This window comes from Triturus cristatus, chromosome 1_1 (genome assembly GCF_964204655.1).
Source record: "Triturus cristatus chromosome 1_1, aTriCri1.1, whole genome shotgun sequence".
In the NCBI taxonomy this organism is placed as follows: domain Eukaryota; kingdom Metazoa; phylum Chordata; class Amphibia; order Caudata; family Salamandridae; genus Triturus; species Triturus cristatus.
This window is the reverse complement of record NC_140579.1, coordinates 1,164,774,201-1,164,840,848: the sequence shown is the minus strand read 5'-3', so window position 1 is coordinate 1,164,840,848 and position 66,648 is coordinate 1,164,774,201.

The window sequence follows — 66,648 nt, the reverse complement described above, 5'->3', positions numbered from 1 at the left end:
GGTGTTTCAGGGTTTAGGGCAGTGGTGTTCGTGAAGTGTAGGGGGTCTTGCAGGGGGAGGTGTTTCAGGGCTTACGGCAGTGGTGTTTGGGGAGTGTAGGGGGTCTTGCTGGGGGTGGTGTTTCAGGGTTTAGGGCAGTGCAGTGGTGTTCGGGCAGTGTAGGAGTTCGTGCAGGGGGTGGTCTTTCAGGGTTTAGGGCAGTGCAATGGTGTTCGGGCAGAGTAGGGGGTAGTGCTGGGGCCGGTGTTTCCAGGTTTAGGGCAGTGCAGTGGAGTTCGGGCAGTGTAGGGGGTCGTGCTGGGGCTGGTGTTTCAGGGTTTAGGGCAGTGTAGTGGTGTTTGGTTATTGTAGGGGGTCGTGCTGGGGGTGGTGTTTCAGGGTTTAGCGCAGTGCAGTGGTGTTCGGGCAGTTTGGGGGGTCGTGCTGGAGATGGTGTTTCAGGGTTTAGGGCAGTGCAGTGGTGTTCGGGCAGTGTAGGGGATCGTGCTGGGGCTGGTGTTGCAGGGTTTAGGGCAGTGCAGTCGTGTTCCTGCAGTGTAGGGGGTCGTGCTGGGGCTGGTGTTTCAGAGTTTAGGGCAGTGCAGTGGTGTTCCGGCAGTATAGGGGGACGTGCTGGGGCTGGTGTTTCAGGCTTTAGGGCAGTGCAGTAGTGTTCGGGCAGCGTAGGGGATCGTGCTGTGGCTGGTGTTTCAGGGTTTCTGGTAGTTTTGCAGTGGTGTTCGGGCAGTGTAGGGTGTCTTGCTGGGCGTGGTGTTTCGGGGTTTAGGGCAGTGGTGTTCGGGCAGTGTAGGGGGTCTTGCTGGGGGTGGTGTTTCAGGGTTTAGGGCAGTGCAGTGATGTTCGGGCAGTGTAGTGGATCGTGCTGGGGCTGGTGATGCAGGGTTTAGGGCAGTTCAGTGGTGTTCGGGGAGTGTAGGGGGTCGTGCTGGGGCTGGTGTTTCCGGGTTTGGGGCAGTGCAGGGGTGTTCGGGCATTGTAGGGGGTCATGCTGGGGCTGGTGTTTCAGGGTTTAGGGCAGTGCAGTGGTGTTCGGGCAGTCTAGGGGGCCGTGCTAGGGGTGGTGTTTCAGGGTTTAGGGCAGAGCAGTGGTGTCAGGGCAGTGTAGGGGTTTGTGCTGGTGCTGGTGCTGGTGTTTCAGGGTTTACAGCAGAGCAGTGGTGTTCGGGCAGTGTAGGGGGACGTTCTGGGGCTGGTGTTTCCGTGTTTAGGGCAGTGCAGAAGTGTTCGGGCAGTGTAGGGGATCGTGCTGGGGCTGGTGTTTCAGGGTTTAGGGCAGTGGTGCAGTGGTGTTCAGGCAGTGTAGGGGGTCTAGCTGGGGGTGGTGTTTCAGGGTTTAGGGCAGTGGTGTTCGGAAAGTGTAGGGGGTCTTGCTGGGGGTGGTATTTCAGGGTTTAGGGCAGTGCAGTGATGTTCGGGCAGGGTAGTGGATCGTGCTGGGTCTGGTGTTGCAGGGTTTAGGGCAGTTCAGTGGTGTTCGGGGAGTGTAGGGGGTCGTGCTGGGGCTGGTGTTTCAGGGTTCGGGGCAGTGCAGTGGTGTTCGGGCATTGTAGGGGGTCGTGCTGGGGGTGGTGTTTCAGGGTTTAGGGCAGTGCAATGGTGTTTGGACAGTGTAGGTGGTCGTGCTGGGTATGGTGTTTCAGGGTTTAGGGTAGTGCTGAAGTGTTAGGGCAGTGTAGGGGATCGTGCTGGGGCTGGTGTTTCAGGGTTTAGGGCAGTGGTGCAGTGGTGTTCGTGCAGTGTAGGGGGTCTTGCAGGGGGTGGTGTTTCAGGGCTTACGGCAGTGGTGTTCGGGCAGTGTAGGGGGTCTTGCTGGGGGTGGTGTTTCAGCGTTTAGGGCAGTGTAGTGGTGTTCAGGCAGTGTAGGGGTCATCCGGCGTGGTGTTTCAGGGGTTAGAGCAGTGCAGTGGTGATCGGGCAGAGTAGGGGGTTATGTTGGGGGTGGTGTTTCAGGGTATAGGGCAGTGCAGTGGTGTTCGGGCAGTGTAGGGGTTCGTGCAGGGAGTGGTCTTTCAGGGTTTAGGGCAGTGCAATGGTGTTCGGGCAGAGTAGGGGGTATTACTGGGGCTGGTGTTTCCAGGTTTAGGGCAGTGCAGTGGTGTTCGGGCAGTGTAGGGGGTTGTTCTGGGGCTGGTGTTTCAGGGTTTAGGGCAGTGTAGTGGTGTTTGGGTATTGTAGGGGGTCATGCTGGGGGTGGTGTTTCAGGGTTTAGCGCTGTGCAGAGGTGTTCGGGCAGTTTGGGGGGTCATCCGGCGTGGTGTTTCAGGGGTTAGGGCAGTGCAGTGGTGATCGGGCAGAGTAGGGGGTTATGTTGGGGGTGGTGTTTCAGGGTATAGGGCAGTGCAGTGGTGTTCAGGCAGTGTAGGGGTTCGTGCAGGGGGTGGTCTTTCAGGGTTTAGGGCAGTGCAATGGTGTTCGGGCAGAGTAGGGGGTAGTACTGGGCCTGGTGTTTCCAGGTTTAGGGCAGTGCAGTGGTGTTCGGGCAGTGTAGGGGTTCGTTCTGGGGCTGGTGTTTCAGGGTTTAGGGCAGTGTAGTGGTGTTTGGGTATTGTAGGGGGTCGTGCTGGGGGTGGTGTTTCAGGGTTTAGCGCTGTGCAGAGGTGTTCGGGCAGTTTGGGGGGTCGTAATGGAGCTGGGGTTTCAGGGTTTAGGGCAGTGCAGTGGTGTTCGGGCAGTGTAGGGGATCGTGCTGGGGCTGGTGTTGCAGGGTTTAGGGCAGTGCAGTGGTGTTCGGGGAGTGTAGGGGATCGTGCTGGGGCTGGTGATTCAGGGTTTAGGGCAGTGCAGTGGTGTTCCTGCAGTGTAGGGGGTTGTGCTGGGGCTGGTGTTTCAGGGTTTAGTGCAGTGCAGTGGTGTTCCGGCAGTGTAGGGGGACGTGCTGGGGCTGGTGTTTCAGGGTTTAGGGCAGTGCAGTGGTGTTCTGGCAGTGTAGGGGATCATGCTGTGGCGGGTGTTTCAGGGTTTCGGGCAGTTTTGCAGTGGTGTTCGGGCAGTGTAGGGTGTCTTGCTGGGGATGGTGTTTCGGGGTTTAGGGCAGTGATGTCCGGGCAGTGTAGGGGGTCTTGCTGGGGATGGTGTTTCAGGGTTTAGGGCAGTGCAGTGATGTTCGGGCAGTGTAGTGGATCGTGCTGGGGCTGGTGTTGCAGGGTTTAGGGCAGTTCAGTGGTGTTTGGGCAGTGTTGGTGGTCATGCTGGGGTGGTGTTTCAGGGTTTAGGGCAGTGGTGCAGTGGTGTTCAGGCAGTGTAGGGGGTCTTGCAGGGGGTGGTGTTTCAAGGCTTACGGCAGTGGTGTTCTGGCAGTGTAGGGGGTCTTGCTGGGGGTGGTGTTTCAGGGATTAGGGCAGTGGTGTTCGGAAAGTGTAGGGGGTCTTGCTGGGGGTGGTGTTTCAGGGTTTAGGGCAGTGCAGTTCTGTTCGGGCAGGGTAGTGGATCGTGCTGGGTCTGGTGTTGCAGGGTTTAGGGTAGTTCAGTGGTGTTCGGGGAGTGTAGGGGGTCGTGCTGGGGCTAGTGTTTCAGGGTTTAGGGCAGTGCAGTGGTGTTTGGACAGTGTTGGTGGTCGTGCTGGTTATGGTGTTTCAGGGTTTAGGGCAGTGCTGAATTGTTCGGGCAGTGTAGGGGATCATGCTGGGGCTGGTGTTTCAGGGTTTAGGGCAGTGGTGCAGTGGTGTTCGTGCAGTGTAGGGGGTCTTGCGGGGGGTGGTGTTTCAGGGCTTACGGCAGTGGTGTTCGGGCAGTGTAGGGGGTCTTGCTGGGGGTGGTGTTTCAGGATTTAGGGCAGTGCAGTTGTGTTCGGGCAGTGTAGAGGGTCATGCTGGGGGTGGTGTTTCAGGGTTTAGGGCAGTGCAGTGGTGTTCGGGCAGTGTAGGGGTTCATGCAGGGGGTGGTCTTTCAGGGTTTAGGGCAGTGCAATGGTGTTCGGGCAGAGTAGGGGGTAGTGCTGGGGGTGGTGTTTCAGGGTTTAGGGTAGTGGTGTTTTGGCAGTGTTGGGGGTCTTGCTGGGGGTGGTGTTTCAGAGTTTAGGGCAGTGCAGTGGTGTTCCGGCAGTGTAGGGGGTCGTGCAGGGGATGATGTTTCAGGGTTTAGGGCAGTGCAGTGGTGTTCGTGCAGAGTAGGCGGTTGTGCTGGGGGTGGTGTTTCAGGGTTTAGGGCAGTGGTGTTCGGACAGTGTAGGGAGTCTAGCTGGGGCTGGTGTTTCAGGGTTTAAGGCAGTGGTGTTCGGGCAGTGTAGGGGGTCATGCTGGGGCTGGTGTTTCCAGGTTTAGGGCAGTGCAGATGTGTGCAGACAGTGTAAGGGGTCGTGCTGGGGTGGTGTTTTAGGGTTTAGTGTGGTGCAGTGGAGTTCAGGCAGTGTAGGGCATCGTGCTGGGTCTGGAGTTTTATGGTTTAGAGCAGTGCAGTGGTGTTCAGGCAGTGTAAGGGGTCGTGCTGGGGGTGGTGTTTTAGGGTTTAGGGTAGTGCAGTGGTGTTCGGGTAGCATAGGGGGTCCTGCTGGAGGTGGGGTTTTAGGGTTTTGGGCAGTGCAGTGGTGTTCGGGCAGTGTAGGGGATCGTGCTCGGGCTGGTGTTTCAGGGTTTAGGGCAATGGTGCAGTGGTGTTCAGGCAGTGTAGGGGGTCTTGCAGGGGGTGGTGTTTCAGGGCTTACGGCAGTGGTGTTCGGGCAGTGTAGGGGATCTTGCTGGGGGTGGTGTTTCAGGGTTTAGGGCAGTTGTGTTAGGAAAGTGTAGGGGGTCTTGCTGGGGGTGGTGTTTCAGGGTTTAGGGCAGTGCAGTGGTGTTCGGGCAGGGTAGTGGATCGTGCTGGGTCTGGTGTTGCAGGGCTTAGGGCAGTTCAGTGGTATTCGGGGAGTGTAGGGGGTCGTGCTGGGGCTGGTGTTTCAGGCTTCGGGGCAGTGCAGTGTTGTTCGGGCATTGTTGGGGGTCGTGCTGGGGGTGGTGCTTCAGGGTTTAGGGCAGTGCAGTGGTGTTTGGACAGTGTAGGTGGTCGTGCTGGGTATGGTGTTTCAGGGTTTAGGGCAGTGCTGAAGTGTTCGGGCAGTGTAGGAGATCGTGCTGGGGCTGGTGTTTCAGGGTTTAGAGCAGTGGAGCAGTGGTGTTCGTGCAGTGTAGGGGGTCTTGCAGGGGGTGGTGTTTCAGGGCTTACGCAGTGGTGTTCGGGCAGTGTAGGGGGTCTTGCTGGGGGTGGTGTTTCAGGGTTTTGGGCAGTGCAGTGGTGTTCAGGCAGTGTAGAGGGTCATGCTGGGGGTGGTGTTTCAGGGTTCAGGGCAGTGTAGTGGTGTTCAGGCAGTGTAGGGGGTTATGTTGGGTGTGGTGTTTCAGGGTTTAGGGCAGTGCAGTGGTGTTCGCGCAGTGTAGGGGTTCGTGCAGGGGGTGGTCTTTCAGGGTTTAGGGCAGTGCAATGGTGTTCGGGCAGAGTAGGGGGTAGTGCTGGGGGTGGTGTTTCAGGGTTTAGGGCAGTGGTGTTCGGGCAGTGTTGGTGGTCATGCTGGGGTGGTGTTTCAGGGTTTAGGGCAGTGGTGCAGTGGTGTTCAGGCAGTGTAGGGGGTCTTGCAGGGGGTGGTGTTTCAAGGCTTACGGCAGTGGTGTTCTGGCAGTGTAGGGGGTCTTGCTGGGGGTGGTGTTTCAGGGATTAGGGCAGTGGTGTTCGGAAAGTGTAGGGGGTCTTGCTGGGGGTGGTGTTTCAGGGTTTAGGGCAGTGCAGTTCTGTTCGGGCAGGGTAGTGGATCGTGCTGGGTCTGGTGTTGCAGGGTTTAGGGTAGTTCAGTGGTGTTCGGGGAGTGTAGGGGGTCGTGCTGGGGCTAGTGTTTCAGGGTTTAGGGCAGTGCAGTGGTGTTTGGACAGTGTTGGTGGTCGTGCTGGTTATGGTGTTTCAGGGTTTAGGGCAGTGCTGAATTGTTCGGGCAGTGTAGGGGATCATGCTGGGGCTGGTGTTTCAGGGTTTAGGGCAGTGGTGCAGTGGTGTTCGTGCAGTGTAGGGGGTCTTGCGGGGGGTGGTGTTTCAGGGCTTACGGCAGTGGTGTTCGGGCAGTGTAGGGGGTCTTGCTGGGGGTGGTGTTTCAGGATTTAGGGCAGTGCAGTTGTGTTCGGGCAGTGTAGAGGGTCATGCTGGGGGTGGTGTTTCAGGGTTTAGGGCAGTGCAGTGGTGTTCGGGCAGTGTAGGGGTTCATGCAGGGGGTGGTCTTTCAGGGTTTAGGGCAGTGCAATGGTGTTCGGGCAGAGTAGGGGGTAGTGCTGGGGGTGGTGTTTCAGGGTTTAGGGTAGTGGTGTTTTGGCAGTGTTGGGGGTCTTGCTGGGGGTGGTGTTTCAGAGTTTAGGGCAGTGCAGTGGTGTTCCGGCAGTGTAGGGGGTCGTGCAGGGGATGATGTTTCAGGGTTTAGGGCAGTGCAGTGGTGTTCGTGCAGAGTAGGCGGTTGTGCTGGGGGTGGTGTTTCAGGGTTTAGGGCAGTGGTGTTTGGACAGTGTAGGGAGTCTAGCTGGGGCTGGTGTTTCAGGGTTTAAGGCAGTGGTGTTCGGGCAGTGTAGGGGGTCATGCTGGGGCTGGTGTTTCCAGGTTTAGGGCAGTGCAGATGTGTGCAGACAGTGTAAGGGGTCGTGCTGGGGTGGTGTTTTAGGGTTTAGTGTGGTGCAGTGGAGTTCAGGCAGTGTAGGGCATCGTGCTGGGTCTGGAGTTTTATGGTTTAGAGCAGTGCAGTGGTGTTCAGGCAGTGTAAGGGGTCGTGCTGGGGGTGGTGTTTTAGGGTTTAGGGTAGTGCAGTGGTGTTCGGGTAGCATAGGGGGTCCTGCTGGAGGTGGGGTTTTAGGGTTTTGGGCAGTGCAGTGGTGTTCGGGCAGTGTAGGGGATCGTGCTCGGGCTGGTGTTTCAGGGTTTAGGGCAATGGTGCAGTGGTGTTCAGGCAGTGTAGGGGGTCTTGCAGGGGGTGGTGTTTCAGGGCTTACGGCAGTGGTGTTCGGGCAGTGTAGGGGATCTTGCTGGGGGTGGTGTTTCAGGGTTTAGGGCAGTTGTGTTAGGAAAGTGTAGGGGGTCTTGCTGGGGGTGGTGTTTCAGGGTTTAGGGCAGTGCAGTGGTGTTCGGGCAGGGTAGTGGATCGTGCTGGGTCTGGTGTTGCAGGGCTTAGGGCAGTTCAGTGGTATTCGGGGAGTGTAGGGGGTCGTGCTTGGGCTGGTGTTTCAGGCTTCGGGGCAGTGCAGTGTTGTTCGGGCATTGTTGGGGGTCGTGCTGGGGGTGGTGCTTCAGGGTTTAGGGCAGTGCAGTGGTGTTTGGACAGTGTAGGTGGTCGTGCTGGGTATGGTGTTTCAGGGTTTAGGGCAGTGCTGAAGTGTTCGGGCAGTGTAGGAGATCGTGCTGGGGCTGGTGTTTCAGGGTTTAGAGCAGTGGAGCAGTGGTGTTCGTGCAGTGTAGGGGGTCTTGCAGGGGGTGGTGTTTCAGGGCTTACGCAGTGGTGTTCGGGCAGTGTAGGGGGTCTTGCTGGGGGTGGTGTTTCAGGGTTTTGGGCAGTGCAGTGGTGTTCAGGCAGTGTAGAGGGTCATGCTGGGGGTGGTGTTTCAGGGTTCAGGGCAGTGTAGTGGTGTTCAGGCAGTGTAGGGGGTTATGTTGGGTGTGGTGTTTCAGGGTTTAGGGCAGTGCAGTGGTGTTCGCGCAGTGTAGGGGTTCGTGCAGGGGGTGGTCTTTCAGGGTTTAGGGCAGTGCAATGGTGTTCGGGCAGAGTAGGGGGTAGTGCTGGGGGTGGTGTTTCAGGGTTTAGGGCAGTGGTGTTCGGGCTGTGTTGGGGGTCTTGCTGGGGGTGGGTGTTTCAGAGTTTAGGGCAGTGCAGTGGTGTTCCGGCAGTGTAGGGGGTCGTGCAGGGGATGGTGTTTCAGGGTTTAGGGCAGTGCAGTGGTGTTCTTGCAGAGTAGGGGGTTGTGCTGGGGGTGGTGTTTCAGGGTTTAGGGCAGTGGTGTTCGGACAGTGTAGGGGGTCTAGCTGGGGGTTGTGTTTCAGGGTTTAAGGCAGTGGTGTTCGGGCAGTGTAGGGGGTCATGCTGGGGCTGGTGTTTCCAGGTTTAGGGCAGTGCAGTGGTGTTCGGGCAGTGTAGGGGGTCGTGCTGGGGCTGGTGTTTCAGGGTTTAGGGCACTGTAGTGGTGGTTGGGTATTGTAGGGGGTCGTGCTAGGGGTGGTGTTTCAGGGTTTAGGGCATAGAAGTGGTGTCTGGGAAGTGTAGGGGGATGTGCTGTTTGTGGTGTTTCAGGATGTAGGGCAGAGAAGTGGTGTCCGGGCAGTGTAGGGGGACGTGCTGGGGCTGGTGTTTCAGGGTTTAGATGTGAGCAGTTGTGTCCGGGCAGTGTAGGGGGTCGTGCTGGTGCTGGTGTTTTAGGGTTTTGGGCAGTGCAGTTGTGTTTGGGCAGTGTAGGGGGTCATGCTGGGGATGGTGTTTTAAGGTTTAGGGCAGTGCAGTGGTGTTCAGGCATTGTAAGGGGTCATGCTGGGGGTGGTGTTTTAGGGTTTAGGGTAGTGCAGTGGTGTTCGGGTAGCATACGGGGTCCTGCTGGAGGTGGGGTTTTAGGGTTTTGGGCAGTGCAGTGGTGTTCGGGCAGTGTAGGTGGTCATGCTGGGGTCGTGTTTTAAGGTTTAGGGCAGTGCTGTGGTGTTTGGGCAACTAAGGGGGTTGTTTTGGGGGTGGTGTTTCAGGGTTTAGTGCAGTGCAGTGGTGTTCGGGCAGTGTAGGGGGTCGTGCAGGGGATGGTGTTTCAGGGTTTAGGGCAGTGCAGTGGTGTTCGTGCAGAGTAGGGGTTCGAGCTGGGGGTGGTGTTTCAGGGTTTAGGGCAGTGGTGTTCGGACAGTGTAGGGGGTCTAGCTGGGGTGGTGTTTCAGGGTTTAGGGCAGAGGTGTTCGGGAAGTGTAGAGGGTCCTGCTGGGGCTGGTGTTTCCAGGTTTAGGGCAGAGTAGTGGTGTTCGGGTATTGTAGGGGGTCATGCTGGGGGTGGTGTTTCAGGGTTTAGGGCAGTGCAGTGGTGTTCGGGCAGTGTGGGGGTCGTGCTGGGGGTGGTGTTTCGTGGTTTAGGGCAGTGCATTGGTGTTTCTGCACTTTGGGTGGTCGTGCTGGAGCTGGTGTTTCAGGGTTTAGGACAGTGCAGTGGTGTTTGGGAAGTGTAGGGGATCGTGCCGGGGCTGGTGTTGCAGGGTTTAGGGCTGTGCAGTGGTGTTCGGGGAGTGTAGGGGTTCGTGCTGGGGCTGGTGATTCAGGGTTTAGGGCAGTGCAGTGGTGTTCCTGCAGTGTAGGGGGTCGAGCTGGGGATGGTGTTTCAGGGTTTAGGGCAGTGCAGTGGTGTTCGTGCAGAGTAGGGTGTTGTGCTGGGGGTAGTGTTTCAGGGTTTAGGACAGTGGTGTTCGGACAGTGTAGGGGGTCTAGCTGGGGGTGGTGTTTCAGGGTTTAAGGCAGTGGTGTTCGGGCAGTGTAGGGGGTCATGCTGGGGCTGGTGTTTCCAGGTTTAGGGCAGTGCAGTCGTGTTCGGGCAGTGTAGAGGGTCGTGCTGGGGCTGGTGTTTCAGGGTTTAGGGCAGTGTAGTGGTGTTTGGGTATTGTAGGGGGTCGTGCTGGGGGTGGTGTTTCAGGGTTTAGGGCAGAAAAGTGGTGTCCGGGCAGTGTAGGGGGACGTGCTGGTTGTGGTGTTTCAGGGTTTAGGGCAGAGAAGTGGTGTCCGGGCAGTGTAGGGGGACGTGCTGGGGCTGGTGTTTCAGGGTTTAGAGGAGAGCAGTGGTGTCCGGGCAGTGTAGGGGGTCATGCTGGTGCTGGTGTTTTAGGGTTTTGGGCAGTGCAGTTGTGTTTGGGCAGTGTAGGGGGTCATGCTGGGGATGGTGTTTTAAGGTTTAGGGCAGTGCAGTGGTGTTTGGGCAGTGTGGGGTGTCGTGCTGGGGTGGTGTTTTAGGGTTTAGTGCTGCGCAGTGGAGTTCGGGCAGTGTAGGGCGTCGTGCTGGGGCTGGTGTTTTATGGTTTAGGGCAGTGCAGTGGTGTTCAGGCATTGTAAGGGGTCATGCTGGGGGTGGTGTTTTAGGGTTTAGGGTAGTGCAGTGGTGTTCGGGTAGCATAGGGGGTCCTGCTGGAGGTGGGGTTTTAGGGATTTGGGCAGTGCAGTGGTGTTCGGGCAGTGTAGGGGGTCATGCTGGGGTCGTGTTTTAAGGTTTAGGGCAGTGCTGTGGTGTTTGGTCAACTAAGGGGGTTGTTCTGGGGGTGGTGTTTCAGGGTTTAGTGCAGTGCAGTGGTGTTCGGGCAGTGTAGGGGGTCGTGCAGGGGATGGGTTTTCAGGGTTTAGGGCAGTGCAGTGGTGTTCGGGCAGTGTAGGGGGTCGTGCTGGGGCTGGTGTTTCAGGGTTTAGGGCAGTGTAGTGGTGTTTGGGTATTGTAGGGGGTCGTGCTGGGGGTGGTGTTTCAGGGTTTAGGGCAGTGGTGTTCGGACAGTGTAGGGGGTCTAGCTGGGGTGGTGTTTCAGGGCTTAGGGCAGTGGAGCAGTGGTGTTCGTGCAGTGTAGGGGGTCTTGCAGGGGGTGGTGTTTCAGGGCTTACGCAGTGGTGTTCGGGCAGTGTAGGGGGTCTTGCTGGGGGTGGTGTTTCAGGGTTTAGGGCAGTGCAGTGGTGTTCAGGCAGTGTAGAGGGTCATGCTGGGGGTGGTGTTTCAGGGTTCAGGGCAGTGTAGTGGTGTTCAGGCAGTGTAAGGGGTTATGTTGGGTGTGGTGTTTCAGGGTTTAGGGCAGTGCAGTGGTGTTCGCGCAGTGTAGGTGTTCGTGCAGGGGGTGGTCTTTCAGGGTTGTGGGCAGTGCAATGGTGTTCAGGCAGAGTAGGGGGTAGTGCTGGGGGTGGTGTTTCAGGGTTTAGGGCAGTGGTGTTCGGGCTGTGTTGGGGGTCTTGCTGGGGGTGGGTGTTTCAGAGTTTAGGGCAGTGGTGTTCCGGCAGTGTAGGGGGTCGTGCAGGGGATGGTGTTTCAGGGTTTAGGGCAGTGCAGTGGTGTTCGTGCAGAGTAGGGGGTTGTGCTGGGGGTGGTGTTTCAGGGTTTAGGGCAGTGGTGTTCGGACAGTGTAGGGGGTCTAGCTGGGGGTGGTGTTTCAGGGTTTAAGGCAGTGGTGTTCGGGCAGTGTAGGGGGTCATGCTGGGGCTGGTGTTTCCAGGTTTAGGGCAGTGCAGTGGTGTTCCGGCAGTGTAGGGGGTCGTGCTGGGGCTGGTGTTTCAGGGTTTAGGGCAGTGTAGTGGTGGTTGGGTATTGTAGGGGGTCGTGCTGGGGGTGGTGTTTCAGGGTTTAGGGCAGAGAAGTGGTGTCCGGGCAGTGTAGGGGGATGTGCTGTTTGTGGTGAGTCAGGATTTAGGGCAGAGAAGTGGTGTCCGGGCAGTGTAGGGGGACGTGCTGGGGCTGGTGTTTCAGGGTTTAGAGGTGAGCAGTGGTGTCCGGGCAGTGTAGGGGGTCGTGCTGGTGCTGGTGTTTTAGGGTTTTGGGCAGTGCAGTTGTGTTTGGGCAGTGTAGGGGGTCATGCTGGGGATGGTGTTTTAAGGTTTAGGGCAGTGCAGTGGTGTTCAGGCATTGTAAGGGGTCATGCTGGGGGTGGTGTTTTAGGGTTTAGGGTAGTGCAGTGGTGTTCGGGTAGCATACGGGGTCCTGCTGGAGGTGGGGTTTTAGGGTTTTGGGCAGTGCAGTGGTGTTCGGGCAGTGTAGGTGGTCATGCTGGGGTCGTGTTTTAAGGTTTAGGGCAGTGCTGTGGTGTTTGGGCAACTAAGGGGGTTGTTTTGGGGGTGGTGTTTCCGGGTTTAGTGCAGTGCAGTGGTGTTCGGGCAGTGTAGGGGGTCGTGCAGGGGATGGTGTTTCAGGGTTTAGGGCAGTGCAGTGGTGTTCGTGCAGAGTAGGGGTTCGAGCTGGGGGTGGTGTTTCAGGGTTTAGGGCAGTGGTGTTCGGACAGTGTAGGGGGTCTAGCTGGAGTGGTGTTTCAGGGTTTAGGGCAGTGGTGTTCGGGAAGTGTAGAGGGTCCTTCTGGGGCTGGTGTTTCCAGGTTTAGGGCAGAGTAGTGGTGTTCGGGTATTGTAGGGGGTCGTGCTGGGGGTGGTGTTTCAGGGTTTAGGGCAGTGCAGTGGTGTTCGGGCAGTGTGGGGGTCGTGCTGGGGTTGGTGTTTCGTGGTTTAGGGCAGTACATTGTTGTTTCTGCACTTTGGGTGGTCGTGCTGGAGCTGGTGTTTCAGGGTTTAGGACAGTGCAGTGGTGTTTGGGCAGTGTAGGGGATCGTGCTGGGGCTGGTGTTGCAGGGTTTAGGGCTGTGCAGTGGTGTTCGGGGAGTGTAGGGGTTCGTGCCGGGGCTGGTGATTCAGGGTTTAGGGCAGTGCAGTGGTGTTCCTGCAGTGTAGGGGGTCGTGCTGGGGATGGTGTTTCAGGATTTAGGGCAGTGCAGTGGTGTTCTTGCAGAGTAGGGGGTTGTGCTGGGGGTGGTGTTTCAGGGTTTAGGGCAGTGGTGTTCGGACAGTGTAGGGGGTCTAGCTGGGGGTTGTGTTTCAGGGTTCAAGGCAGTGGTGTTCGGGCAGTGTAGGGGGTCATGCTGGGGCTGGTGTTTCCAGGTTTAGGGCAGTGCAGTGGTGTTCGGGCAGTGTAGGGGGTCGTGCTGGGGCTGGTGTTTCAGGGTTTAGGGCACTGTAGTGGTGGTTGGGTATTGTAGGGGGTCGTGCTAGGGGTGGTGTTTCAGGGTTTAGGGCATAGAAGTGGTGTCTGGGAAGTGTAGGGGGATGTGCTGTTTGTGGTGTTTCAGGATGTAGGGCAGAGAAGTGGTGTCCGGGCAGTGTAGGGGGACGTGCTGGGGCTGGTGTTTCAGGGTTTAGATGTGAGCAGTTGTGTCCGGGCAGTGTAGGGGGTCGTGCTGGTGCTGGTGTTTTAGGGTTTTGGGCAGTGCAGTTGTGTTTGGGCAGTGTAGGGGGTCATGCTGGGGATGGTGTTTTAAGGTTTAGGGCAGTGCAGTGGTGTTCAGGCATTGTAAGGGGTCATGCTGGGGGTGGTGTTTTAGGGTTTAGGGTAGTGCAGTGGTGTTCGGGTAGCATACGGGGTCCTGCTGGAGGTGGGGTTTTAGGGTTTTGGGCAGTGCAGTGGTGTTCGGGCAGTGAAGGTGGTCATGCTGGGGTCGTGTTTTAAGGTTTAGGGCAGTGCTGTGGTGTTTGGGCAACTAAGGGGGTTGTTTTGGGGGTGATGTTTCCGGGTTTAGTGCAGTGCAGTGGTGTTCGGGCAGTGTAGGGGGTCGTGCAGGGGATGGTGTTTCAGGGTTTAGGGCAGTGCAGTGGTGTTCGTGCAGAGTAGGGGTTCGAGCTGGGGGTGGTGTTTCAGGGTTTAGGGCAGTGGTGTTCGGACAGTGTAGGGGGTCTAGCTGGAGTGGTGTTTCAGGGTTTAGGGCAGTGGTGTTCGGGAAGTGTAGAGGGTCCTTCTGGGGCTGGTGTTTCCAGGTTTAGGGCAGAGTAGTGGTGTTCGGGTATTGTAGGGGGTCGTGCTGGGGGTGGTGTTTCAGGGTTTAGGGCAGTGCAGTGCAGTGGTGTTCGGGCAGTGTGGGGGTCGTGCTGGGGGTGGTGTTTCGTGGTTTAGGGCAGTACATTGTTGTTTCTGCACTTTGGGTGGTCGTGCTGGAGCTGGTGTTTCAGGGTTTAGGACAGTGCAGTGGTGTTTGGGCAGTGTAGGGGATCGTGCTGGGGCTGGTGTTGCAGGGTTTAGGGCTGTGCAGTGGTGTTCGGGGAGTGTAGGGGTTCGTGCTGGGGCTGGTGATTCAGGGTTTAGGGCAGTGCAGTGGTGTTCCTGCAGTGTAGGGGGTCGTGCTGGGGATGGTGTTTCAGGATTTAGGGCAGTGCAGTGGTGTTCGTGCAGAGTAGGGGGTTATGCTGGGGGTAGTGTTTCAGGGTTTAGGGCAGTGGTGTTCGGACAGTGTAGGGGGTCTAGCTGGGGGTGGTGTTTCAGTGTTTAAGGCAGTGGTGTTCGGGCAGTGTAGGGGGTCATGCTGGGGATGGTGTTTCCAGGTTTAGGGCAGTGCAGTCGTGTTCGGGCAGTGTAGGGGGTCGTGCTGGGGCTGGTGTTTTATGGTTTAGGTCAGTGCAGTGGTGTTCAGGCATTGTAAGGGGTCATGCTGGGGGTGGTGTTTTAGGGTTTAGGGTAGTGCAGTGATGTTCGGGTAGCATAGGGGGTCCTGCTGGAGGTGGGGTTTTAGGGTTTTGGGCAGTGCAGTGGTGTTCGGGCAGATTAGGGGTCATGCTGGGGTCGTGTTTTAAGGTTTAGGGCAGTGCTGTGGTGTTTGGTCAACTAAGGGGGTTGTTCTGGGGGTGGTGTTTCAGGGTTTAGTGCAGTGCAGTGGTGTTCGGGCAGTGTAGGGTAGTCGTGCAGGGGATGAGTTTTCAGGGTTTAGGGCAGTGCAGTGGTGTTCGTGCAGAGTAGGGGGTCGTGCTGGGGGTGGTGTTTCAGGGTTTAGGGCAGTGGTGTTCGGACAGTGTAGGGGGTCTTGCTGGGGTGGTGTTTCAGGGCTTAGGGCAGTGGTGTTCGGGAAGACTAGAGGGTCGTGCTGGGGCTGGTGTTTCCAGGTATAGGGCAGAGTAGTGGTGTTCGGGAATTGTAGGGGGTCGTGCTGGGGGTGGTGTTTCAGGGTTTTGGGCAGTGCAGTGGTGTTCGGGCAGTGTGGGGGGTCGTGCTGGGGGTGGTGTTTCGTGGTTTAGGGCAGTGCATTGGTGTTTCAGCACTTTGGGTGGTCGTGCTGGAGCTGGTGTTTCAGGGTTTAGGACAGTGCAGTGGTGTTTGGGCAGTGTAGGGGATCGTGCTGTGGCTGGTGTTGCAGGGTTTAGGGCTGTGCAGTGGTGTTCGGGGAGTGTAGGGGTTCGTGCTGGGGATGGTGTTTCAGGGTTTAGGGCAGTGCAGTGGTGTTCGTGCAGAGTAGGGGGTCGTGCTGGGGGTGGTGTTTCAGGGTTTAGGGCAGTGGTGTTCGGACAGTGTAGGGGGTCTATCTGGGGTCGTGTTTCAGGGTTTAGGGCAGTGGTGTTCGGGAAGTGTAGAGGGTCGTGCTGGGGCTGGTGTTTCCAGGTTTAGGGCAGAGTAGTGGTGTTCGGGTATTGTAGGGGGTCATGCTGGGGGTGGTGTTTCAGGGTTTAGGGCAGTGCAGTGGTGTTCGGGCAGTGTGGGGGGTCGTGCTGGGGGTGGTGTTTCATGGTTTAGGGCAGTGCATTGGTGTTTCGGCACTTTGGGTGGTCGTGCTGGCAGGGCCGGCTCTAGGGCGGTGCGACTGGTGCCACCGCACCGGGTGCTGGCTTCCTGGGGGCGCTGTGCTTGAAAGTTTATTATGCTTTTGAAGCACCTGCTGCAGCGTTTCTTTCCCCCGACAATTACCAGGCCTCACATAAATGTCAAGATAACTCGTGTGATTAATTATCGTCCTGGAGAGAGATCAGCATTTTGCATAGTTGAGGTTTTGACTTAGGTGAAGTTAGTGCAGAGGGTTAATATGCCTGCTACAAAGAACTTGTATCAAGTAGATTACAGAGTGCGTATGATGTAAACAGATCAGCAGGTTACTGCTTTCAAAAGAGGCATCCTTTTGTTACTTGCAATTTATAACTTAAAGTCCTAATATAGAATAGTGAACTATTAACTGTCATCCTAGAACTGCATACACACTGCAAAGTATACATTATTAGAACTTTGATTAATGTTGCAAAAAGGATTAATTTGGCTAGAAATCGATTATTATTATTAAAGAAAACTCCCAACTATGTTGTTTCTTTTTCGACTCTGCGTTTGTGCTTCTCCACACCAAGCACTCTTAAACTATACTGCCTACCAGTATGGATGACATGTGACTCCTACACTTTTAGTCCTTTGGCTTATGTAACATTTCCTATACACTGATTTACACACGTATGATTGATTGTCTCTGTGTAATGTGCGTGTAAGGCAAAGTTCTCGGACACCCTACACTAGTATGAGTGGCGCTATATAACTAATTCAATGCATCTGAGAGAGTGTGGTTATGGAGACTTCGTCACTGTTAAAGGGTGCTAGTGAGAGAATCCGTGATGGAGGTGGTCATTGGGGGGGCGCCAACAAACATTGTCGCACAGGGCGCCACCAGCACTAAAGCCGGCCCTGCGTGCTGGAGCTGGTGTTTCAGGGTTTAGGACAGTGCAGTGGTGTTTGGGCAGTGTAGGGGATCGTGCTGGGGCTGGTGTTGCAGGGTTTAGGGCTGTGCAGTGGAGTTCAGGGAGTGTAGGGGTTCGTGCTGGGGCTGGTGATTCAGGGTTTAGGGCAGTGCAGTGGTGTTCCTGCAGTGTAGGGGGTTGTGCTGGGGATGGTGTTTCAGGGTTTAGGGCAGTGCAGTGGTGTTCGTGCAGAGTAGGGGGTCGTGCTGGGGCTGGTGTTTCCAGGTTTAGGGCAGAGTAGTGGTGTTCGGGTATTGTAGGGGGTCGTGCTGGGGGTGGTGTTTCAGGGTTTAGGGCAGTGCAGTGGTGTTCGGGCAGTGTGGGGGGTCGTGCTGGGGGTGGTGTTTCGTGGTTTAGGGCAGTGCATTGGTGTTTCGGCACTTTGGGTGGTCGTGCTGGAGCTGGTGTTTCAGGGTGTAGGACAGTGCAGTGATGTTTGGGCAGTGTAGGGGATCGTGCTGGGGCTGGTGTTGCAGGGTTTAGGGCTGTGCAGTGGAGTTCGGGGAGTGTAGGGGTTCGTGCTGGGGCTGGTGATTCAGGGTTTAGGGCAGTGCAGTGGTGTTCCTGCAGTGTAGGGGGTCGTGCTGGGGATGGTGTTTCAGGGTTTAGGGCAGTGCAGTGGTGTTCGTGCAGAGTAGGGGGTCGTGCTGGGGCTGGTGTTTCCAGGTTTAGGGCAGAGTAGTGGTGTTCGGGTATTGTAGGGGGTCGTGCTGGGGGTGGTGTTTCAGGGTTTAGGGCAGTGCAGTGGTGTTCGGGCAGTGTGGGGGGTCGTGCTGGGGGTGGTGTTTCGTGGTTTAGGGCAGTGCATTGGTGTTTCGGCACTTTGGGTGGTCATGCTGGAGCTGGTGTTTCAGGGTGTAGGACAGTGCAGTGATGTTTGGGCAGTGTAGGGGATCGTGCTGGGGCTGGTGTTGCAGGGTTTAGGGCTGTGCAGTGGTGTTCGGGGAGTGTAGGGGTTCGTGCTGGGGCTGGTGATTCAGGGTTTAGGGCAGTGCAGTGGTGTTCCTGCAGTGTAGGGGGTCGTGCTGGGGATGGTGTTTCAGGGTTTAGGGCAGTGCAGTGGTGTTCGTGCAGAGTAGGGGGTTGTGCTGGGGGTGGTGTTTCAGGGTTTAGGGCAGTGATGTTCGGACAGTGTAGGGGGTCTAGCTGGGGGTGGTGTTTCAGGGTTTAAGGCAGTGGTGTTCGGGCAGTGTAGGGGGTCATGCTGGGGCTGGTGTTTCCAGGTTTAGGGCAGTGCAGTGGTGTTCGGGCAGTGTAGGGGGTCGTGCTGGGGCTGGTGTTTCAGGGTTTAGGGCAGTGTAGTGGTGTTTGGGTATTATAGGGGGTCGTACTGGGGGTGGTGTTTCAGGGTTTAGGGCAGAGAAGTGGTGTCCGGGCAGTGTAGGGGGACGTGCTGGTTGTGGTGTTTCAGGGTTTAGGGCAGAGAAGTGGTTTCCGGGCAGTGTAGGGGGACGTGCTGGGGCTGGTGTTTCAGAGTTTAGAGGAGAGCATTGGTGTCCGGGCAGTGTAGGGGGTCGTGCTGGTGCTGGTGTTTTAGGATTTTGGGCAGTGTGTTGGACCCGGCCTCGTGGCGTGGTCCTTAACCCCCTGGATTGTGCCCGTTCCCCGCCCCGGCCTTCACGGGCCACCCGTCTTAACTGCACCAAGGCCCTTCACCCGGAGCTGCACGTGGTCGCATACTCCTCGTGGCTCCGCCATCTTGTTGGCATCCACGTCACCCCGTGCACCAACCCGGCCTCGACCCCAGCGAAGCCCGACATCGAGGCACCACGAACTAGCCAGGGGGTGCCGCAGGAACCATTCATCGCCCCCGGCGGAGGACAGTATCGATGGGACCCCCAACTGTCCTCCCCTCTCGAGGTGTGATCGCCCGGCAACTCCCATGGGCCTGGCGCCTCTCCTGCTGGGCGTCTGGCCACCTCCACCCGGCCACTCCGCCCCCTCGGGCGCATAGGTCCGGACATCAAAGGGCTCCAGACCTATATCTGGGGCAACCCCACCACAGCTCGGCAGTTGTATCCCGGAGTCGAGAGCCCTGCTGATTGAATCGCGGCTGACCCTACGGAGAAGAACTCTTGTCGGAACCATCACGAGCCCTGCTGACTGCGTCGCGGCTCCCTCTTGTGAACTCTTTCTGAACCACCTGGAACATCGGAGCCCTGCTGACGCTGTCGCGGCCCAACCTCGCTGGAACCTTCCTCGGAGCCCTGCTGACGACGTCGCGGCTCGAGCTGAACAGAGACCATCTTGAGAGCCCTGCTGATTGAATCGCGGCTCTCCACGAACTGTACGCCAGAGCCCTGCTGACGCCGTCGTGGCTCGACCCCTCCGAGATCAGAGGTCCTCCAGCGTGAGGATAAGAACTGGGCCCCAGGTACCCTCGTACCACATTCCTGCCAAAGACTGTCCCGCTACCCCTACCCTTCCAAAGAGACATTGAGACTTTTGGTGGATCCCTCGATCCCTTCGTGTAAATATTGAGCTCGTAACCTTTTATTGATGATAAAGAATTGCTTGTCTTGAGACAACCTCCTTGAGTCCGGTGTGGTGGTGTTACTGTGCTAGTACGGGATAGGAGAAGGATCTCTCAGGAGACTTCTCGGCAGCGCTCGGCTACTTCGTGCAGTGAGAGGGCCCCCCCTTGGTGGTCTCACCGACTCCTCGGGGTCCGCCTTCCAACACAGTGCAGTTGTGTTTGGGCAGTGTAGTGGGTCATGCTGGGGATGGTGTTTTAAGGTTTAGGGCAGTGCAGTGGTGTTTGGGCAGTGTGGGGGGTCGTGCTGGGGTGGTGTTTTAGGGTTTAGTGCGGTGTAGTGGAGTTCGGGCAGTGTAGGGCGTCGTGCTGGGGCTGGTGTTTTATGGTTTAGGGCAGTGCAGTGGTGTTCAGGCATTGTAAGGGGTCATGCTGGGGGTGGTGTTTTAGGGTTTAGGGTAGTGTAGTGGTGTTCGGGTAGCATAGGGGGTCCTGCTGGAGGTGGGGTTTAAGGGTTTTGGGCAGTGCAGTGGTGTTCGGGCAGTGTAGGGGGTCATGCTGGGGTCGTGTTTTAAGGTTTAGGGCAGTGCTGTGGTGTTTGGGCAACTAAGGGGGTTGTTCTGGGGGTGGTGTTTCAGGGTTTAGTGCAGTGCAGTGGTGTTCGGGCAGTGTAGGGGGTCGTGCAGGTGATGGTGTTTCAGGGTTTAGGGCAGTGCAGTGGTGTTCGTGCAGAGTATGGGGTCGTGCTGGGGGTGGTGTTTCAGGGTTTAGGGCAGTGGTGTTCGGACAGTGTAGGGGGTCTAGCTGGGGTGGTGTTTCAGGGTTTAGGGCAGTGGTGTTCGGGAAGTGTAGAGGGTCGTGCTGGGGCTGGTGTTTCCAGGTTTAGGGCAGAGTAGTGGTGTTCGGGTATTGTAGGGGGTCGTGCTGGGGGTGGTGTTTCAGGGTTTAGGGCAGTGCAGTGGTGTTCGGGCAGAGTGGGGGGTCGTGCTGGGGGTGGTGTTTCGTGGTTTAGGGCAGTGCATTTGTGTTTCGGCACTTTGGGTGGTCGTGCTGGAGCTGGTGTTTCAGGGTTTAGGGCAGTGCAGTGGTGTTTGGGCAGTGTAGGGGATTGTGATGGGGCTGGTGTTGCAGGGTTTAGGGCTGTGCAGTGGTGTTCGGGGAGTGTAATGGTTCGTGCTGGGGCTGGTGATTCAAGGTTTAGGGCAGTGCAGTGGTGTTCCTGCAGCGTAGGGGGTAGTGCTGGGGATGGTGTTTCTGGGTTTAGGGCAGTGCAGTGGTGTTTCAGCAGTGTAGGGGATCATGCTGTGGCTTGTGTTTCAGGGTTTTGGGCAGTTTTGCAGTGGTGTTCGGGCAGTGTAGCGTGCCTTGCTGGGCGTGGTGTTTCTGGGTTTAGGGCAGTGGTGTTCGGGCAGTGTAGGGGGTCTTGCTGAGGGTGGTGTTTCAGGGTTTAGGGCAGTGCAGTGGTGTTCGGGCAGTGTAGTGGATTGTGCTGGGGCTGATGTTGCAGGGTTTAGGGCAGTTCAGTGGTGTTCGGGGAGTGTAGGGGGTCGTGCTGGGGCTGGTGTTTCAGGGTTTGGGGCTGTGCAGTGGTGTTCAAGCATTGTAGGGGGTCGTGCTGGGGGTGGTGTTTCAGGGTTTAGGGCCGTGCAAAAGTGTTCGGGCAGTGTAGGGGATCGTGCTGGGGCTGGTGTTTCAGGGTTTAGGTCAGTTGTGCAGTGGTGTTCGGGCAGTGTAGGGGGTCTTGCAGGGGGTGGTGTTTCAGGGGTTATGGCAGTGGTGTTCGGGCAGTGTAGGGGGTCTTGCTAGGGTTGGTGTTTCAGGGTTTAGGGCAGTGCAGTGGTGTTCGGGCAGTGTAGTAGATCGTGCTGGGGCTGGTGTTGCAGGGTTTAGGGCAGTTCAGTGGTGTTCGGGGAGTGTAGGGGGTCATGCTGGGGCTGGTGTTTCAGGGTTTGGGGCAGTGCAGTGGTTTTCGGGCATTGTAGGGGGTCGTGCTGGAGGTGGTGTTTCAGGGTTTAGGGCAGTGCAGTGGTGTTCAGACAGTGTAGGTGGTTGTTAGAATCCGGGATCTCTGGTTGGCGCAGGTATGCACTTGCGACAAGCAGGAACCCTTTCCTGTAAGTCAGGGCAAAGGATTACTCTAAGAAAATAACCCCTGCTCACCCTCTATGTAACGTGGCGCGAGCAGTCAGGCTAGATTCCAGAGGGCATTAGGTTAAGCATTCAAGGCGTCTCACAATAACCACCAACCCACCACACAGAGACACAAGGCTGTATTTTGTAAAAATAAAGTTCTTTATATAAAGTTCTTTAAGCAGGCTTTAAAAATACAGTTCTTCACTTTCACATGAGGTTCCAGTTATTCGCAATTATCTTTAGGGAGTCCATAGTTGTTAAAATGGTCACTTTTGGTGCAATCTGCACCTTCTGGGGGCCTGTGAGCCTCGTAGGGCCTTCGGTACACTTCGTACCAGCTTTTGGATGCGTCGTGCCATTCCTCACGCTTCCCGCGTGAGCACGCGTACTAGGACTCAAGCCGTACGGACCGTACCTTCGTAGGTACGCGTCGTACGAGTCCGGTACGCCTCTTGCTACACCTCACGCTTCCCGCGTGAGCAACGTGTATATCTTCAACGCTGGACGGAGCGTACAGGCGCAGGGACGCACCGTACGAGCTGGGGACGAGCCGCACAAAGCCTCATGCTTCCCGCTTGAATGGCGTAGCGGTACGATAGCGTAGTACGGGCCGTACACAGGAAAGTACGGTTCGTACGACGGCGCTTGGGCTCACAGTATCTTAGTTCTTGGGGGCAATGTTCGTGGCGGCCTCAGAAGTCCGTAGAGGGGCGTCTCACGTCGCGTTGCAGTCCCGCTTGGGCAGTGGACGACGATGCTTCGTCGGGCGCTTCAGGACGTTGCAGCACACCTCGGGGGTCAGAAGCAGATGGGGCAGCTCGGGAGTGATTTCTCAGCGCGCAGCGCTGTCACGTCGACCAGGATCGGCGAACAAGGGCACCGTCGGTCCTCACAGTGATCTCCACAGCCAGGGGTTGCAGAGGCTCGGCGCTTGGACATAGGTAGTCTCTTCTTCACGTTGCGAGCTACGGCTCGAGGGGGCAGCTGTTTACTTTGTTTCAGCCAGGCAGGGCAGGCCTTCACGGTGCTCACAGCAGCACAGGAGGGCAGAAGTCGCATTGCTCAGCGAGATGGTGGGCACACAGGTTCTCTGGGGTCAGCGTCAGCAATCCACCCACAGCAGCTTCCTTCTCTTCCATGGAGGGGTAGCGCCCACTGTTCCTGGGGCGCAGTTCAGGGGGCAAGTTCACAAGCAAGCCCTTGGAGATTGTTTTTAAAGCACAAGTTGAATTCAAAGTCTTTCTCAGTGTTTTCTTCCTCTCCTTCCAGCCGCAAGGCACCCACCACAGGCCAGTCTCTCAGGCTTAGAGACAGTACTCCTCCATGCAGCTTTCCCAGGTCCTTCTCTTCGGGCAGAGGTTCTTCTTGGCATAACCAGGATCTGATTTCTTAGGAGCAGGGCTCCTTCTTTTATAGCAAGTTTCTTTTGTTCTTGGTCGCCAGGGGGCCTGTGCCTGGCTCAGTCCGGTTCTGGAGCACTTTGTTGTGGTGACTCTGCTCTTTCATTTCAGTGCACAGGGCAGAGACATCAGCCGCTCCACAGGGGGCGGAGCCAGCATTGTGATGGCAGAGCACAGGTCTATTCAGAGTCAAGGTGTACTCCTCCCACCCATCCTGGTGTAATCTCTCTACCCACCACCTGGCAGCCAGCCTGTCTCCTGGAATTCCCCAGCCCTGCTCCTTTACTGTTACTAGGCAGAACACACACACACAGCAGAGGCGGTAAAGTAAATACTAACTTTCTAAAAGTAGTATTTACAAACACAGGATATTAAAATAAACTTTACTAAAAGAAGTATTTTATTATTCTGAGTTCAGGCATACTAAACTTGACTTTCTACCATGCTCTCTGAGTCCGCTGGGATTATAGTGTGTAATAATTCCAGCAGCCCATTCTGGCCTATGGAGAGCAGGTAGCCTTCAATGGTGAAAAATGAAAATGGCTGTAATTCACTATTAAGACATGCCACGCACATCAGGGCATGTCCTAACTTATGCCTACAAGGCACCCTGCCCTTGGGCCTACCAGAGGGGTGACTAATATGTAGTTAAGGGAAGGTTTAGGGACTGGCGAGTAGGTGCACTTGCGCAATCCGCATGACAGTACCAGACTGCACGCAGGTTCTGCAATGGCAGACCCTAGACACATTTTACTAGGCCGCTTCTGTGGGTGGCACAACCAGTGCTGCAAGCCCACCAGCATTTGTATTTACAAGCCCTGGCACTCCTGGTGCACTTTACTAGGGGCTGATAGTAAACTAAATAAGCCAAACATGGAATCCAATGAACATCAACATTTTACCATAGGGAGAGCATATGCACCTTAGCACTGATCAGCAGTGGTAAGGCACCCAGAGTCATAAAACAGCCAACACCAGGTCAGAAAAAATACAGGAGGAAGGCAAAAAGTTTAGGGATGACCCTGCAAAAAGGGCCAAGTCCAACAGTGATCGTGCTGGGGGTGGTGTTTCAGGGTTTAGGGCAGTGCAGAATTGTTGGGGCAGTGTAGGGGATCGTGCTAGGACTGGTGTTTCAGGGTTTAAGGCAGTGGTGCAGTGGTGTTCGTGCAGTGTAGGGGGTCTTGCAGGGGGTGGTGTTTCAGGTCTTACGGCAGTGGTGTTCGGGCAGTGTAGGGGGTCTTGCTGGGGGTGGAGTTTCAGGGTTTAGGGCAGTGGTGTTCGGGAAGTGTAGGGGGTCTTGCTGGGGGTGGTGTTTCAGGGTTTAGGACAGTGCAGTGGTGTTCGGACAGTGTAGGTGGTCGTGCTGGGGGTGGTGTTTCAGGGTTTAGGGCAGTGCAGTAGTGTTTGCGCAGTGTAGGGGATCGTGCTGTGGATGCTGTTTCAGGGGTTAGGGCAGTGGTGCAGTGGTGTTCGGGCAATGTAGGGGGTCTCACTGGGGGTGGTGTTTCAGGGTTTAGGGCAGAGGTGTTCGGGCAGTGTAGGGGGTCATGCTGGGGGTGGAGTTTCAGGGTTTAGGCCAGTGCAGTGGTGTTAGGGGAGTGTAATGGGTCGTGCTGGGGCTGGTATTTCAGAGTTTAGGGCAGTGCAGTTGTGTTCCGGCAGTGAAGGGGGTCGTGCTGTGGGTGGTGTCTCAGGGTTTAGGGCAGTGCAGTGGTGTTCGGGCAGTGTAGGTGGTCGTGCTGGGGGTGAAGTTTCAGGGTTTAGGGCAGTGCAGAAGTGTTCGGGCAGTTCAGGGGATCGTGCTGGGGGTGGTGTTTCAGGGCTTAGGGCAGTGGTGTTCGGGCAGTGTAGGGGGTCTTGCTGGGGGTGGTGTTTCAGGGTTTAGGGCAGTTGTGTTTGGGCAGTGTAGGGGGTCTTGCTGGGGGTGGTGTTTCAGGGTTTAGGGCAGTGCAGTGGTGATCGGGCAGTGTAGGGGGTCAGGCTGGGGGTGGTGTTTCAGGGTTTAGGGCTGTGCAGTGGTGTTCGGACAGTCTAGGGGGTCATGCTGGGGGTGGTGTTTCAGGGGTTAGGGCAGTATAGGGGGTCGTGCGGCATTGTGTTTCAGGGTTTAGGGCAGTGCAGTGTTGTTCGGGCAGTGTAGGGGTCATGCTGGGGCTGGTGTTTCAGGGTTTATGGCAGTGCAGTGGTGTTTGGGCAGTCTAGGGGGCCGTGCTGGGGGTGGTGTTTCAGGGTTTAGGGCAGAGCAGTGGAGTCAGGGCAATGTAGGGGTTTTTGCTGGTGCTGGTGTTTCAGGGTTTACAGCAGAGCAGTGGTGTTCGGGCAGTGTAGGGGGACGTGCTGGGGCTGGTGTTTCAGGGTTTAGGGCAGTGCAGTGGTGTTTGGGCAGTGTAGGTGGTCGTGTTGGGGCTGGTGTTTCAGTGTTTAGGGCAGTGGTGCAGTGGTGTTCAGGCAGTGTAGGGGGTCTTGCAGGGGGTGGTGTTTCAGGGCTTACGGCAGTGGTGTTCGGGCAGTGTAGGGGGTATTGCTGGGGGTGGTGTTTCAGAGTTTAGGGCAGTGGTGTTCGGAAAGTGTAGGGGGTCTTGCTGGGGGTGGTGTTTCAGGGTTTAGGGCAGTGCAGTGGTGTTCGGGCAGGGTAGTGGATCGTGCTGGGTCTGGTGTTGCAGGGTTTAGGGCAGTTCAGTGGTGTTCGGGGAGTGTAGGGGGTCGTGCTAGGGCTGGTGTTTAAGGGTTCGGGCAGTGCAATGGTGTTCGGGAATTGTAGGGGGTCGTGCTGGGGGTGGTGTTTCAGGGTTTAGGGCAGTGCAGTGGTGTTTGGACAGTGTAGGTGGTCGTGCTGGGTATGGTGTTTCAGGGTTTAGGGCAGTGCTGAAGTGTTCGGACAGTGTAGGGGATCGTGCTGGGGCTGGTGTTTCAGGGATTAGGGCAGTGGTGCAGTGGTGTTCGTGCAGTGTAGGGGGTCTTGCAGGGGGTGGTGTTTCAGGGCTTACGGCAGTGGTGTTCGGGCAGTGTAGGGGATCTTGCTGGGGGTGGTGTTTCAGGGTTTAGGGCAGTGTAGTGGTGTTCAGGCAGTGTAGGGGTCATCCGGCGTGGTGTTTCAGGGGTTAGGGCAGTGCAGTGGTGTTTGGGCAGTGTAGGGGGTCATGCTGGGATGGTGTTTCAGGGTTTAGGGCAGTGCAGTGGAGTTCGGACAGAGTAGGGGATTATGTTGGGGGTGGTGTTTCAGGGTAAAGGGCAGTGCAGTGGTGTTCGGGCAGTGTAGGGGTTCGTGCAGGGGGTGGTCTTTCAGGGTTTAGGGCAGTGCAATGGTGTTCGGGCAGAGTAGGGGGTAGTGCTGGGGCTGGTGTTTCCAGGTTTAGGGCAGTGCAGTGGTGTTCGGGCAGTGTAGGGGGTCGTGATGGGGCTGGTGTTTCAGGGTTTAGGGCAGGGTAGTGGTGTTTGGATATTGTAGAGGGTCATGCTGGGGGTGGTGTTTCAGGGTTTAGCGCAGTGCAGTGGTGTTCGGGCAGTTTGGGGGGTCGTGCTGGAGCTGGTGTTTCAGGGTTTAGGGCAGTGCAGTGGTGTTTGGGCAGTGTAGGGGATCGTGCTGGGGCTGGTGTTGCAGGGTTTAGGGCAGTGCAGTGGTGTTCGGGGAGTGTAGGGGATCGTGCTGGGGCTGGTGATTCAGGGTTTAGGGCAGTGCAGTGGTGTTCCTGCAGTGTAGGGGGTCGTGCTGGGGCTGGTGTTTCAGGGTTTAAGGCAGTGCAGTGGTGTTCTGGCATTGTAGGGGGACGTGCTGGGGCTGGTGTTTCAGGGTTTAGGGCAGTGCAGTGGTGTTCGGGCAGTGTAGGGGATCGTGCTGTGGCTGGTGTTTCAGGGTTTCGGGCAGTTTTGCAGTGGTGTTCCGGCAGTGTAGGGTGTCTTGCTGGGCGTGGTGTTTCGGGGTTTTGGGCAGTGGTGTTTGGGCAGTGTAGGGGGTCTTGCTGGGGGTGGTGTTTCAGGGTTTAGGGCAGTGCAGTGATGTTCGGGATGTGTAGTGATTCGTGCTGGGGCTGGTGTTGCAGGGTTTAGGGCAGTTCAGTGGTGTTCGGGGAGTGTAGGGGGTCGTGCTGGGGCTGGTGTTTCAAGGTGTGGGGCAGTGAAGGGTGTTCGGGCATTGTAGGGGGTCGTGCTGGGGTGGTGTTTCAGGGTTTAGGGCAGTGCAGTGGTGTTTGGGCAGTGTAGGTGGTCGTGCTGGGGTGGTGTTTCAGGGTTTAGGGCAGTGCAGAAGTGTTCGGGCAGTGTAGGGGATCGTGCTGGGGCTGGTGTTTCAGGGTTTAGGGCAGTGGTGCAGTGGTGCAGTGGTGCAGTGGTGTTCCGGCAGTGTAGGGGGTCTTGCAGGGGGTGGTGTTTCAGGGATAACGGCAGTGGTGTTCGGGCAGTGTAGGGGGTCTTGCTGGGGGTGGTGTTTCAGGGTTTAGGGCAGTGCAGTGGTGTTCGGGCAGGGTAGTGAATCGTGCTGGGTCTGGTGTTGCAGGGTTTAGGGCAGTTCAGTGGTGTTCGGGGAGTGTAGGGGGTCGTGCTGGGGCTGGTGTTTCAGGGTTCGGGGCAGTGCAGTGGTGTTCGGGCATTGTAGGGGGTCGTGCTGGGGGTGGTGTTTCAGGGTTTAGGGCAGTGCAGTGGTGTTTGGACAGTGTAGTTGGTCGTACTGGGTATGGTGTTTCAGGGTTTAGGGCACTGCTGAAGTGTTCGGGCAGTGTATGGGATCGTGCTGGGGCTGGTGTTTCAGGGTTTAGGGCAGTGGTGCAGTGGTGTTCGTGCAGTGTAGGGGTCTTGCAGGGGGTGGTGTTTCAGGGCTTACGGCAGTGGTGTTCGGGGAGTGTAGGGGGTCGTGCAGGGGCTGGTGTTTAAGGGTTCGGGCAGTGCAATGTTGTTCGGGAATTGTCGGGGGTCGTGCTGGGGGTGGTGTTTCAGGGTTTAAGGCAGTGCAGTGGTGTTTGGACAGTGTAGGTGGTCGTGCTGGTTATGGTGTTTCAGGGTTTAGGGCAGTGCTGAAGTGTTCGGACAGTGTAGGGGATCGTGCTGGGGCTGGTGTTTCAGGGATTAGGGCAGTGGTGCAGTGGTGTTCGTGCAGTGTAGGGGGTCTTGCAGGGGGTGGTGTTTCAGGGTTTACGGCAGTGGTGTTCGGGCAGTGTAGGGGATCTTGCTGGGGGTGGTGTTTCAGGGTTTAGGGCAGTGTAGTGGTGTTCAGGCAGTGTAGGGGTCATCCGGCGTGGTGTTTCAGGGGTTAGGGCAGTGCAGTGGTGTTTGGGCAGTGTAGGGGGTCATGCTGGGGTGGTGTTTCAGGGTTTAGGGCAGTGCAGTGGAGTTCGGGCAGAGTAGGGGGTTATGTTGGGGGTGGTGATTCAGGGTTTAGGGCAGTGCAGTGGTGTTCCTGCAGTGTAGGGGGTCGTGCTGGGGATGGTGTTTCAGGGTTTAGGGCAGTGCAGTGGTGTTCGTGCAGAGTAGGGGGTCGTGCTGGGGCTGGTGTTTCCAGGTTTAGGACAGAGTAGTGGTGTTCGGGTATTGTAGGGGGTCGTGCTGGGGGTGGTGTTTCAGGGTTTAGGGCAGTGCAGTGGTGTTCGGGCAGTGTGGGGGGTCGTGCTGGGGGTGGTGTTTCGTGGTTTAGGGCAGTGCATTGGTGTTTCGGCACTTTGGTTGGTCGTGCTGGAGCTGGTGTTTCAGGGTGTAGGACAGTGCAGTGATGTTTGGGCAGTGTAGGGGATCGTGCTGGGGCTGGTGTTGCAGGGTTTAGGGCTGTGCAGTGGTGTTCGGGGAGTGTAGGAGTTCGTGCTGGGGCTGGTGATTCAGGGTTTAGGGCAGTGCAGTGGTGTTCCTGCAGTGTAGGGGGTCGTGCTGGGGATGGTGTTTCAGGGTTTAGGGCAGTGCAGTGGTGTTCCTGCAGAGTAGGGGGTTGTGCTGGGGGTGGTGTTTCAGGGTTTAGGGCAGTGATATTCGGACAGTGTAGGGGGTCTAGCTGGGGGTGGTGTTTCAGGGTTTAAGGCAGTGGTGTTCGGGAAGTGTAGGGGGTCATGCTGGGGCTGGTGTTTCCAGGTTTAGGGCAGTGCAGTGGTGTTCGGGCAGTGTAGGGGGTCGTGCTGGGGCTGGTGTTTCAGGGTTTAGGGCAGTGTAGTGGTGTTTGGGTATTATAGGGGGTCGTACTGGGGGTGGTGTTTCAGGGTTTAGGGCAGAGAAGTGGTGTCCGGGCAGTGTAGGGGGATGTGCTGGTTGTGGTGTTTCAGGGTTTAGGGCAGAGAAGTGGTGTCCGGGCAGTGTAGGGGGACGTGCTGGGGCTGGTGTTTCAGAGTTTAGAGGAGAGCATTGGTGTCCGGGCAGTGTAGGGGGTCGTGCTGGTGCTGGTGTTTTAGGATTTTGGGCAGTGCAGTTGTGTTTGGGCAGTGTAGTGGGTCATGCTGGGGATGGTGTTTTAAGGTTTAGGGCAGTGCAGTAGTGTTTGGGCAGTGTGGGGGGTCGTGCTGGGGTGGTGTTTTAGGGTTTAGTGCGGTGCAGTGGAGTTCGGGCAGTGTAGGGCGTCGTGCTGGGGCTGGTGTTTTATGGTTTAGGGCAGTGCAGTGGTGTTCAGGCATTGTAAGGGGTCATGCTGGGGGTGGTGTTTTAGGGTTTAGGGTAGTGCAGTGGTGTTCGGGTAGCATAGGGGGTCCTGCTGGAGGTGGGGTTTAAGGGTTTTGGGCAGTGCAGTGGTGTTCGGGCAGTGTAGGGGGTCATGCTGGGGTCGTGTTTTAAGGTTTAGGGCAGTGCTGTGGTGTTTGGGCAACTAAGGGGGTTGCTCTGGGGGTGATGTTTCAGGGTTTAGTGCAGTGCAGTGGTGTTCGGGCAGTGTAGGGGGTCGTGCAGGGGATGGTGTTTCAGGGTTTAGGGCAGTGCAGTGGTGTTCGTGCAGAGTATAGGGTCGTGCTGGGGGTGGTGTTTCAGGGTTTAGGGCAGTGGTGTTCGGACAGTGTAGGGGGTCTAGCTGGGGTGGTGTTTCAGGGTTTAGGGCAGTGGTGTTCGGGAAGTGTAGAGGGTCGTGCTGGGGCTGGTGTTTCCAGGTTTAGGGCAGAGTAGTGGTGTTCGGGTATTGTAGGGGGTCGTGCTGGGGGTGGTGTTTCAGGGTTTAGGGCAGTGCAGTGGTGTTCGGGCAGAGTGGGGGGTCGTGCTGGGGGTGGTGTTTCGTGGTTTAGGGCAGTGCATTTGTGTTTCGGCACTTTGGGTGGTCGTGCTGGAGCTGGTGTTTCAGGGTTTAGGGCAGTGCAGTGGTGTTTGGGCAATGTAGGGGATTGTGCTGGGGCTGGTGTTGCAGGGTTTAGGGCTGTGCAGTGGTGTTCGGGGAGTGTAACGGTTCGTGCTGGGGCTGGTGATTCAAGGTTTAGGGCAGTGCAGTGGTGTTCCTGCAGCGTAGGGGGTCGTGCTGGGGATGGTGTTTCTGGGTTTAGGGCAGTGCAGTGGTGTTTCAGCAGTGTAGGGGATCATGCTGTGGCTTGTGTTTCAGGGTTTTGGGCAGTTTTGCAGTGGTGTTCGGGCAGTGTAGCGTGCCTTGCTGGGCGTGGTGTTTCTGGGTTTAGGGCAGTGGTGTTCGGGCCGTGTAGGGGGTCTTCCTGAGGGTGGTGTTTCAGGGTTTAGGGCAGTGCAGTGGTGTTCGGGCAGTGTAGTGGATTGTGCTGGGGCTGATGTTGCAGGGTTTAGGGCAGTTCAGTGGTGTTCGGGGAGTGTAGGGGGTCGTGCTGGGGCTGGTGTTTCAGGGTTTGGGGCTGTGCAGTGGTGTTCAAGCATTGTAGGGGGTCGTGCTGGGGGTGGTGTTTCAGGGTTTAGGGCAGTGCAGTGGTGTTTGGGCAGTGTAGGTGGTCGTGCTGGGGGTGGTGTTTCAGGGTTTAGGGCCGTGCAAAAGTGTTCGGGTAGTGTAGGGGATCGTGCTGGGGCTGGTGTATCAGGGTTTAGGTCAGTTGTGCAGTGGTGTTCGGGCAGTGTAGGGGGTCTTGCAGGGGGTGGTGTTTCAGGGGTTATGGCAGTGGTGTTCGGGCAGTGTAGGGGGTCTTGCTAGGGTTGGTGTTTCAGGGTTTAGGGCAGTGCAGTGGTGTTCGGGCAGTGTAGTAGATCGTGCTGGGGCTGGTGTTGCAGGGTTTAGGGCAGTTCAGTGGTGTTTGGGAAGTGTAGGGGGTCATGCTGGGGCTGGTGTTTCAGGGTTTGGGGCAGTGCAGTGGTTTTCGGGCATTGTAGGAGGTCGTGCTGGAGGTAGTGTTTCAGGGTTTAGGGCAGTGCAGTGGTGTTCAGACAGTGTAGGTGGTTGTTAGAATCCGGGGTCTCTGGTTGGCGCAGGTATGCACTTGCGACAAGCAGGAACCCTTTCCTGTAAGTCAGGGCAAAGGATTACTCTAAGAAAATAACCCCTGCTCACCCTCTATGTAACGTGGCGCGAGCAGTCAGGCTAGATTCCAGAGGGCATTAGGTTAAGCATTCAAGGCATCTCACAATAACCACCAACCCACCACACAGAGACACAAGGCTGTATTTTGTAAAAATAAAGTTCTTTATATAAAGTTCTTTAAGCAGGCTTTAAAAATACAGTTCTTCACTTTCACATGAGGTTCCAGTTATTCGCAATTATCTTTAGGGAGTCCATAGTTGTTAAAATGGTCACTTTTAGTGCAATCTGCACCTTCTGGGGGCCTGTGAGCCTCTTAGGGCCTTCGGTACACTTCGTACCAGCTTTTGGATGCGTCGTGCCATTCCTCACGCTTCCCGCGTGAGCACGCGTACTAGGACTCAAGCCGTACGGACCGTACCTTCGTAGGTACGCGTCGTACGAGTCCGGTACGCCTCTTGCTACACCTCACGCTTCCCGCGTGAGCAACGTGTATATCTTCAACGCTGGACGGAGCGTACAGGCGCAGGGACGCACCGTACGAGCTGGGGACGAGCCGCACAAAGCCTCACGCTTCCCGCTTGAATGGCGTAGCGGTACGATAGCGTAGTACGGGCCGTACACAGGAAAGTACGGTTCGTACGACGGCGCTTGGGCTCACAGTATCTTAGTTCTTGGGGGCAATGTTCGTGGCGGCCTCAGAAGTCCGTAGAGGGGCGTCTCACGTCGCGTTGCAGTCCCGCTTGGGCAGTGGACGACGATGCTTCGTCGGGCGCTTCAGGACGTTGCAGCACACCTCGGGGGTCAGAAGCAGATGGGGCAGCTCGGGAGTGATTTCTCAGCGCGCAGCGCTGTCACGTCGACCAGGATCGGCGAACAAGGGCACCGTCGGTCCTCACAGTGATCTCCACAGCCAGGGGTTGCAGAGGCTCGGCGCTTGGACATATGTAGTCTCTTCTTCACGTTGCGAGCTACGGCTCGAGGGGGCAGCTGTTTACTTTGTTTCAGCCAGGCAGGGCAGGCCTTCACGGTGCTCACAGCAGCACAGGAGGGCAGAAGTCGCATTGCTCAGCGAGATGGTGGGCACACAGGTTCTCTGGGGTCAGCGTCAGCAATCCACCCACAGCAGCTTCCTTCTCTTCCATGGAGGGGTAGCGCCCACTGTTCCTGGGGCGCAGTTCAGGGGGCAAGTTCACAAGCAAGCCCTTGGAGATTGTTTTTAAAGCACAAGTTGAATTCAAAGTCTTTCTCAGTGTTTTCTTCCTCTCCTTCCAGCCGCAAGGCACCCACCACAGGCCAGTCTCTCAGGCTTAGAGACAGTACTCCTCCATGCAGCTTTCCCAGGTCCTTCTCTTCGGGCAGAGGTTCTTCTTGGCATAACCAGGATCTGATTTCTTAGGAGCAGGGCTCCTTCTTTTATAGCAAGTTTCTTTTGTTCTTGGTCGCCAGGGGGCCTGTGCCTGGCTCAGTCCGGTTCTGGAGCACTTTGTTGTGGTGACTCTGCTCTTTCATTTCAGTGCACAGGGCAGAGACATCAGCCGCTCCACAGGGGGCGGAGCCAGCATTGTGATGGCAGAGCACAGGTCTATTCAGAGTCAAGGTGTACTCCTCCCACCCATCCTGGTGTAATCTCTCTACCCACCACCTGGCAGCCAGCCTGTCTCCTGGAATTCCCCAGCCCTGCTCCTTTACTGTTACTAGGCAGAACACACACACACAGCAGAGGCGGTAAAGTAAATACTAACTTTCTAAAAGTAGTATTTACAAACACAGGATATTAAAATAAACTTTACTAAAAGAAGTATTTTATTATTCTGAGTTCAGGCATACTAAACTTGACTTTCTACCATGCTCTCTGAGTCCGCTGGGATTATAGTGTGTAATAATTCCAGCAGCCCATTCTGGCCTATGGAGAGCAGGTAGCCTTCAATGGTGAAAAATGAAAATGGCTGTAATTCACTATTAAGACATGCCACGCACATCAGGGCATGTCCTAACTTATGCCTACAAGGCACCCTGCCCTTGGGCCTACCAGAGGGGTGACTAATATGTAGTTAAGGGAAGGTTTAGGGACTGGCAAGTAGGTGCACTTGCGCAATCCGCATGACAGTACCAGACTGCACGCAGGTTCTGCAATGGCAGACCCTAGACACATTTTACTAGGCCGCTTCTGTGGGTGGCACAACCAGTGCTGCAAGCCCACCAGCATTTGTATTTACAAGCCCTGGCACTCCTGGTGCACTTTACTAGGGGCTGATAGTAAACTAAATAAGCCAAACATGGAATCCAATGAACATCAACATTTTACCATAGGGAGAGCATATGCACCTTAGCACTGATCAGCAGTGGTAAGGCACCCAGAGTCATAAAACAGCCAACACCAGGTCAGAAAAAATACAGGAGGAAGGCAAAAAGTTTAGGGATGACCCTGCAAAAAGGGCCAAGTCCAACAGTGGTCGTGCTGGGGGTGGTGTTTCAGGGTTTAGGGCAGTGCAGAAGTGTTGGGGCAGTGTAGGGGATTGTGCTAGGACTGGTGTTTCAGGGTTTAAGGCAGTGGTGCAGTGGTGTTCGTGCAGTGTAGGGGGTCTTGCAGGGGGTGGTGTTTCAGGGCTTACGGCAGTGGTGTTCGGGCAGTGTAGGGGGTCTTGCTGGGGGTGGAGTTTCAGGGTTTAGGGCAGTGGTGTTCGGGAAGTGTAGGGGGTCTTGCTGGGGGTGGTGTTTCAGGGTTTAGGACAGTGCAGTGGTGTTCGGACAGTGTAGGTGGTCGTGCTGGGGGTGGTGTTTCAGGGTTTAGGGCAGTGCAGTAGTGTTTGCGCAGTGTAGGGGATCGTGCTGTGGATGCTGTTTCAGGGGTTAGGGCAGTGGTGCAGTGGTGTTCGGGCAATGTAGGGGGTCTCACTGGGGGTGGTGTTTCAGGGTTTAGGGCAGAGGTGTTCGGGCAGTGTAGGGGGTCATGCTGGGGGTGGAGTTTCAGGGTTTAGGCCAGTGCAGTGGTGTTAGGGGAGTGTAATGGGTCGTGCTGGGGCTGGTATTTCAGAGTTTAGGGCAGTGCAGTTGTGTTCCGGCAGTGAAGGGGGTCGTGCTGTGGGTGGTGTCTCAGGGTTTAGGGCAGTGCAGTGGTGTTCGGGCAGTGTAGGTGGTCGTGCTGGGGGTGAAGTTTCAGGGTTTAGGGCAGTGCAGAAGTGTTCGGGCAGTTCAGGGGATCGTGCTGGGGGTGGTGTTTCAGGGCTTAGGGCAGTGGTGTTCGGGCAGTGTAGGGGGTCTTGCTGGGGGTGGTGTTTCAGGGTTTAGGGCAGTTGTGTTCGGGCAGTGTAGGGGGTCTTGCTGGGGGTGGTGTTTCAGGGTTTAGGGCAGTGCAGTGGTGATCGGGCAGTGTAGGGGGTCAGGCTGGGGGTGGTGTTTCAGGGTTTAGGGCTGTGCAGTGGTGTTCGGACAGTCTAGGGGGTCATGCTGGGGGTGGTGTTTCAGGGGTTAGGGCAGTATAGGGGGTCGTGCGGCATTGTGTTTCAGGGTTTAGGGCAGTGCAGTGTTGTTCGGGCAGTGTAGGGGTCATGCTGGGGCTGGTGTTTCAGGGTTTATGGCAGTGCAGTGGTGTTTGGGCAGTCTAGGGGGCCGTGCTGGGGGTGGTGTTTCAGGGTTTAGGGCAGAGCAGTGGAGTCAGGGCAATGTAGGGGTTTTTGCTGGTGCTGGTGGTTCAGGGTTTACAGCAGAGCAGTGGTGTTCGGGCAGTGTAGGGGGACGTGCTGGGGCTGGTGTTTCAGGGTTTAGGGCAGTGCAGTGGTGTTTGGGCAGTGTAGGTGGTCGTGCTGGGGCTGGTGTTTCAGTGTTTAGGGCAGTGGTGCAGTGGTGTTCAGGCAGTGTAGGGGGTCTTGCAGGGGGTGGTGTTTCAGGGCTTACGGCAGTGGTGTTCGGGCAGTGTAGGGGGTATTGCTGGGGGTGGTGTTTCAGAGTTTAGGGCAGTGGTGTTCGGAAAGTGTAGGGGGTCTTGCTGGGGGTGGTGTTTCAGGGTTTAGGGCAGTGCAGTGGTGTTCGGGCAGGGTAGTGGATCGTGCTGGGTCTGGTGTTGCAGGGTTTAGGGCAGTTCAGTGGTGTTCGGGGAGTGTAGGGGGTCGTGCTGGGGCTGGTGTTTAAGGGTTCGGGCAGTGCAATGGTGTTCGGGAATTGTAGGGGGTCGTGCTGGGGGTGGTGTTTCAGGGTTTAGGGCAGTGCAGTGGTGTTTGGACAGTGTAGGTGGTCGTGCTGGGTATGGTGTTTCAGGGTTTAGGGCAGTGCTGAAGTGTTCGGACAGTGTAGGGGATCGTGCTGGGGCTGGTGTTTCAGGGATTAGGGCAGTGGTGCAGTGGTGTTCGTGCAGTGTAGGGGGTCTTGCAGGGGGTGGTGTTTCAGGGCTTACGGCAGTGGTGTTCGGGCAGTGTAGGGGATCTTGCTGGGGGTGGTGTTTCAGGGTTTAGGGCAGTGTAGTGGTGTTCAGGCAGTGTAGGGGTCATCCGGCGTGGTGTTTCAGGGGTTAGGGCAGTGCAGTGGTGTTTGGGCAGTGTAGGGGGTCATGCTGGGATGGTGTTTCAGGGTTTAGGGCAGTGCAGTGGAGTTCGGACAGAGTAGGGGATTATGTTGGGGGTGGTGTTTCAGGGTATAGGGCAGTGCAGTGGTGTTCGGGCAGTGTAGGGGTTCGTGCAGGGGGTGGTCTTTCAGGGTTTAGGGCAGTGCAATGGTGTTCGGGCAGAGTAGGGGGTAGTGCTGGGGCTGGTGTTTCCAGGTTTAGGGCAGTGCAGTGGTGTTCGGGCAGTGTAGGGGGTCGTGATGGGGCTGGTGTTTCAGGGTTTAGGGCAGGGTAGTGGTGTTTGGATATTGTAGAGGGTCATGCTGGGGGTGGTGTTTCAGGGTTTAGCGCAGTGCAGTGGTGTTCGGGCAGTTTGGGGGGTCGTGCTGGAGCTGGTGTTTCAGGGTTTAGGGCAGTGCAGTGGTGTTTGGGCAGTGTAGGGGATCGTGCTGGGGCTGGTGTTGCAGGGTTTAGGGCAGTGCAGTGGTGTTCGGGGAGTGTAGGGGATCGTGCTGGGGCTGGTGATTCAGGGTTTAGGGCAGTGCAGTGGTGTTCCTGCAGTGTAGGGGGTCGTGCTGGGGCTGGTGTTTCAGGGTTTAAGGCAGTGCAGTGGTGTTCTGGCATTGTAGGGGGACGTGCTGGGGCTGGTGTTTCAGGGTTTAGGGCAGTGCAGTGGTGTTCGGGCAGTGTAGGGGATCGTGCTGTGGCTGGTGTTTCAGGGTTTCGGGCAGTTTTGCAGTGGTGTTCCGGCAGTGTAGGGTGTCTTGCTGGGCGTGGTGTTTCGGGGTTTTGGGCAGTGGTGTTTGGGCAGTGTAGGGGGTCTTGCTGGGGGTGGTGTTTCAGGGTTTAGGGCAGTGCAGTGATGTTCGGGATGTGTAGTGATTCGTGCTGGGGCTGGTGTTGCAGGGTTTAGGGCAGTTCAGTGGTGTTCGGGGAGTGTAGGGGGTCGTGCTGGGGCTGGTGTTTCAAGGTGTGGGGCAGTGAAGGGTGTTCCGGCATTGTAGGGGGTCGTGCTGGGGTGGTGTTTCAGGGTTTAGGGCAGTGCAGTGGTGTTTGGGCAGTGTAGGTGGTCGTGCTGGGGTGGTGTTTCAGGGTTTAGGGCAGTGCAGAAGTGTTCGGGCAGTGTAGGGGATCGTGCTGGGGCTGGTGTTTCAGGGTTTAGGGCAGTGGTGCAGTGGTGTTCCGGCAGTGTAGGGGGTCTTGCAGGGGGTGGTGTTTCAGGGATAACGGCAGTGGTGTTCGGGCAGTGTAGGGGGTCTTGCTGGGGGTGGTGTTTCAGGGTTTAGGGCAGTGCAGTGGTGTTCGGGCAGGGTAGTGAATCGTGCTGGGTCTGGTGTTGCAGGGTTTAGGGCAGTTCAGTGGTGTTCGGGGAGTGTAGGGGGTCGTGCTGGTGCTGGTGTTTCAGGGTTCGGGGCAGTGCAGTGGTGTTCGGGCATTGTAGGGGGTCGTGCTGGGGGTGGTGTTTCAGGGTTTAGGGCAGTGCAGTGGTGTTTGGACAGTGTAGTTGGTCGTACTGGGTATGGTGTTTCAGGGTTTAGGGCAGTGGTGCAGTGGTGTTCGTGCAGTGTAGGGGTCTTGCAGGGGGTGGTGTTTCAGGGCTTACGGCAGTGGTGTTCGGGGAGTGTAGGGGGTCGTGCAGGGGCTGGTGTTTAAGGGTTCGGGCAGTGCAATGTTGTTCGGGAATTGTAGGGGGTCGTGCTGGGGGTGGTGTTTCAGGGTTTAAGGCAGTGCAGTGGTGTTTGGACAGTGTAGGTGGTCGTGCTGGGTATGGTGTTTCAGGGTTTAGGGCAGTGCTGAAGTGTTCGGACAGTGTAGGGGATCGTGCTGGGGCTGGTGTTTCAGGGATTAGGGCAGTGGTGCAGTGGTGTTCGTGCAGTGTAGGGGGTCTTGCAGGGGGTGGTGTTTCAGGGTTTACAGCAGTGGTGTTCGGGCAGTGTAGGGGATCTTGCTGGGGGTGGTGTTTCAGGGTTTAGGGCAGTGTAGTTGTGTTCAGGCAGTGTAGGGGTCATCCGGCGTGGTGTTTCAGGGGTTAGGGCAGTGCAGTGGTGTTTGGGCAGTGTAGGGGGTCATGCTGGGGTGGTGTTTCAGGGTTTAGGGCAGTGCAGTGGAGTTCGGGCAGAGTAGGGGGTTATGTTGGGGGTGGTGTTTCAGGGTATAGGGCAGTGCAGTGGTGTTCGGGCAGTGTAGGGGTTCGTGAGGGGGTGGTCTTTCAGGGTTAAGGGCAGTGCAAGGGTGTTCGGGCAGAGTAGGGGGTAGTGCTGGGGCTGGTGTTTCCAGGTTTAGGGCAGTGCAGTGGTGTTCGGTCAGTGTAGGGGGTCGTGATGGGGCTGGTGTTTCAGGGTTTAGGGCAGGGTAGTGGTGTTTGGTATTGTAGAGGGTCATGCTGGGGGTGGTGTTTCAGGGTTTAGCGCAGTGCAGTGGTGTTCGGGCAGTTTGGGGGGGTCGTGCTGGAGCTGGTGTTTCAGGGTTTAGGGCAGTGCAGTGGTGTTTGGGCAGTGTAGGGGATCGTGCTGGGGCTGGTGTTGCAGGGTTTAGGGCAGTGCAGTGGTGTTCAGGGAGTGTAGGGGATCGTGCTGGGGCTGGTGATTCAGGGTTTAGGGCAGTGCAGTGGTGTTCCTGCAGTGTAGGGGGTCATGCTGGGGCTGGTGTTTCAGGGTTTAGGGCAGTGCAGTGGTGTTCCGGCATTGTAGGGGGACGTGCTGGGGCTGGTGTTTCAGGGTTTAGGGCAGTGCAGTGGTGTTCGGGCAGTGTAGGGGATCGTGCTGTGGCTGGTGTTTCAGGGTTTCGGGCAGTTTTGCAGTGGTGTTCTGGCAGTGTAGGGTGTCTTGCTGGGCGTGGTGTTTCGGGGTTTTGGGCAGTGGTGTTTGGGCAGTGTAGGGGGTCTTGCTGGGGGTGGTGTTTCAGGGTTTAGGGCAGTGCAGTGATGTTCGGGATGTGTAGTGATTCGTGCTGGGGCTGGTGTTGCAGGGTTTAGGGCAGTTCAGTGGTGTTCGGGGAGTTTAGGGGGTCGTGCTGGGACTGGTGTTTCAAGGTTTGGTGCAGTGAAGGGTGTTCGGGCATTGTAGGGGGTCGTGCTGGGCGTGGTGTTTCGGGGTTTTGGGCAGTGGTGTTCGGGCAGTGTAGGGGGTCTTGCTGGGGGTGGTGTTTCAGGGTTTAGGGCAGTGCAGTGATGTTCGAAAGTGTAGTGATTCATGCTGGGGCTGGTGTTGCAGGGTTTAGGGCAGTTCAGTGGTGTTCGGGGAGTGTAGGGGGTCGTGCTGGGGCTGGTGTTTCAAGGTTTGGGGCAGTGAAGGGTGTTCGGGCATTGTAGGGGGTCGTGCTGGGGTGGTGTTTCAGGGTTTAGGGCAGTGCAGTGGTGTTTGGGCAGTGTAGGTGGTCGTGCTGGGGTGGTGTTTCAGGGTTTAGGGCAGTGCAGAAGTGTTCGGGCAGTGTAGGGGATCGTGCTGGGGCTGGTGTTTCAGGGTTTAGGGCAGTGGTGCAGTGGTGTTCAGGCAGTGTAGGGGGTCTTGCAGGGGGTGGTGTTTCAGGGCTTACGGCAGTGGTGTTCGGGCAGTGTAGGGGGTCTTGCTGGGGGTGGTGTTTCAGGGTTTAGGGCAGTGATGTGGTGTTCGGGCAGGGTAGTGAATCGTGCTGGGTCTGGTGTTGCAGGGTTTAGGGCAGTTCAGTGGTGTTCGGGGAGTGTAGGGGGTCGTGCTGGGGCTGGTGTTTCAAGGTTTGGTGCAGTGAAGGGTGTTCGGGCATTGTAGGGGGTCGTGCTGGGCGTGGTGTTTCGGGGTTTTGGGCAGTGGTGTTCGGGCAGTGTAGGGGGTCTTGCTGGGGGTGGTGTTTCAGGGTTTAGGGCAGTGCAGTGATGTTCGAAAGTGTAGTGATTCGTGCTGGGGCTGGTGTTGCAGGGTTTAGGGCAGTTCAGTGGTGTTCGGGGAGTGTAGGGGGTCGTGCTGGGGCTGGTGTTTCAAGGTTTGGGGCAGTGAAGGGTGTTCGGGCATTGTAGGGGGTCGTGCTGGGGTGGTGTTTCAGGGTTTAGGGCAGTGCAGTGGTGTTTGGGCAGTGTAGGTGGTCGTGCTGGGGTGGTGTTTCAGGGCTTAGGGCAGTGCAGAAGTGTTCGGGCAGTGTAGGGGATCGTGCTGGGGCTGGTGTTTCAGGGTTTAGGGCAGTGGTGCAGTGGTGTTCAGGCAGTGTAGGGGGTCTTGCAGGGGGTGGTGTTTCAGGGCTTACGGCAGTGGTGTTCGGGCAGTGTAGGGGGTCTTGCTGGGGGTGGTGTTTCAGGGTTTAGGGCAGTGATGTGGTGTTCGGGCAGGGTAGTGAATCGTGCTGGGTCTGGTGTTGCAGGGTTTAGGGCAGTTCAGTGGTGTTCGGGGAGTGTAGGGGGTCGTGCTGGGGCTGGTGTTTCAGGGTTCGGGGCAGTGCAGTGGTGTTCGGGCATTGTAGGGGGTCGTGCTGGGGGTGGTGTTTCAGGGTTTAGGGCAGTGCAGTGGTGTTTGGACAGTGTAGTTGGTCGTGCTGGGTATGGTGTTTCAGGGTTTAGGGCAGTGGTGAAGTGGTGTTCGTGCAGTGTAGGGGTCTTGCAGGGGGTGGTGTTTCAGGGCTTACGGCAGTGGTGTTCGGGCAGTGTAGGGGGTCTTGCTGGGGGTGGTGTTTTAGGGATTAGGGCAGTGGTGTTCAGAAAGTGTAGGGGGTCTTGATTGGGGTGGTGTTTCAGGGTTTAGGGCAGTGCAGTGGTGTTCGGGCAGGGTAGTGGATCGTGCTGGGTCTGGTGTTGCAGGGTTTAGGGCAGTTCAGTGGTATTCGGGGAGTGTAGGGGGTCGTGCTGGGGCTGGTGTTTCAGGGTTCGGGGCAGTGCAGTGGTGTTCGGGCATTGTAGGGGGTCGTGCTGGGGGTGATGTTTCAGGGTTTAGGGCAGTGCAGTGGTGTTTGGACAGTGTAGTTGGTCGTGCTGGGTATGGTGTTTCAGGGTTTAGGGCAGTGCAGTGTTGTTCGGGCTGTGTAGGGTATCGTGCTGGGGCTGGTGTTTCAGGGTTTAGGGCAGTGGTGCAGTGGTGTTCGTGCAGTGTAGGGGGTCTTGCAGGGGGTGGTGTTTCAGGGTTTAGGGCAGTGCAGTTGTGTTCGGGCAGTGCAGAGGGTCATGCTGGGGGTGGTGTTTCAGGGTTTAGGGCAGTGTAGTGGTGTTCAGGCAGTGTAGGGGGTTATGTTGGGGGTGGTGTTTCAGGGTTTAGAGCAGTGCAGTGGTGTTCGGGCAGTGTAGGGGCTTGTGCAGGGGGTGGTCTTTCAGGGTTTAGGGCAGTGCAATGGTGTTCGGGCAGAGTAGGGGGTAGTGCTGGGGGTGGTGTTTCAGGGTTTAGGGCAGTGGTGTGTGGGCAGTGTTGGGGATCTTGCTGGGGGGTGGTGTTTCAGAGTGTAGGGCAGTGCAGTGGTGTTCCGGCAGTGTAGGGGGTCGTGCAGGGACGCACCGTACGAGCTGGGGACGAGCCGCACAAAGCCTCACGCTTCCCGCTTGAATGGCGTAGCGGTACGATAGCGTAGTACGGGCCGTACACAGGAAAGTACGGTTCGTACGACGGCGCTTGGGCTCACAGTATCCTAGTTCTTGGGGGCAATGTTCGTGGCGGCCTCAGAAGTCCGTAGAGGGGCGTCTCACGTCGCGTTGCAGTCCCGCTTGGGCAGTGGACGACGATGCTTCGTCGGGCGCTTCAGGACGTTGCAGCACACCTCGGGGGTCAGAAGCAGATGGGGCAGCTCGGGAGTGATTTCTCAGCGCGCAGCTCTGTCACGTCAACCAGGATCGGCAAACAAGGGCACCGTCGGTCCTCACAGTGATCTCCACAGCCAGGGGTTGCAGAGGCTCGGCGCTTGGACATAGGTAGTCTCTTCTTCACGTTGCGAGCTACGGCTCGAGGGGGCAGCTGTTTACTTTGTTTCAGCCAGGCAGGGCAGGCCTTCACGGTGCTCACAGCAGCACAGGAGGGCAGAAGTCGCATTGCTCAGCGAGATGGTGGGCACACAGGTTCTCTGGGGTCAGCGTCAGCAATCCACCCACAGCAGCTTCCTTCTCTTCCATGGAGGGGTAGCGCCCACTGTTCCTGGGGCGCAGTTCAGGGGGCAAGTTCACAAGCAAGCCCTTGGAGATTGTTTTTAAAGCACAAGTTGAATTCAAAGTCTTTCTCAGTGTTTTCTTCCTCTCCTTCCAGCCGCAAGGCACCCACCACAGGCCAGTCTCTCAGGCTTAGAGACAGTACTCCTCCATGCAGCTTTCCCAGGTCCTTCTCTTCGGGCAGAGGTTCTTCTTGGCATAACCAGGATCTGATTTCTTAGGAGCAGGGCTCCTTCTTTTATAGCAAGTTTCTTTTGTTCTTGGTCGCCAGGGGGCCTGTGCCTGGCTCAGTCCGGTTCTGGAGCACTTTGTTGTGGTGACTCTGCTCTTTCATTTCAGTGCACAGGGCAGAGACATCAGCCGCTCCACAGGGGGCGGAGCCAGCATTGTGATGGCAGAGCACAGGTCTATTCAGAGTCAAGGTGTACTCCTCCCACCCATCCTGGTGTAATCTCTCTACCCACCACCTGGCAGCCAGCCTGTCTCCTGGAATTCCCCAGCCCTGCTCCTTTACTGTTACTAGGCAGAACACACACACACAGCAGAGGCGGTAAAGTAAATACTAACTTTCTAAAAGTAGTATTTACAAACACAGGATATTAAAATAAACTTTACTAAAAGAAGTATTTTATTATTCTGAGTTCAGGCATACTAAACTTGACTTTCTACCATGCTCTCTGAGTCCGCTGGGATTATAGTGTGTAATAATTCCAGCAGCCCATTCTGGCCTATGGAGAGCAGGTAGCCTTCAATGGTGAAAAATGAAAATGGCTGTAATTCACTATTAAGACATGCCACGCACATCAGGGCATGTCCTAACTTATGCCTACATGGCACCCTGCCCTTGGGCCTACCAGAGGGGTGACTAATATGTAGTTAAGGGAAGGTTTAGGGACTGGCAAGTAGGTGCACTTGCGCAATCCTCATGACAGTACCAGACTGCACGCAGGTTCTGCAATGGCAGACCCTAGACACATTTTACTAGGCCGCTTCTGTGGGTGGCACAACCAGTGCTGCAAGCCCACCAGCATTTGTATTTACAAGCCCTGGCACTCCTGGTGCACTTTACTAGGGGCTGATAGTAAACTAAATAAGCCAAACATGGAATCCAATGAACATCAACATTTTACCATAGGGAGAGCATATGCACCTTAGCACTGATCAGCAGTGGTAAGGCACCCAGAGTCATAAAACAGCCAACACCAGGTCAGAAAAAATACAGGAGGAAGGCAAAAAGTTTAGGGATGACCCTGCAAAAAGGGCCAAGTCCAACAGTGGTCGTGCTGGGGGTGGTGTTTCAGGGTTTAGGGCAGTGCAGAAGTGTTGGGGCAGTGTAGGGGATCGTGCTAGGACTGGTGTTTCAGGGTTTAAGGCAGTGGTGCAGTGGTGTTCGTGCAGTGTAGGGGGTCTTGCAGGGGGTGGTGTTTCAGGGCTTACGGCAGTGGTGTTCGGGCAGTGTAGGGGGTCTTGCTGGGGGTGGAGTTTCAGGGTTTAGGGCAGTGGTGTTCGGGAAGTGTAGGGGGTCTTGCTGGGGGTGGTGTTTCAGGGTTTAGGACAGTGCAGTGGTGTTCGGACAGTGTAGGTGGTCGTGCTGGGGGTGGTGTTTCAGGGTTTAGGGCAGTGCAGTAGTGTTTGCGCAGTGTAGGGGATCGTGCTGTGGATGCTGTTTCAGGGGTTAGGGCAGTGGTGCAGTGGTGTTCGGGCAATGTAGGGGGTCTCACTGGGGGTGGTGTTTCAGGGTTTAGGGCAGAGGTGTTCGGGCAGTGTAGGGGGTCATGCTGGGGGTGGAGTTTCAGGGTTTAGGCCAGTGCAGTGGTGTTAGGGGAGTGTAATGGGTCGTGCTGGGGCTGGTATTTCAGAGTTTAGGGCAGTGCAGTTGTGTTCCGGCAGTGAAGGGGGTCGTGCTGTGGGTGGTGTCTCAGGGTTTAGGGCAGTGCAGTGGTGTTCGGGCAGTGTAGGTGGTCGAGCTGGGGGTGAAGTTTCAGGGTTTAGGGCAGTGCAGAAGTGTTCGGGCAGTTCAGGGGATCGTGCTGGGGGTGGTGTTTCAGGGCTTAGGGCAGTGGTGTTCGGGCAGTGTAGGGGGTCTTGCTGGGGGTGGTGTTTCAGGGTTTAGGGCAGTTGTGTTCGGGCAGTGTAGGGGGTCTTGCTGGGGGTGGTGTTTCAGGGTTTAGGGCAGTGCAGTGGTGATCGGGCAGTGTAGGGGGTCAGGCTGGGGGTGGTGTTTCAGGGTTTAGGGCTGTGCAGTGGTGTTCGGACAGTCTAGGGGGTCATGCTGGGGGTGGTGTTTCAGGGGTTAGGGCAGTATAGGGGGTCGTGCGGCATTGTGTTTCAGGGTTTAGGGCAGTGCAGTGTTGTTCGGGCAGTGTAGGGGTCATGCTGGGGCTGGTGTTTCAGGGTTTATGGCAGTGCAGTGGTGTTTGGGCAGTCTAGGGGGCCGTGCTGGGGGTGGTGTTTCAGGGTTTAGGGCAGAGCAGTGGAGTCAGGGCAATGTAGGGGTTTTTGCTGGTGCTGGTGTTTCAGGGTTTACAGCAGAGCAGTGGTGTTCGGGCAGTGTAGGGGGACGTGCTGGGGCTGGTGTTTCAGGGTTTAGGGCAGTGCAGTGGTGTTTGGGCAGTGTAGGTGGTCGTGCTGGGGCTGGTGTTTCAGTGTTTAGGGCAGTGGTGCAGTGGTGTTCAGGCAGTGTAGGGGGTCTTGCAGGGGGTGGTGTTTCAGGGCTTACGGCAGTGGTGTTCGGGCAGTGTAGGGGGTATTGCTGGGGGTGGTGTTTCAGAGTTTAGGGCAGTGGTGTTCGGAAAGTGTAGGGGGTCTTGCTGGGAGTGGTGTTTCAGGGTTTAGGGCAGTGCAGTGGTGTTCGGGCAGGGTAGTGGATCGTGCTGGGTCTGGTGTTGCAGGGTTTAGGGCAGTTCAGTGGTGTTCGGGGAGTGTAGGGGGTCGTGCTGGGGCTGGTGTTTAAGGGTTCGGGCAGTGCAATGGTGTTCGGGAATTGTAGGGGGTCGTGCTGGGGGTGGTGTTTCAGGGTTTAGGGCAGTGCAGTGGTGTTTGGACAGTGTAGGTGGTCGTGCTGGGTATGGTGTTTCAGGGTTTAGGGCAGTGCTGAAGTGTTCGGACAGTGTAGGGGATCGTGCTGGGGCTGGTGTTTCAGGGATTAGGGCAGTGGTGCAGTGGTGTTCGTGCAGTGTAGGGGGTCTTGCAGGGGGTGGTGTTTCAGGGCTTACGGCAGTGGTGTTCGGGCAGTGTAGGGGATCTTGCTGGGGGTGGTGTTTCAGGGTTTAGGGCAGTGTAGTGGTGTTCAGGCAGTGTAGGGGTCATCCGGCGTGGTGTTTCAGGGGTTAGGGCAGTGCAGTGGTGTTTGGGCAGTGTAGGTGGTCGTGCTGGGATGGTGTTTCAGGGTTTAGGGCAGTGCAGAAGTGTTCGGGCAGTGTAGGGGATCGTGCTGGGGCTGGTGTTTCAGGGTTTAGGGCAGTGGTGCAGTGGTGTTCGTGCAGTGTAGGGGTCTTGCAGGGGGTGGTGTTTCAGGGCTTACGGCAGTGGTGTTCGGGGAGTGTAGGGGGTCGTGCAGGGGCTGGTGTTTAAGGGTTCGGGCAGTGCAATGTTGTTCGGGAATTGTAGGGGGTCGTGCTGGGGGTGGTGTTTCAGGGTTTAAGGCAGTGCAGTGGTGTTTGGACAGTGTAGGTGGTCGTGCTGGGTATGGTGTTTCAGGGTTTAGGGCAGTGCTGAAGTGTTCGGACAGTGTAGGGGATCGTGCTGGGGCTGGTGTTTCAGGGATTAGGGCAGTGGTGCAGTGGTGTTCGTGCAGTGTAGGGGGTCTTGCAAGGGGTGGTGTTTCAGGGTTTACGGCAGTGGTGTTCAAGCAGTGTAGGGGATCTTGCTGGGGGTGGTGTTTCAGGGTTTAGGGCAGTGTAGTTGTGTTCAGGCAGTGTAGGGGTCATCCGGCGTGGTGTTTCAGGGGTTAGGGCAGTGCAGTGGTGTTTGGGCAGTGTAGGGGGTCATGCTGGGGTGGTGTTTCAGGGTTTAGGGCAGTGCAGTGGAGTTCGGGCAGAGTAGGGGGTTATGTTGGGGGTGGTGTTTCAGGGTATAGGGCAGTGCAGTGGTGTTCGGGCAGTGTAGGGGTTCGTGAGGGGGTGGTCTTTCAGGGTTTAGGGCAGTGCAAGGGTGTTCGGGCAGAGTAGGGGGTAGTGCTGGGGCTGGTGTTTCCAGGTTTAGGGCAGTGCAGTGGTGTTCGGTCAGTGTAGGGGGTCGTGATGGGGCTGGTGTTTCAGGGTTTAGGGCAGGGTAGTGGTGTTTGGTATTGTAGAGGGTCATGCTGGGGGTGTTGTTTCAGGGTTTAGCGCAGTGCAGTGGTGTTCGGGCAGTTTGGGGGGTCGTGCTGGAGCTGGTGTTTCAGGGTTTAGGGCAGTGCAGTGGTGTTTGGGCAGTGTAGGGGGTCGTGCTGGGGCTGGTGTTGCAGGGTTTAGGGCAGTGCAGTGGTGTTCGGGGAGTGTAGGGGATCGTGCTGGGGCTGGTGATTCAGGGTTTAGGGCAGTGCAGTGGTGTTCCTGCAGTGTAGGGGGTCGTGCTGGGGCTGGTGTTTCAGGGTTTAGGGCAGTGCAGTGGTGTTCCGGCATTGTAGGGGGACGTGCTGGGGCTGGTGTTTCAGGGTTTAGGGCAGTGCAGTGGTGTTCGGGCAGTGTAGGGGATCGTGCTGTGGCTGGTGTTTCAGGGTTTCGGGCAGTTTTGCAGTGGTGTTCCGGCAGTGTAGGGTGTCTTGCTGGGCGTGGTGTTTCGGTGTTTTGGGCAGTGGTGTTTGGGCAGTGTAGGGGGTCTTGCTGGGGGTGGTGTTTCAGGGTTTAGGGCAGTGCAGTGATGTTCGGGATGTGTAGTGATTCGTGCTGGGGCTGGTGTTGCAGGGTTTAGGGCAGTTCAGTGGTGTTCGGGGAGTGTAGGGGGTCGTGCTGGGGCTGGTGTTTCAAGGTTTGGTGCAGTGAAGGGTGTTCGGGCATTGTAGGGGGTCGTGCTGGGCGTGGTGTTTCGGGGTTTTGGGCAGTGGTGTTCGGGCAGTGTAGGGGGTCTTGCTGGGGGTGGTGTTTCAGGGTTTAGGGCAGTGCAGTGATGTTCGAAAGTGTAGTGATTCGTGCTGGGGCTGGTGTTGCAGGGTTTAGGGCAGTTCAGTGGTGTTCGGGGAGTGTAGGGGGTCGTGCTGGGGCTGGTGTTTCAAGGTTTGGGGCGGTGAAGGGTGTTCGGGCATTGTAGGGGGTCGTGCTGGGGTGGTGTTTCAGGGTTTAGGGCAGTGCAGTGGTGTTTGGGCACTGTAGGTGGTCGTGCTGGGGTGGTGTTTCAGGGTTTAGGGCAGTGCAGAAGTGTTCGGGCAGTGTAGGGGATTGTGCTGGGGCTGGTGTTTCAGGGTTTAGGGCAGTGGTGCAGTGGTGTTCAGGCAGTGTAGGGGGTCTTGCAGGGGGTGGTGTTTCAGGGCTTACGGCAGTGGTGTTCGGGCAGTGTAGGGGGTCTTGCTGGGGGTGGTGTTTCAGGGTTTAGGGCAGTGATGTGGTGTTCGGGCAGGGTAGTGAATCGTGCTGGGTCTGGTGTTGCAGGGTTTAGGGCAGTTCAGTGGTGTTCGGGGAGTGTAGGGGGTCGTGCTGGGGCTGGTGTTTCAGGGTTCGGGGCAGTGCAGTGGTGTTCGGGCATTGTAGGGGGTCGTGCTGGGGGTGGTGTTTCAGGGTTTAGGGCAGTGCAGTGGTGTTTGGACAGTGTAGTTGGTCGTGCTGGGTATGGTGTTTCAGGGTTTAGGGCAGTGGTGAAGTGGTGTTCGTGCAGTGTAGGGGTCTTGCAGGGGGTGGTGTTTCAGGGCTTACGGCAGTGGTGTTCGGGCAGTGTAGGGGGTCTTGCTGGGGGTGGTGTTTTAGGGATTAGGGCAGTGGTGTTCAGAAAGTGTAGGGGGTCTTGATTGGGGTGGTGTTTCAGGGTTTAGGGCAGTGCAGTGGTGTTCGGGCAGGGTAGTGGATTGTGCTGGGTCTGGTGTTGCAGGGTTTAGGGCAGTTCAGTGGTATTCGGGGAGTGTAGGGGGTCGTGCTGGGGCTGGTGTTTCAGGGTTCGGGGCAGTGCAGTGGTGTTCGGGCATTGTAGGCGGTCGTGCTGGGGGTGATGTTTCAGGGTTTAGGGCAGTGCAGTAGTGTTTGGACAGTGTAGTTGGTCGTGCTGGGTATGGTGTTTCAGGGTTTAGGGCAGTGCAGTGTTGTTCGGGCTGTGTAGGGTATCGTGCTGGGGCTGGTGTTTCAGGGTTTAGGGCAGTGGTGCAGTGGTGTTCGTGCAGTGTAGGGGGTCTTGCAGGGGGTGGTGTTTCAGGGTTTAGGGCAGTGCAGTTGTGTTCGGGCAGTGCAGAGGGTCATGCTGGGGGTGGTGTTTCAGGGTTTAGGGCAGTGTAGTGGTGTTCAGGCAGTGTAGGGGGTTATGTTGGGGGTGGTGTTTCAGGGTTTAGGGCAGTGCAGTGGTGTTCGGGCAGTGTAGGGGTTTGTGCAGGGGGTGGTCTTTCAGGGTTTAGGGCAGTGCAATGGTGTTCGGGCAGAGTAGGGGGTAGTGCTGGGGGTGGTGTTTCAGGGTTTAGGGCAGTGGTGTGTGAGCAGTGTTGGGGATCTTGCTGGGGGGTGGTGTTTCAGAGTGTAGGGCAGTGCAGTGGTGTTCCGGCAGTGTAGGGGGTCGTGCAGGGGATGGCGTTTCAGGGATTAGGGCAGTGCAGTGGTGTTCGTGCAAAGTAGGGGGTTGTGCTAGGGGTGGTGTGTCAGGGTTTAGGGCAGTGGTGTTCGGACAGTGTAGGGGGTCTAGGTTGGGGTGGTGTTTCAGGGTTTAAGGCAGTGGTGTTCGGGCAGTGTAGAGGGTCGTGCTGGGGCTGGTGTTTCAGGGTTTAGGGCAGTGTAGTGATGTTTGGGTATTGTAGGGGGTCGTGCTGGGGTTGGTATTTCAGAGTTTAGCGCAGTGCAGTGGTGTTCGGGCAGTGTGGGGGGTCGTGCTGGGGGTGGTGTTTCATGGTTTAGGGCAGTGCATTGGTGTTCTGGCAGTTTGGGGGGTCGTGCTGGAGCTGGTGTTTCAGGGTTTAGGGCAAAGCAGTGGTGTTCGGGCAGTGTAGGGGATCGTGCTGGGGCTGGTGTTGAAGGGTTTAGGGCAGTGCAGTGGTGTTCGGGGAGTGTAGGGGATCGTGCTGGGGCTGGTGATTCAGGGTTTAGGGCTGTGCAGTGGTGTTCCTGCAGTGTAGGGGGTCGTGCTGTGGCTGGTGTTTCAGGGTTTAGGGCAGTGGTGCAGTGGTGTTCAGGCAGTGTAGGGGGTCTTGCAGGGGGTGGTGTCTCAGGGCTTACGGCAGTGGTGTTCGGGCAGTGTAGGGGGTCTTGCTGGGGGTGGTGTTTCAGGGTTTAGGGCAGTGGTGATCGGAAAGTGTAGGGAGGTCTTGCTGGAGGTGGTGTTTCAGGGTTTAGGGCAGTGCAGTGGTGTTCGGGAGGGTAGTGGATCGTGCTGGGTCTGGTGTTGCAGGGTTTAGGGCAGTTCAGTGGTGTTCGGGCATTGTAGGGGTTCGTGCTGGGGGTGGTGTTTCAGGGTTTAGAGCAGTGCAGTGGTGTTTGGACAGTGTAGGTGGTCGTGCTGGGTATGGTGTTTCAGGGTTTAGGGCAGTGCTGAAGCATTCGGGCAGTGTAGGGGATCGTGCTGGGGCTGGTGTTTCAGGGTTTAGGGCAGTGGTGCAGTGGTGTTCGTGCAGTGTAGGGGGTCTTGCAGGGGGTGGTGTTTCAGGGCTTACGGCAGTGGTGTTCGGGCAGTGTAGGGGGTCTTGCTGGGGGTGGGGTTTCAGGGTTTAGGGCAGTGCAGTGGTGTTCGGGCAGTGTAGAGGGTCATGCTGGGGGTGGTGTTTCAGGGTTTAAGGCAGTGTAGTGGTATTCAGGCAGTGTAGGGGGTTATGTTGGGGGTGGTGTTTCAGGGTTTAGAGCAGTGCAGTGGTGTTCGGGCAGAGTAGGGGGTAGTGCTGAGGTTGGTGTTTCAGGGTTTAGGGCAGTGGTGTTCGGGCAGTGTTGGGGGTCTTGCGGGGGTGGTGTTTCAGGGTTTAGGGCAGTGGTGTTCGGGCAGTGTAGGGGGTCATGCTGGGGCTGGTGTTCCCAGGTTTAGGACAGTGCAGTGGTGTTCGGGCAGAGTAGGGAGTCGTGCTGGGGGTGGTGTTTCAGGGTTTAGGGCAGTTGTGTTTGGAAAGTGAAGGGGGTCTTGCTGGGGGTGGTGTTTCATGGTTTAGGGCAGTGCAGTGGTGTTCGGGCAGGGTAGTGAATCGTGCTGGGTCTGGTGTTGCAGGGTTTAGGGCAGTTCAGTGGTGTTCGGGGAGTGTAGGGGGTCGTGCTAGGGCTGGTGTTTCAGGGTTCGGGGCAGTGCAGTGGTGTTCGGGCATTGTAGGGGTCGTGCTGGGGGTGGTGTTTCAGGGTTTAGGGCAGTGCAGTGGTGTTTGGACAGTGTAGTTGGTTGTGCTGGGTATGGTGTTTCAGGGTTTAGGGCAGTGCTGAAGTGTTCGGGAAGTGTATGGGATCGTGCTGCGGCTGGTGTTTCAGGGTTTAGGGCAGTGGTGCAGTGGTGTTCGTGCAGTGTAGGGGTCTTGCAGGGGGTGGTGTTTCAGGGCTTACGGCAGTGGTGTTTGGGCAGTGTAGGGGGTCTTGCTGGGGGTGGTGTTTTAGGGATTAGGGCAGTGGTGTTCAGAAAGTGTAGGGGGTCTTGATTGGGGTGGTGTTTCAGGGTTTAGGGCAGTGCAGTGGTGTTCGGGCAGGGTAGGGAATCGTGCTGGGTCTGGTGTTGCAGGGTTTAGGGCAGTTCAGTGGTGTTCGGGGAGTGTAGGGGGTCGTGCTGGGGCTGGTGTTTCAGGGTTCGGGGCAGTGCAGTGGTGTTCGGGCATTGTAGGGGGTCGTGCTGGGGGTGATGTTTCAGGGTTTAGGGCAGTGCAGTGGTGTTTGGACAGTGTAGTTGGTCGTGCTGGGTATGGTGTTTCAGGGTTTAGGGCAGTGCTGAAGTGTTCGGGCTGTGTAGGGTATCGTGCGGGGGTGGTGTTTCAGGGTTTAGGGCAGTGGTGTTCGGGCAGTGTAGGGGGTCATGCTGGGGCTGGTGTTCCCAGGTTTAGGACAGTGCAGTGGTGTTCGGGCAGAGTAGGGAGTCGTGCTGGGGGTGGTGTTTCAGGGTTTAGGGCAGTTGTGTTTGGAAAGTGAAGGGGGTCTTGCTGGGGGTGGTGTTTCATGGTTTAGGGCAGTGCAGTGGTGTTCGGGCAGGGTAGTGAATCGTGCTGGGTCTGGTGTTGCAGGGTTTAGGGCAGTTCAGTGGTGTTCGGGGAGTGTAGGGGGTCGTGCTAGGGCTGGTGTTTCAGGGTTCGGGGCAGTGCAGTGGTGTTCGGGCATTGTAGGGGTCGTGCTGGGGGTGGTGTTTCAGGGTTTAGGGCAGTGCAGTGGTGTTTGGACAGTGTAGTTGGTTGTGCTGGGTATGGTGTTTCAGGGTTTAGGGCAGTGCTGAAGTGTTCGGGAAGTGTATGGGATCGTGCTGCGGCTGGTGTTTCAGGGTTTAGGGCAGTGGTGCAGTGGTGTTCGTGCAGTGTAGGGGTCTTGCAGGGGGTGGTGTTTCAGGGCTTACGGCAGTGGTGTTTGGGCAGTGTAGGGGGTCTTGCTGGGGGTGGTGTTTTAGGGATTAGGGCAGTGGTGTTCAGAAAGTGTAGGGGGTCTTGATTGGGGTGGTGTTTCAGGGTTTAGGGCAGTGCAGTGGTGTTCGGGCAGGGTAGGGAATCGTGCTGGGTCTGGTGTTGCAGGGTTTAGGGCAGTTCAGTGGTGTTCGGGGAGTGTAGGGGGTCGTGCTGGGGCTGGTGTTTCAGGGTTCGGGGCAGTGCAGTGGTGTTCGGGCATTGTAGGGGGTCGTGCTGGGGGTGATGTTTCAGGGTTTAGGGCAGTGCAGTGGTGTTTGGACAGTGTAGTTGGTCGTGCTGGGTATGGTGTTTCAGGGTTTAGGGCAGTGCTGAAGTGTTCGGGCTGTGTAGGGTATCGTGCTGGGGCTGGTGTTTCAGGGTTTAGGGCAGTGGTGCAGTGGTGTTGGTGCAGTGTAGGGGGTCTTGCAGGGGGTGGTGTTTCAGGGTTTAGGGCAGTGCAGTTGTGTTCGGGCAGTGTAGAGGGTCATGCTGGGGGTGGTGTTTCAGGGTTTAGGGCAGTGTAGTGGTGTTCAGGCAGTGTAGGGGGTTATGTTGGGGGTGGTGTTTCAGGGTTTAGGGCAGTGCAGTGGTGTTCGGGCAGTGTAGGGGTTTGTGCAGGGGGTGGTCTTTCAGGGTTTAGGGCAGTGCAATGGTGTTCGGGCAGAGTAGGGGGTAGTGCTGGGGGTGGTGTTTCAGGGTTTAGGGCAGTGGTGTTCGGGCAGTGTTGGGGGTCTTGCTGGGGGTGGTGTTTCAGAGTTTAGGGCAGTGCAGTGGTGTTCCGGCAGTGTAGGGGGTCGTGCAGGGGATGGTGTTTCAGGGTTTAGGGCAGGGCAGTGGTGTTCGTGCAAAGTAGGGGGTTGTGCTAGGGGTGGTGTGTCAGGGTTTAGGGCAGTGGTGTTCGGACAGTGTAGGGGGTCTAGGTTGGGGTGTTGTTTCAGGGTTTAAGGCAGTGGTGTTCGGGCAGTGTAGAGGGTCGTGCTGGGGCTGGTGTTTCAGGGTTTAGGGCAGTGTAGTGATGTTTGGGTATTGTAGGGGGTCGTGCTGGGGGTGGTATTTCAGGGTTTAGCGCAGTGCAGTGGTGCTTGGGCAGTGTGGGGGGTCGTGCTGGGGGTGGTGTTTCATGGTTTAGGGCAGTGCATTGGTGTTCTGGCAGTTTGGGGGGTCGTGCTGGAGCTGGTGTTTCAGGGTTTAGGGCAAAGCAGTGGTGTTCGGGCAGTGTAGGGGATCGTGCTGGGGCTGGTGTTGAAGTGTTTAGGGCAGTGCAGTGGTGTTCGGGGAGTGTAGGGGATCATGCTGGGGCTGGTGATTCAGGGTTTAGGGCAGTGCAGTGGTGTTCCTGCAGTGTAGGGGGTCGTGCTGTGGCTGGTGTTTCAGGGTTTAGGGCAGTGGTGCAGTGGTGTTCAGGCAGTGTAGGGGGTCTTGCAGGGGGTGGTGTTTCAGGGCTTACGGCAGTGGTGTTCGGGCAGTGTAGGGGGGCTTGCTGGGGGTGGTGTTTCAGGGTTTAGGGCAGTGGTGATCGGAAAGTGTAGGGAGGTCTTGCTGGAAGTGGTGTTTCAGGGTTTAGGGCAGTGCAGTGGTGTTCGGGAGGGTAGTGGATCGTGCTGGGTCTGGTGTTGCAGGGTTTAGGGCAGTTCAGTGGTGTTCGGCGAGTGTAGGGGGTCGTTCTGGGGCTGGTGTTTCAGGGTTCGGGGCAGTGCAGTGGTGTTCGGGCATTGTAGGGGTTCGTGCTGGGGGTGGTGTTTCAGGGTTTAGAGCAGTGCAGTGGTGTTTGGACAGTGTAGGTGGTCGTGCTGGGTATGGTGTTTCAGGGTTTAGGGCAGTGCTGAAGCGTTCGGGCAGTGTAGGGGATCGTGCTGGGGCTGGTGTTTCAGGGTTTAGGGCAGTGGTGCAGTGGTGTTCGTGCAGTGTAGGGGGTCTTGCAGGGGGTGGTGTTTCAGGGCTTACGGCAGTGGTGTTCGGGCAGTGTCGGGGGTCTTGCTGGGGGTGGTGTTTCAGGGTTTAGGGCAGTGCAGTGGTGTTCGGGCAGTGTAGAGGGTCATGCTGGGGGTGGTGTTTCAGGGTTTAGGGCAGTGTAGTGGTATTCAGGCAGTGTAGGGGGTTATGTTGGGGGTGGTGTTTCAGGGTTTAGGGCAGTGCAGTGGTGTTCGGGCAGAGTAGGGGGTAGTGCTGGGGGTGGTGTTTCAAGGTTTAGGGCAGTTGTGTTCGGAAAGTGAAGGGGGTCTTGCTGGGGGTGGTGTTTCAGGGTTTAGGGCAGTGCAGTGGTGTTCGGGCAGGGTAGTGGATCGTGCTGGGGCTGGTGTTGCAGGGTTTAGGGCAGTTCAGTGGTGTTCGGGGAGTGTAGGGGGTCGTGCCGGGGCTGGTGTTTCAGGGTTCGGGGCAGTGCAGTGGTGTTCGGGCAGAGTAGGGAGTCGTGCTGGGGGTGGTGTTTCAAGGTTTAGGGCAGTTGTGTTCGGAAAGTGAAGGGGGTCTTGCTGGGGGTGGTGTTTCAGGGTTTAGGGCAGTGCAGTGGTGTTCGGGCAGGGTAGTGGATCGTGCTGGGGCTGGTGTTACAGGGTTTAGGGCAGTTCATTGGTGTTCGGCGAGTGTAGGGGGTCGTGCCGGGGCTGGTGTTTCAGGGTTCGGGGCAGTGCAGTGGTGTTCGGGCATTGTAGGGGGTCGTGCTGGGGGTGGTGTTTCAGGGTTTAGGGCAGTGCAGTGGTGATTGGACAGTGTAGGTGGTCGTGCTGGGTATGGTGTTTCAGGGTTTAGGGCAGTGCTGAAGTGTTCGGGCAGAGTAGGGGATCGTGCTGGGGCTGGTGTTTCAGGGTTTAGAGCATGGTGCAGTGGTGTTCGTGCAGTGTAGGGGGTCTTGCAGGGGGTGGTGTTTCAGGGCTTACGGCAGTTGTGTTCGGGCAGTGTAGGGGGTCTTGCTGGGGGTGGTGTTTCAGGGTTTAGGGCAGTGTAGTGGTGTTCAGGCAGTGTAGGGGTCATCCGGCGTGGTGTTTCAGTGGATAGGCCAGTGCAGTGGTGTTCGGGCAGTGTAGGGGGTCATGCTGAGGTGGTGTTTCAGGGTTTAGGGCAGTGCAGTGGTGTTCAGGCAGAGTAGGGGGTTATGTTGGGGGTGGTGTTTCAGGGTATAGGGCAGTGCAGTGGTGTTCGGGCAGTGTAGGGGTTCATGCAGGGGGTGGTCTTTCAGGGTTTAGGGCAGTGGTGCAGTGGTGTTCATGCAGTGTAGGGGGTCTTGCAGGGGGTGGTGTTTCAGGGCTTACGGCAGTGGTGTTCGGGCAGTGTCGGGGGTCTTGCTGGGGGTGGTGTTTCAGGGTTTAGGGCAGTGCAGTGGTGTTCGGGCAGTGTAGAGGGTCATGCTGGGGGTGGTGTTTCAGGGTTTAGGGCAGTGTAGTGGTATTCAGGCAGTGTAGGGGGTTATGTTGGGGGTGGTGTTTCAGGGTTTAGGGCAGTGCAGTGGTGTTCGGGCAGAGTAGGGGGTAGTGCTGGGGGTGGTGTTTCAAGGTTTAGGGCAGTTGTGTTCGGAAAGTGAAGGGGGTCTTGCTGGGGGTGGTGTTTCAGGGTTTAGGGCAGTGCAGTGGTGTTCGGGCAGGGTAGTGGATCGTGCTGGGGCTGGTGTTGCAGGGTTTAGGGCAGTTCAGTGGTGTTCGGGGAGTGTAGGGGGTCGTGCCGGGGCTGGTGTTTCAGGGTTCGGGGCAGTGCAGTGGTGTTCGGGCAGAGTAGGGAGTCGTGCTGGGGGTGGTGTTTCAAGGTTTAGGGCAGTTGTGTTCGGAAAGTGAAGGGGGTCTTGCTGGGGGTGGTGTTTCAGGGTTTAGGGCAGTGCAGTGGTGTTCGGGCAGGGTAGTGGATCGTGCTGGGGCTGGTGTTACAGGGTTTAGGGCAGTTCAGTGGTGTTCGGGGAGTGTAGGGGGTCGTGCCGGGGCTGGTGTTTCAGGGTTCGGGGCAGTGCAGTGGTGTTCGGGCATTGTAGGGGGTCGTGCTGGGGGTGGTGTTTCAGGGTTTAGGGCAGTGCAGTGGTGATTGGACAGTGTAGGTGGTCGTGCTGGGTATGGTGTTTCAGGGTTTAGGGCAGTGCTGAAGTGTTCGGGCAGAGTAGGGGATCGTGCTGGGGCTGGTGTTTCAGGGTTTAGAGCATGGTGCAGTGGTGTTCGTGCAGTGTAGGGGGTCTTGCAGGGGGTGGTGTTTCAGGGCTTACGGCAGTTGTGTTCGGGCAGTGTAGGGGGTCTTGCTGGGGGTGGTGTTTCAGGGTTTAGGGCAGTGTAGTGGTGTTCAGGCAGTGTAGGGGTCATCCGGCGTGGTGTTTCAGTGGATAGGCCAGTGCAGTGGTGTTCGGGCAGTGTAGGGGGTCATGCTGAGGTGGTGTTTCAGGGTTTAGGGCAGTGCAGTGGTGTTCAGGCAGAGTAGGGGGTTATGTTGGGGGTGGTGTTTCAGGGTATAGGGCAGTGCAGTGGTGTTCGGGCAGTGTAGGGGTTCATGCAGGGGGTGGTCTTTCAGGGTTTAGGGCAGTGCAATGGTGTTCAGTCAGAGTAGGGGGTAGTGCTGGGGCTGGTGTTTACAGGTTTAGGGCAGTGCAGTGGTGTTCGGGCAGTGTAGTGGGTCGTGCTGGGGCTGGTGTTTCAGGGTTTAGGGCAGTGTAGTGGTGTTTGGGTATTGTGGGGGTCGTGATGGGGGTGGTGTTTCATTGTTTAGCGCAGTGCAGTGGTGTTCGGGCAGTTTGGGTTGTGGTGCTGGAGCTTGTGTTTCAGGGTTTAGGGCAGTGCAGTGGTGTTCGGGAAGTGTAGGGGATCGTGCTGGGGCTGGTGTTGCAGGGTTTAGGGCAGTGCAGTGGTGATCGGGGAGTGTAGGGGATCGTGCTGGGGCTGGTGATTCAGGGTTTAGGGCAGTGCAGTGGTGTTCCTGCTGTGTAGGGGGTCGTGCTGGGGCTGGTGTTTCAGGGTTTAGGGCAGTGCAGTGGTGTTCCGGCAGTGTAGAGGGACGTGCTGGGGCTGGTGTTTCAGGGTTTTTGGCAGTGCAGTGGTGTTCGGGCTGTATAGGGGATCTTGCTGTGGCTGGTGTTCCAGCGTTTCGGGCAGTTTTGCAGTGGTGTTCGGGCAGTGTAGGGTGTCTTGCTGGATGTGGTGTTTCAGGGTTTAGGGCAGTGCAGTGGTGTTCGGGCAGGGTAGTGGATCGTGCTGGGTCTGGTGTTGCAGGGTTTGGGGCAGTTTGGTGGTGTTCGGGGAGTGTAGGGGGTCGTTCTGGGGCTGGTGTTTCAGGGTTCGGGGCAGTGCAGTGGTGTTCAGGCATTGTAGGGGTTCGTGCTGGGGGTGGTGTTTCAGGGTTTAGAGCAGTGCAGTGGTGTTTGGACAGTGTAGGGGGTCGTGCTGGGTATGGTGTTTCAGGGTTTAGGGCAGTGCTGAAGCGTTCGGGCAGTGTAGGGGATCGTGCTGGGGCTGGTGTTTCAGGGTTTAGGGCAGTGGTGCAGTGGTGTTCGGGCACTGTTGGGGGTCTTGCGGGGGTGGTGTTTCAGGGTTTAGGGCAGTGGTGTTCGGGCAGTGTAGGGGGTCATGCTGGGGCTGGTGTTTCCAGGTTTAGGGCAGTGCAGTGGTGTTCGGGCAGAGTAGGGAGTCGTGCTGGGGGTGGTGTTTCAGGGTTAAGGGCAGTTGTGTTCGGAAAGTGAAGGGGGTCTTGCTGGGGGTGGTGTTTCAGGGTTTAGGGCAGTGCAGTGGTGTTCGGGCAGGGTAGTGGATCGTGCTGGGGCTGGTGTTGCAGGGTTTAGGGCAGTTCAGTGGTGTTCGGGGAGTGTAGGGGGTCTTGCAGGGGGTGGTGTTTCAGGGCTTACGGCAGTGGTGTTCGGGCAGTGTAGGGGGTCTTGCTGGGGGTGGTGTTTCAGGGTTTAGGGCAGTGCAGTGGTGTTCGGGCAGTGTAGAGGGTCATGCTGGGGTGGTGTTTCAGGGTTTAGGGCAGTGTAGTGGTATTCAGGCAGTGTAGGGGGTTATGTTGGGGGTGGTGTTTCAGGGTTTAGGGCAGTGCAGTGGTGTTCGGGCAGAGTAGGGGGTAGTGCTGGGGGTGGTGTTTCAGGGTTTAGGGCAGTGGTGTTCGGGCACTGTTGGGGGTCTTGCGGGGGTGGTGTTTCAGGGTTTAGGGCAGTGGTGTTCGGGCAGTGTAGGGGGTCATGCTGGGGCTGGTGTTTCCAGGTTTAGGGCAGTGCAGTGGTGTTCGGGCAGAGTAGGGAGTCGTGCTGGGGGTGGTGTTTCAGGGTTAAGGGCAGTTGTGTTCGGAAAGTGAAGGGGGTCTTGCTGGGGGTGGTGTTTCAGGGTTTAGGGCAGTGCAGTGGTGTTCGGGCAGGGTAGTGGATCGTGCTGGGGCTGGTGTTGCAGGGTTTAGGGCAGTTCAGTGGTGTTCGGGGAGTGTAGGGGGTCGTGCCGGGGCTGGTAATTCAGGGTTCGGGGCAGTGCAGTGGTGTTCGGGCATTGTAGGGGGTCGTGCTGGGTATGGTGTTTCAGGGTTTAGGGCAGTGCTGAAGTGTTCGGGCAGTGTAGGAGATCGTGCTGGGGCTGGTGTTTCAGGGTTTAGAGCATGGTGCAGTGGTGTTCGTGCAGTGTAGGGGTCTTGCAGGGGGTGGTGTTTCAGGGCTTACGGCAGTTGTGTTCGGGCAGTGTAGGGGGTCTTGCTGGGGGTGGTGTTTCAGGGTTTAGGGCAGTGTAGTGGTGTTCAGGCAGTGTAGGGGTCATCCGGCGTGGTGTTTCAGGGGTTAGGGCATGGCAGTGGTGTTCGGGCATTGTAGGGGGTCATGCTGGGGTGGTGTTTCAGGGTTTAGGGCAGTGCAGTGGTGTTCAGGCAGAGTAGGGAGTTATGTTGGGGGTGGTGTTTCAGGGTATAGGGCAGTGCAGTGGTGTTCGGGCAGTGTAGGGGTTCGTGCAGGGGGTGGTCTTTCAGGGTTTAGGGCAGTGCAATGGTGTTCGGTCAGAGTAGGGGGTAGTGCTGGGGCTGGTGTTTACAGATTTAGGGCAGTGCAGTGGTGTTCGGGCACTGTAGTGGGTCGTGCTGGGGCTGGTGTTTCAGGGTTTAGGGCAGTGTAGTGGTGTTTGGGTATTGTGGGGGTCGTGCTGGGGGTGGTGTTTCATTGTTTAGCGCAGTGCAGTGGTGTTCGGGCAGTATGGGTGGTGGTGCTGGGGCTGGTGTTGCAGGGTTTAGGGCAGTGCAGTGGTGTTCGGGGAGTGTAGGGGATCGTGCTGGGGCTGGTGATTCAGGGTTTAGGGCAGTGCAGTGGTGTTCCTGTTGTGTAGGGGGTCGTGCTGGGGCTGGTGTTTCAGGGTTTAGGGCAGTGCAGTGGTGTTCCGGCAGTGTAGGGGGACGTGCTGGGGCTGGTGTTTCAGGGTTTTTGGCAGTGCAGTGGTGTTCGGGCAGTGTAGGGGATCTTGCTGTGGCTGGTGTTCCAGGGTTTCGGGCAGTTTTGCAGTGGTGTTCGGGCAGTGTAGGGTGTCTTGCTGGAGGTGGTGTTTCAGGGTTTAGGGCAGTGCAGTGGTGTTCGGGAGGGTAGTGGATCGTGCTGGGTCTGGTGTTGCAGGGTTTAGGGCAGTTCAGTGGTGTTCGGGGAGTGTAGGGGGTCGTTCTGGGGATGGTGTTTCAGGGTTCAGGGCAGTGCAGTGGTGTTCGGGCATTGTAGGGGTTCGTGCTGGGGGTGGTGTTTCAGGGTTTAGAGCAGTGCAGTGGTGTTTGGACAGTGTAGGTGGTCGTGCTGGGTATGGTGTTTCAGGGTTTAGGGCAGTGCTGAAGCGTTCGGGCAGTGTAGGGGATCGTGCTGGGGCTGGTGTTTCAGGGTTTAGGGCAGTGGTGCAGTGGTGTTCGTGCAGTGTAGGGGGTCTTGCAGGGGGTGGTGTTTCAGGGTTTCGGGCAGTTTTGCAGTGGTGTTCGGGCAGTGTAGGGTGTCTTGCTGGAGGTGGTGTTTCAGGGTTTAGGGCAGTGCAGTGGTGTTCGGGCAGGGTAGTGGATCGTGCTGGGTCTGGTGTTGCAGGGTTTAGGGCAGTTCGGTGGTGTTCGGGGAGTGTAGGGGGTCGTTCTGGGGCTGGTGTTTCAGGGTTCGGGGCAGTGCAGTGGTGTTCAGGCATTGTAGGGGTTCGTGCTGGGGGTGGTGTTTCAGGGTTTAGAGCAGTGCAGTGGTGTTTGGACAGTGTAGGTGGTCGTGCTGGGTATGGTGCTTCAGGGTTTAGGGCAGTGCTGAAGCGTTCGGGCAGTGTAGGGGATCGTGCTGGGGCTGGTGTTTCAGGGTTTAGGGCAGTGGTGCAGTGGTGTTCGTGCAGTGTAGGGGGTCTTGCAGGGGGTGGTGTTTCAGGGCTTACGGCAGTGGTGTTCGGGCAGTGTAGGGGGTCTTGCTGGGGGTGGTGCTTCAGGGTTTAGGGCAGTGCAGTGGTGTTCGGGCAGTGTAGAGGGTCATGCTGGGGTGGTGTTTCAGGGTTTAGGGCAGTGTAGTGGTATTCAGGCAGTGTAGGGGGTTATGTTGGGGGTGGTGTTTCAGGGTTTAGGGCAGTGCAGTGGTGTTCGGGCAGAGTAGGGGGTAGTGCTGGGGGTGGTGTTTCAGGGTTTAGGGCAGTGGTGTTCGGGCACTGTTGGGGGTCTTGCGGGGGTGGTGTTTCAGGGTTTAGGGCAGTGGTGTTCGGGCAGTGTAGGGGGTCATGCTGGGGCTGGTGTTTCCAGGTTTAGGGCAGTGCAGTGGTGTTCGGGCAGAGTAGGGAGTCGTGCTGGGGGTGGTGTTTCAGGGTTAAGGGCAGTTGTGTTCGGAAAGTGAAGGGGGTCTTGCTGGGGGTGGTGTTTCAGGGTTTAGGGCAGTGCAGTGGTGTTCGGGCAGGGTAGTGGATCGTGCTGGGGCTGGTGTTGCAGGGTTTAGGGCAGTTCAGTGGTGTTCGGGGAGTGTAGGGGGTCGTGCCGGGGCTGGTGTTTCAGGGTTCGGGGCAGTGCAGTGGTGTTCGGGCATTGTAGGGGGTCGTGCTGGGGGTGGTGTTTCAGGGTTTAGGGCAGTGCAGTGGTGATTGGACAGTGTAGGTGGTCGTGCTGGGTATGGTGTTTCAGGGTTTAGGGCAGTGCTGAAGTGTTCGGGCAGTGTAGGAGATCGTGCTCGGGCTGGTGTTTCAGGGTTTAGAGCATGGTGCAGTGGTGTTCGTGCAGTGTAGGGGTCTTGCAGGGGGTGGTGTTTCAGGGCTTACGGCAGTTGTGTTCGGGCAGTGTAGGGGGTCTTGCTGGGGGTGGTGTTTCAGGGTTTAGGGCAGTGTAGTGGTGTTCAGGCAGTGTAGGGGTCATCCGGCGTGGTGTTTCAGGGGTTAGGGCATGGCAGTGGTGTTCGGGCATTGTAGGGGGTCATGCTGGGGTGGTGTTTCAGGGTTTAGGGCAGTGTAGTGGTGTTCAGGCAGTGTAGGGGTCATCCGGCGTGGTGTTTCAGGGTTTAGGGCAGTGTAGTGGTGTTCGGGCAGTGTAGGGGTTCGTGCAGGGGGTGGTCTTTCAGGGTTTAGGGCAGTGCAATGGTGTTTGGTCAGAGTAGGGGGTAGTGCTGGGGCTGGTGTTTACAGATTTAGGGCAGTGCAGTGGTGTTCGGGCACTGTAGTGGGTCGTGCTGGGGCTGGTGTTTCAGGGTTTAGGGCAGTGTAGTGGTGTTTGGGTATTGTGGGGGTCGTGCTGGGGGTGGTGTTTCATTGTTTAGCGCAGTGCAGTGGTGTTCGGGCAGTTTGGGTGGTGGTGCTGGGGCTGGTGTTGCAGGGTTTAGGGCAGTGCAGTGGTGTTCGGGGAGTGTAGGGGATCGTGCTGGGGCTGGTGATTCAGGGTTTAGGGCAGTGCAGTGGTGTTCCTGTTGTGTAGGGGGTCGTGCTGGGGCTGGTGTTTCAGGGTTTAGGGCAGTGCAGTGGTGTTCGGGCAGTGTAGGGGATCTTGCTGTGGCTGGTGTTCCAGGGTTTCGGGCAGTTTTGCAGTGGTGTTCGGGCAGTTTAGGGTGTCTTGCTGGAGGTGGTGTTTCAGGGTTTAGGGCAGTGCAGTGGTGTTCGGGAGGGTAGTGGATCGTGCTGGGTCTGGTGTTGCAGGGTTTAGGGCAGTTCAGTGGTGTTCGGGGAGTGTAGGGGGTCGTTCTGGGGATGGTGTTTCAGGGTTCGGGGCAGTGCAGTGGTGTTCGGGCATTGTAGGGGTTCGTGCTGGGGGTGGTGTTTCAGGGTTTAGAGCAGTGCAGTGGTGTTTGGACAGTGTAGGTGGTCGTGCTGGGTATGGTGTTTCAGGGTTTAGGGCAGTGCTGAAGCGTTCGGGCAGTGTAGGGGATCGTGCTGGGGCTGGTGTTTTAGGGTTTAGGGCAGTGGTGCAGTGGTGTTCGTGCAGTGTAGGGGGTCTTGCAGGGGGTGGTGTTTCAGGGCTTACGGCAGTGGTGTTCGGGCAGTGTAGGGGGTCTCTCTGGGGGTGGTGTTTCAGGGTTTAGGGCAGTGCAGTGGTGTTCGGGCAGTGTAGAGGGTCATACTGGGGGTGGTGTTTCAGGGTTTAGGGCAGTGTAGTGGTATTCAGGCAGTGTAGGGGGTTATGTTGGGGGTGGTGTTTCAGGGTTTAGGGCAGTGCATTGGTGTTCGGGCAGAGTAGGGGGTAGTGCTGGGGGTGGTGTTTCAGGGTTTAGGGCAGTGGTGTTCGGGCAGTGTTGGGGGTCTTGCGGGGTGGTGTTTCAGGGTTTAGGGCAGTGGTGTTCGGGCAGTGTAGGGGGTCATGCTGTGGCTGGTGTTTCCAGGTTTAGGGCAGTGCAGTGGTGTTCGGGCAGAGTAGGGAGTCGTGCTGGGGGTGGTGTTTCAGGGTTTAGGGTAGTTGTGTTCGGAAAGTGAAGGGGGTCTTGCTGGGGGTGGTGTTTCAGGGTTTAGGGCAGTGCAGTGGTGTTTGGGAAGGGTAGTGGATCGTGCTGGGGCTGGTGTTGCAGGGTTTAGGGTAGTTCAGTGGTGTTCGGGGAGTGTGGGGGGCCGTGCCGGGGCTGGTGTTTCAGGGTTCGGGGCAGTGCAGTGGTGTTCGAGCATTGTAGGGGGTCGTGCTGGGGGTGGTGTTTCAGGGTTTAGGGCAGTGCAGTGGTGATTGGACAGTGTAGGTGGTCGTGCTGGGTATGGTGTTTCAGGGTTTAGGGCAGTGCTGAAGTGTTCGGGCAGTGTAGGGGATCGTGCTGGGGCTGGTGTTTCAGGGTTTAGAGCATGGTGCAGTGGTGTTCGTGCAGTGTAGGGGGTCTTGCAGGGGGTGGTGTTTCAGGGCTTACGGCAGTTGTGTTCGGGCAGTGTAGGGGGTCTTGCTGGGGGTGGTGTTTCAGGGTTTAGGGCAGTGTAGTGGTGTTCAGGCAGTGTAGGGGTCATCCTGTGGAAATATGGATTTTTCTGATCAGTTATGTCCCCTATCTTGGACCCCAACGGTTTCATGTATGAATCACAAGTACATGTATGTTCCCTCCAGTTCCAGTTATGAAGACGCAAACACATGTGCGTCCACCGTCAACATGTCCTCTTTCAGATCAGCCATGAATGGGCCGGATATTCCATTCCTAAGTACGAAAGGCCACCGGCTTTATACGGTTCACTTATGCCATTTTACAGTCCAGGCAAGTAGGCCCTGATTCTGTCATCAAGCTTTTCTTTCTTTCTGCCTCTGAAGCTCCAGTCTGAGCCTGCATCTGTGACCATGAACTTTGTCTCATTCCCTGCGCGGCTCACGAAGCCTGACATCAGCCTGTTGCCTGCCAAAAACTGTATTTCACCTTCGAAATTATCTGCTCCGCTCCCTGCCCAATGCATTCCTGTCTAGTAGTTTAAGTAAACATTCTTCCAGCTACCGAGCAAAGGCCCGGCTTCTCTGTCTTTATGCAAGTAATTCATAGCCTTATTATTATGGAAGACTTCTGCCCTCGCATCTAGTGTAGACACTTAGACGCTTGTACACGCACTAACAGTCAGTATAGTCAGTATAGAATAAGATTCTACTCTAAGAGACCTCTCTTTTGGATAACATAGTTCTTTAAACATAGGATGTTAGATATGATTTGGGATTAGGTTGACTTGACCCTCCAGACTTCTGTCGCCACATGTAGAGATAAATGTCAAGTCCCCTTCACCCCCTAGTTGCACGTCAATCACACGTCATGCTGCTGTGCGCGCATTTCTGCCAAGTATTTCTGCTGACATTGCGAAATTCTTTCATGGAACCACCCTATTATGACATCACACCTGATGACGTTCTTTAGTCACACCCAGTTACACCTACTTCTGCTACGTATGTATGTCTTATCTACACTATCAATTGTTACGCCTCTTGCATTTGCTTCACTGTAATGCCTATTGTATAAAAGTGATTAATTATCAATAATGTATGTACTTCACTTCCTGAACCTTCGTGGTGATGGAACTTGGAGCAACCGATTCGAATCGTCCATTGGAATAAAGCTCATTCCGAACCTCTAATACCACGGATTCTGCCTCTTATTTATTGAGCTATTTTTATTATGTTTCTGTATCAAATTAAGTCCCGGTAATTAAATTATTTACCACATGAATGGCGCCCGAACAGGGACACTTTCTCATCTCACGCGCCGGCGGTGCGTTGCAGGCCCGGTCTCCTGCCACAGCTGGACGGACAACAACGCGTACCAGCAGGATTTCCTGTATCTCCCTCCGGTCAAGCGGGGGCGACTGAGGCTGCGATCAACACCCAGACGAGGCGGTGAGAAGTGCGAAGTATCCCGACCAGAGCCTAGCTGAGAGAGCAAGATCCGAGGTATACAGAGGCCCACCAGGTTTCCGAAGCTCAGAAGTGTCCGAAGTTTTCGAGTCGAGTCCAGTCCGGTCCAGTTCAGTTCCGTTCCGAGGCCTTCCGTTCCGAGCTACCCGGTGAGTACCATTACTGGGGAGGCGTTCTGACGTGCACATAGGTTGTGCCGGTCAAGACGGGTTTGGGTACACAAATCCGGTCTGCACTGTTTCAGCAGTGTATCTGTACTGTTTAGCAGTATATCTAGTATATCAAGTATATAAATTCAGAATAATCCAGATAATGCCGAGTATTATGTTTAGTGATTAAGTTTTCCTTAGATCGTCATCATCATTGTTTGCTCATTTAAATGTTAAATGTGTTAATACGTTCTGCATATTGTGGTATGAATGACTGTTCATTATCGTGTTTATTGTATTAAGTTTGTTCAAGATCAAGTATCAGATCAGTTCTCAATATGCCGCTCTTTTCGAAATTAAGACAGATCACAACTAGAAAAGGGGTACTCGAAGAAGCTGTTCCTATTCCTCCTAGGGACACTCCAGGGTACTTCATGTATCATAAACACGGCTTAGACGCTATATTATTTCTTGATTTATGGGTAGACTACACCAAGGAATTACCAGAAAGTCAGAGGTGGCCCGCAGCTGGGACCTGGGATGCAGAGTGCATCATGAAAGTAGAGGAAGAGTTATGGAAAAGGAAAGTCAGACAGTCACAGAAAGACGCCGTTGAGTTATGGCGTAAAGAATCTCATAGACGTACAGAAAAAGCACTCCGACAGGAAGAGAAAAATAAGGAGAATTCAAATAGAGTCCGAGAAAATCTATTAATTGAAGAAGGTACACGAGTGAAATCAGAACAAGTAGACAGACAAAGAAATGCCCTTATGAAGGGTATGTATCCCCTTCTGGCCGAGGGATTACCTAAGGCTACTCCGGGGATACCAAAAGACTTGCCACCCCCATTATTTCCAATAAAAGTACATCCTAAGGGGCATCCTAGAACCGCAGAAGATGTTTTTCTTTCCTCATATTTAGATGACGCAGCTCCCGAGTATGCTAACCCCGCCCCACATAGACCGTCGGCCGGGGAGGTTCAACGCCAAGATCCTGTATCTGTATCTCTACAACAACAAATCCTGACACAAGTTCCGGCAAGCACATCTGTTTCCACATCTGTTCCTACAGCTACTTCTATAGCTGTGTCCACACCTATAGTTGCTGTATCGCGTTCAACGAATCCTTTCACGCCCGATACCCCAGACGGGGCTACCGGAGGTGCTACCAATATTTTTTCTACGCCACCCAGAGTAAATAAACTTACCTTTCAAGAATTAGCACATCCACGTACCCCCAAACTCATAAATGCCCGTACGCTTAAGGAACTTCTTATAGATTGTAGATATGACCCTGTGCCCGGCAAAGAGGACGAAATGATCATGGCATCATTACGTATCAGACGAGCCGCGGTGTATTTAGGGAAGTTACCAGGAATGACTATGCATCTAGATAATATATACCATTTTGTCCAAACAGGGCGAGATTCTGAATGTATTAACAGAGCTATGGAATACCAGAAAGTGGAGATACAAGGGGAACTGTTACGTTTCCTTATAAATTGTGTGATCAGAAATCAAGACCGACCGGGGGTAGACCCGGAAGCAATGCAAACTCTTACCAGATGGAGCCAGAATATATCAGAAGGGAGACATGATAAGCAAAACTGTATAATAGCCATGTGCCGAAAGATCCGTAAAGAAATAGAACGCCTACACGAAGAGAGATTAGCGGTAGACCAGTTTGAACAAAACGAGGAGGAGGAAGGATCAGGACTGTCCACAGGACAGTCAGACACCATAGCCTATGTAGGTAGAGGAAGATCTTGTAATAGTACTAGATGTTTTACTGACCCGATACGTCCGATATGTCCAGATAATAACAGGAATTTCCAAACACCTATAATAAATATAAGGTCCCCCGAGCATTCGTTCCAAGCCGCTGACAAATTACTGCGAGAACGAAGGGGTTATCATTTACTCGATTCTATGGATGAACAAGAATTAGCCAGGTCAGCCGTTCATTGGGTTGACAGTCCCGGAAAATATGGTGATGATACAGTAGCACACACATTTTGAACCTCACCCCAGATGAACAGCGTTTAGCTGGGATTTATATGATTCAACAACTTCTTATACTATATAAAAGCCAACATTCAGATCCTGGTCCTTTACCTGATATATTGACTGAATTACTCACGAATAGATGGAGAGGTTCAGGTACTAAGCTAATTAAAGAAATACTAGAATCAAGAAAGCAGTACATTCTTTTTGTATGCCCAGAACATGTCTCACTGCCCATCAAGGAAAGACCGATGTATTACATGGACAGACAGAATCCCTTACGAGAAGTACACCCAATAAAGGGCGAGGACAATCAGTTTAAACGTGTATTTGTATATACGCCCATATCGAAAATAGAATTGTTAGAAATGAAGAAAGTGGTACCCAGTCATGACAAAGACCCAGCGGGTTTCCACCGAGAAATTAAAGACATGTTACTCATGGGAGAGTATACCTATCCCGACATTATGACAATATTAAAGGTATTGATGCCTGCTGGCATTTATGAAAAACTCAAGGAAAAAGAGTGGGAGGTGGGAGACCAAAAGATAGACTGGACAGCATTAGAAAATGAAGAAAAGGCCCGAGGTCCAGGTTCGGGGCTTGGGGACAAAACTAAAGCACTACTAGGTTTACTAGTACAGGTACTGCCACGTTTATTAACTACGAAAAAGGAAGACTGGGGTGCAATTTCAGCCTGTAAACAAAAGCAAGATGAAGACACTAGTGATTTCTATGCACGATTTGAAAAATGTTTTGGTATAAATAGTGGCATAAAAGCAAGTAGCGAATCATACCCACATCTGTTTGTGACAAAATTAGTTGAAAATTCCTTGCCCCAAGTGAAGAATAGAGTATTAAAATTCGAGAGTACCTGGCAAGGTAATACCCCATCACAAATGTTACAAATGTTACAGTACCATTACAATAGAATTAGAGAGGAACAAGAACATGAACAAAGACGCATGAAAGACACGAAAATGAAAATGCTAGTCTCCCAGACAGTTCCAGCTGAAGGACATAAAAAGG